This window comes from Columba livia, chromosome 6 (genome assembly GCF_036013475.1).
Source record: "Columba livia isolate bColLiv1 breed racing homer chromosome 6, bColLiv1.pat.W.v2, whole genome shotgun sequence".
In the NCBI taxonomy this organism is placed as follows: domain Eukaryota; kingdom Metazoa; phylum Chordata; class Aves; order Columbiformes; family Columbidae; genus Columba; species Columba livia.
The window spans coordinates 7,045,141-7,117,229 of NC_088607.1; the positions used below are offsets into that span (position 1 = coordinate 7,045,141).

General features: G+C 40.7%; 1 long non-coding RNA gene across 1 annotated transcript; it reads left to right on the forward strand.

Moving 5' to 3' along the window:
• The first annotated feature begins 16,085 nt into the window (after nt 1–16,085).
• Nucleotides 16,086–47,035, forward strand: LOC110363109 (uncharacterized). Its single transcript, XR_010473414.1, has 2 exons — nt 16,086–16,277; nt 44,133–47,035. It is a non-coding gene; the product is annotated as an uncharacterized LOC110363109 (long non-coding RNA).
• The last annotated feature ends 25,054 nt before the right edge of the window (nt 47,036–72,089 follow it).

The window sequence follows — 72,089 nt, forward strand, 5'->3', positions numbered from 1 at the left end:
TTTCATGTGAACGTGAATGATCAGAAAATGTTTTTGAGTGGGACTTCAGTCCTGGCTACTTTTGATGTTTGCAGAACACAAAGGGGAGCATCAAGTCCTTGGCTGGGCCTGCTGGCTCACAGTGCCCAGGCTGCCAAAGTTTGGGCTCTTGGAGCTCACGTTTAGCCAACCTGAAGTCTGTGCTGTGTGGCCAAAAGCTGTGGTGACATCCTTCTGGGACACGGGGCTGCAGCAAGCTGTGGGCACAGGCACTGCCTCATGATCTGGAGTGTGGGTGTGAACTCAGCTGTTCATTGCCCCATAACAGGGGAAAATTAATTCCACCGGAAACAACCCAGGCAGGTGGACCTCAAAGGCCAAAGCAAAAATCAACGTTTCAGGAAATTTTTCAATATTTCAGGAAATCAACATTTATTTGAATGGATCTATCCAGTTCTGTATAGTAGAGGATAACAACAACTCTGCACTGTGGATATCTGGTGAAGATGTGAATTCCTAACAGCTGTGGCAATAGCCATGCAATTCTGGGAGATTTGTGCCCTGCCAAACCTGTAGACAAGCGTGGACAAAGAGCTAAGAAAGGGCATTGAAAAATATTGTTGCTATCTGATAACTGCAACACTTTGTCAGGAAATAAAAACCCTTGAGCAACCAGAGATTTAGCAATTGAACTACAGTGGCTTCTGAAAGGGAACTTGTTTTTTCCAACTTCTGTTTTTTTGAGCAGCTTTTGCCCCTTTTCCACCATCTCCAGCTGCACTGAGCTTCTGCACAGGCAGTGAAATCTAGTAAAAGCCAACTTCTCCTTGTAGGTCTTCTCAGAAACATTATGTAGTTTTGGATATATTGAGCCAGAACTGATTGGCCCGTTTCCTGACTTTGTTTCTCTCCCGCAGTACAGAAGACTCAGTAGAAAGATCCATTTAAATACAGAGAGCATATAATTAGCCTCCCAAATGACTCCAGCTCCACTGCTGCATCACTTTGGCTGACTAAAGGTCTCTTTATGACACCAGGAGGTAACTGTTTTATGTGTTCGGGCTATTCCCAAGTGCTGCTGGTCATATCAGCTTCTCGGTCAGACCTTCTGGAAACACAATCTGTGAATTCCTTGTAAGAGCAGAACTATTTTTATTTAGCTATTTCAGGGCCCCATTGCCTGAAAAACAATCCAGTTGTTGAACTTTGAGGAAAAGAGCCCTAATCTCTCTTGCTTCTATCCCATGTCTTTTACATCCTGAGACTGGAAACAATCTATATCCTAAACACTCAGAGTTCCAGGAATGTTAAATCAGAAGGCTCTATCTGCAGTGGGCAAGAGGACATGAGTTAGTTAGTCAGGCAAATAAACAAACACAGTAAAACACACAAATAAAGCCACCACACCTGCAAGAATGTTAGATATGTTAAAAGGGGTTGCATCCCTAGGCGAGCTACACTGGTTCACTTTTCATCACCAACGACCATGTTACACATGCAGCTGGTGACATTACTTAGCCTCCAGCAAGGTCAGAGCACACCGTGGAGCGAACAGAGAAAGAACTGTTCCCCTGTTTGTAGCAAAAACGTGGTCAGAAGTGATTTGAACTCCAGCTGCAACTTGGCCTGCTTAATGATATCTAAGCAATACCGCTACTAAGGGCAGGCTTCCCTGTCTTGGGAAAGCATCTTGCTGCCACAAGACCACCTTTAAAACAAAGGTACCTTAAAAATAACTTTTTATCTCATGAAGCTTGTTTTTATAGGTCTCCCTGAAGTGAATTATAGGGAAATAATTATTCAGTGATGGGTTACAACTGAGGTTTTTGTTGCACTTCATAGGCATTCAAATAAAGTTATCTGGTCGTGGGGCAAACTGGATTTATAGGGACAGATTTTGAAGATGTTCAGCAGTGCTTGGTTCACTCAGGTGCTTACTGAGGCTCTCAGAAATACCCATATAGCTACATCCAGCTCATATGAAGGATGTAAGCCTGTTTATTAAGACATCTGAGCACTTTTAAAATCTGGACTAGAATGTTTAAGAATGCCATGATAATAATCAAAGCAATTCCCCAAGAATAGGAGAACTAAAAGAGAAATTAAAACATAGACTGATGTGTTCTGAACTATTTATGTGAAATGAAAAACACTGTACACAGCATATCTTGTGTGCATAATTTATTATTTATTTGATTTTCTTTAATGGGGATGCGTAGGAATGCTTCAGGAAGTTAGTTGTATTGCCTGGTTCATAGATTTAATCAAAGGCACTACCTGAAAAACATGGCTCATTCTGAAAAACTTCAAGTTTTGCCGATTGCTAAAGGGGTTAATAGAGGCTGTGCATAAGGAAGATAACCTAGGTTTAAAAAAACTATAGTCATCATTGTTCATTTATTCTCTTTATTGAGGTAATTTAATTATCATATAGACACAAACATTTGCTCCCATGCTGGGCTCTTCACATCTGTTAGTAGAGATTTGATTAGGTCTACACAAATGTGCTAGATTATACCATCTAGTTGGTGAAATTCAAGCCACCTGGATATTTTAGCAACATCAATAAGAATAATTCTCTTTTTCCAAATCAGTAAATCCAAGATATATTAAAAAGAATTAATTAATGAGTACCAGATAGGCAAAACAAACATTTGACAATGAATCATATTATCAAAGGTTTTGTGGGAGATCCCTCTCAGCTTATGTTTAGATGTCAAATTATATTACCAAAACTAAACAATCTGTTAAACCGATCTCTTAATGCAATAAGTCTCAGCACCATACTCTCTTTTTTTCCCAAAGTCCTTCATGAATGCAGTGCAGCATTTAAGGACAACAGCAGTTAAAGCACCAGCAATAATGTTACATTAACAAGTCATTAGTATGAAATAGCTGACTCCTAATATTTTTAGTGCCATTAAGCGTTCTTTTTTTAGTCACATAGGACCTGATGATGAAAACTGCTAATCACCCAAGGAGCGATTATGCATGTGAATCGAGCCAGGGTGGCTGAATCTGAGCATTAACGCCCTGAGTGTTCATTTCTGGGTTATGCTTTTAGAAAGTGAACAGGGAATTTGCAGTAAATACAGCTGTAAAGATTACATACAATGATTTTAAATATAAAAAGAGGGGAGAGAAAGCAGCTGTTGTCTGCTGGAGGGCTTCTCTCAAAGTTACTTCAGTAACTTACACATGTGCCTCTTTTTTCTCCAGGAGGAAGCTACAGAAATTAATTTAGGTAGAGGTCTGGTTGTGGGGATTTTATGGGGTTTGGTTGGGTTTGGTTGTTTGTTTGGTAGTGGGGTTTTTGTTTGTTGGTTGGTTGGTTGGTTTGTTTAGTTGCTTAGTTGAAGTCAGGAAGAAGAAGCCTTGAGTCTGGAAGTATTTATGAAAATACTTTATTTTAGTCACTTAAATATTTGTGCAGACATAGAACCGTTTGAATTAACTTTTAGCAAGTTCTTCATGCTGGAAGAGGAGAAACACAAAAAGGTAAAACCAACAAGAGAGAGCAGCTCCTGGAGCCCAGAAAATGTGATGTGTTGAGCCCCTGTGCAAGTTTCCCTTAAATATGCTCCTGGTGAGCCTGTTACAGGACATCTAAGATGAGGCAAATATTACTGATTTGCTTTGGTCTTTGCCTTGTGAAGCGAAGTTGAACAGAGCTCAGCTAGTTGGATGAAGAGCTTTCTCTCTTGGATGGAGGGCTCATGACCACGTCAAGCTGGGTGCCATATCCATCGTGCTTTCCGGAAGACTCTGCACCAAAGGAGTTGTTTGATCTTGTTCTTTCAGATGTAGGACTGGAATCAGTCTTTAGCCCAAGAGATGATGTTCTTGACACATCCATGCTCTCTGCTCCTGTGTCCCACCAGATCTTGTGACAGTTCAGGTGGTGTGGTGGCACCACAGGTACGGACCAAAATTGTGGTAACCAAAGAAAAGTGGTTTTCTAGGCACAATATTTTCAGAAGTGGTGTTAAGGATTATGTTATAACTTGTTACTGCACAAGCAAGTTGGAGTAAAAGCTTTCTAAATCCATGTAATTGTACTTAATTGTTTACACAGTTCAATTATTTTAAAAAGAGAACAATTGAATGATGATGATTCAGTCACAAGAATTTGATTCTAAATCTCAAATGTAGCCTCCTCTGGGAAGATCAATTATCAGAAGGATATGTCTTTATTCTAAGGTAGTTAAATGCCTATGAAATGTGCTCAGTACCTAAAGCAGAAAGTAACTGGGTGGCAAACTCATCCCATCTCAGCTTTGAGAATGCTGCAGAAAATGACCTGGCTTGCTTTGGCCTATTTATTCCAACTGAATATAAAAAAAATAGGAGCTATTGTTGTGAATTGACAGGTTATGTAAAGATTCTAGAGATGCCCACAGGACTGAGATTTAGGTTGAAGTTATATTTTTGTTATTGATGAGGTTGAACTCAGAAAAGGGGGTAGATTTACAGACCTTGATTTATGCTCTTGGTGTTCTGCTGAGAACAGGTTGGGACAGAGTTCAACCAGTTACATGCCTTCTGATTTTCTGTGAGCTTCTTAGAAAGTCAGTGCTTGTTTCTGGAAAAAAAAAAAAAGGCAGTTTAAAAAGTGTTTTCAGTAATGTAAAGGGATATCTATATTGGGTGCGTATTTCACATTTTATGTCAAGTCAGTAGTAAATTTTAATTATTTTAATGCCTGTGACTGTGTTCAATTCCTGTATCAAAACTGGCCTGAAGAGTTATCAGTTCAATTAATTCACTGTATTCTGAGTTGTGTTCCACAACATAACTAGACACAGGGCTTAAGGTCCACAAAACCACTGGAGCTTCATGGCACTGCTTCAGGTTCTTTTCCCATATTCATTACAGCCTGGATACAACTTGAAATCACATCTTATTAGCCTGAGCGAGAATTACATGAGAAACAGTGTTATAACAGGACTCAGCTATGAAAAGGCAGATTCTCCAGGGCACTTGTTTTTACTATACATGATAGCAAAGTCTTTTTGTGTTGGGAGCAGGTGGTTTTCCCATCTTGTTCAACAGAGCAGTCTGCAGGTGTTGTGTATGATCACATGTACTTCCTTCCTAAGGAGTGTCCAGAACTATAATTCCAATAATAATTATAATTATTATTATAATTATAATGGGAAGTCCATAGTTTAAGGCTTTTTTTTCAAGTAAGACTTTTAAAACGATTTCTGCAGGACCTTTTATCTGTAGGATTCTGCTCTGTATTCTGACAATAAACACATCCCTATTCTTTCTCTCCCCACCTGAGCACAAGGACAGGACAGTCAAGGTGCATCTTCCAAAGTGAAACACTGATACAGATGCAGCTGCTTTTGTGAAATTCTCTTTCTTCCTCATAGGGCAGGTTCCATTTGAATAACATATTAAAATATTTCATAGTGGCTGGAGATTGCATCATTTAATAAAGCAAAATAAGAATCAGTTGGAACTAGGATAATGAGAGTAAAAGACATGGAGAAGTTAGAATAGAATCATAGAATCATTTTGGTTGGAAAAGACCTTTAAGATCATGGAGTCCAACCATTAACCCAGCACTGCTAAGTTCCCCTCTAAACCATGTCCCTAAGCACCACATCCACATATCTTTTAAACCCCTCCAGGGATGGTGACTCCACAGCCTCCCTGGGCAGCCTGTTCCAACACCTGACAACCCTTTCTGTGATTATTTTTTTCCTAATATACAATCTAAACCTCCCCTGGTGCAACTTGAGGACATTTCATCTTGTCCTGTCACTTGTTACTTAGGAGAAGAGACCAACCCCCTCTATGCTACACTCTCCTTTCAGGTAGTTGTAGAGATTGATAACGTCTCCTCTAAGCCTCCTTTTCTCCAGCCTAAACAACTCCAGAAAGCTGATTAGGTGCAGTTTACAACAGGAAAAATATGAAATTAATGGATTTAGAAAGGTGCTGTTTTAAAGGATTGGACTGATTGCTAAAATTGTCCCCGAAGATATTATAAAAAGTGTTAATTGGAATTTCTCCAGTGCTTAAGTCCAGAAATGTATGGATGTGATCTGCAGATGAGTCAGATCCAGCAGGCAAAGACTAAACAGTGGACACGCAGAAGGTCAGGCACGCAGCAGCCAATTTGGTGCTTCTGGAGCTGGGCAGAGCTCCTGCCAGTGCTCAGGAGCAGCCCTAAGGCAGGAGGATCATCTTGGCACCTGGGATGGGGCCCAGCAGTGACAAGAGACAGTGGACACTCTTGCACAGGAAGGCTCAGCATCCCTGCTCTAGCGAAGTATTGCTAATCAGAGCAGCTGCAGGAATATTAAAATGCAAATGGCCCAATTAGAGTGCTTTCTTTCCTAGATCTGTCTCAGAGAAACACTGCTGTGAGTTTGTCTTGTATGCTCATAAAGCATCCTGTTAATAACAAGTTTGCTGATAGTCTAAAGCAATTAGGTGGTTCATGGGAGCAGCAGAAAGTCCAGAGTATCTTTAGATGGGCTACATATTGAATTCTATAAATGTTGGGCTCTCTGGTTACTGAGGATCAAAGGCAAACAGAACTGATTGATACTGAGCCCTTAAAAATCGATTCTTTAGGAAAATGCCTGACTTTAGTCTTTTGGAATAATAAATGATGAAGAGATTTCAGCTGCAAGAGACATATTGTGGGCAGCTGCTGGTCATGAGTTCAGGCTTGTGTTATTGATAAAAGGTAACAACAGCACACATCTTAATTGAGGAATAACTGGTCAGAAAAATAGAAGTTAAACATTTTTATGAGAAGCTGTAGTCAGGCGTATTCACCAAACAGGACACACCTGACCAGGATCTAGGATTCACTCTCTATTCCAAATAGCTTGGATGGTTCAGACAGCATATTTATCCACAGAAATGATTCATATTAAATATATTTTATTTTATTTTAAACTGCTTCTAAAAATAAGCATGAGAAGGGTTTAGCTAACTTGATAGTAATGCAGAAAGACAAAAAATAGGCCTTATTGCCAGTTTGTGGTTAATTATGGTAAACTGCTATCTGTAATTTACTCCTGCTCGTAATGGAAAAGAGAGTTTTCCTTGAATGTGCATTACATTACATGGGGTTACATCCCATGTGGTGACATGGCATTGTGTAACTTCATACAACCAGATAAAATGCGACATGTTTTTTCAATGTATCTGAACAGAACGCAAGAATATTTTCTGGTAGAAAAGACATTAACAGAGGACCCCATTCTATGAGCCTGGTTTATTCCAAATTGCAGTCTCTAATGGAAATGCTAATCACTGTGTTTTTCTGCAACTCTTTCAGAAGTAAATCCAGAGTATCTTTTAATTGAGAGCCTTTCTTTATGGTCTTCAGATGTTTATAAATATGCGCAACCTAATCTGATTAGGGCCAGACTCTACATGCTGCCTGCTCTGACAAAAGGGGAGAAAGTTCTTGCCTGCAGCCCCTGAATTCTGTTCCATTCTGCAACTCTTCTGGTATTACAGTATCCGAGCACTTTTAATAAAGTATCAAAGAACTTCCAGCTCTTTTTGCCTCCACGTTCTGTTGAAGAAAGGAGTGTGTGCACCAGTAAGTGGGTAAAGCTAATGGGAAAATCTTTGAGGGAGCAATTTTTTTGTTGCAAAATGCACTTTAGTTGAAATAAAAACATTTGATGCAATGGTATCAATCTTGAGGAGAGTATGGATCAGAAGGAAAAAGTAAGAATGGATTCTTACAAAGCTTGCAATGTGTAAGCTTTCATTTTTGAAGTGGAGATCTTCTAAATTTATGCTGCTTTCCGTTCTGCAATAACTAAACTAAAATTTTTCAATGTAGGTGAATATAATATTTCATTTGGTTAAAGGAAAGTCATGGGCAGCTTCTAATTTTTCTGTCTTTCATCCCACATCTGAATTTAATCATATTTTAAAGTAGCATATTCCTTCACGGAACAGAATGTCTATCCTTCACACAGGTTCCGCTTGGGGAATTTCACTTGCTGCTAAGCGGCTCTGGGCAATATTAAAATTGCCTAACTAACTTCCACATAGGTCTCAGATCCATTGCTTGGCTGTGTGCCTTGCACACTGGCCAGCCAGTAGGAAACAGTAGACTTTGAATACGAGTTTAAATTCAGGCTGTCTCAACACATCCTCCCATCCGCTTCATAAGATTCATTCTGTGACTCATTTTCATTGACAATTATTAAGCCATGTAACAGCTTCCAAATGAAATTTTGGCTCATCTGGTTTAATGGCATCTCATGAAACAAAAAAGGACAGATCTTTAGGTGTCTATATGTGGGTTGGGACCTCTTTCCACCTCCTCACTTTTCATCCCCAAGAGGTACATAATATGACCAATGGTTGGTGGTGAAATCATAAAAATTCATCACTTGTTCACAGCATGGAAGTCAAGAAAGAATGAATGGTCAGGAAGACAATTTTTTAGTGTAGGGTAATGTTGACCTTAGCAGGAATAATTTGTGCCCTTCAGCATCTGCAGCTGTGTAATAGTCACCAGGGAGTTGTCTGACTCTGAAAATATATATATATATGTTTAAAAAGTGTCAGCCAAGTCAGAACTCCGAATGTGAAATGTATTGCTCAGGAACACTGGGAGGATTTGTGTCTCTCTCTAAAGAACAGTGTTATACAGAGCAGCGGGAGATACAGATGCAATTGGAACAGTTTCATGTCCTAATGAGGACAGTCACTTTGCAATGCTACTCAAGGTAGGGAAGGGAAAATTGCTCCATTTCTCTCAGACCTGCATCTGCAATTTCTCAGGGAAGGTATCTCTAAAGAGAAATACACTGAGAAACATCTATAGGAAATATTTGAGTCTTCATCCAAGACAAGGGAGTTCTGCAGAAAATAAATTACGCTATTGTGTGGTATAAATGGATAATAGTCTTGTCTTTTAAACCTTTATTAGGCAGATAAAATGGCCTTTAAAGCATTATGAATAAACAGAAACACCTGTCTATAAAATACGGTTGTGTTTCTGCTGACTGAGGCATGTGCCAGTGATGATGTTTCACTGTCTGTGGCTTTCAGCGTCCTTACCTGTGACTTCCAATACTGAAGCCCAAACTGAGTTTTGACGTGGCTTCCATTGGTGACCATTGCTGAGTTTGGCACCTGGATGCAAAGGAACCACTGAAACTCCAGAACGTACTGTGATTAGTAGAAGGGACATACGATGGGATGCATGTCTTTTCAAACGGAGTTGTCTTCGCTCTTGAGACTCGCCTGTCTCCAGAAAGCTGGCAGAAGTCTACATGCGATTTAAATATCCATTAAGCCTTGTGATAGTACCAGTGAGACTTAAGCAGAGCATAAGGGTCATAGACTGGCTATGTGTACAAAGCCATCTCAGTCTCAAGAACTGCAGTCCAGTTTCAGAGAGAAAATGGGTAGAGAAGCACAGCAGAAGTGGTGGTGTGAAGCTGCAGCCCTTCTGCTCTACCCAGAAAAAATCCATGGACAATGAAGTGTCATTTCTTTCTCCTGTGTGTGATCCAGGTTTATCAGGCTTCCTGTTGACTCATCACTGCTGATCACTTCAAGGGATTTCAGTTTGTGGCTGTGATTTGCTGTGTGTGCAAACACCTGGTGTGTAATATTGCTCCTTTCTGAAATGCAGTGACTTTCTCATGGTCTGCCTTACTAATTACTCACACTTGTGATCCCTTTGCTAAATACTTTCAGCCTATCTAAAGAAAATAGTGGGTTATATTAGCGCAATCACGAGTATTTTAAAAGCTGCAATGTTTCCCATATGCAAATGCACATGTTGAAAAAATTAACAAGGCAGATAATTCTATACTTAAAAAGCCACCGCAATTATTCAAAATCATATTTCAGGTCCCCATCACAGCTCTTGTGTATCAACTATACATTTAGGGCAGATCTATAGCTGCTGTATGACTTCACTGCAATGAAGGAAGAACTATCTCCTTCTTTTTGTAGGCATAAAAATATCCATTTCCTCATGCAAACAAAAAAAGATCACTGCATTATGGGCAGAATACCTTCCCAAGAAACCCTGGCTCCTCGGTGCATGGGGGGGCTGTGCACCCATGTTAAGGACAGAATTTGGCCACTCTCTTTAAACACAATTCAATATATAATAAATACAAAAGCACTGCTTTCTCTTCCCTTGGCTGTTCTAGGGAGACAAAAATATCATCAGAAGGTGAATCACTCTTGCAGCTGATACTTGCCAGGACATGAAAAAATAGGGATGGCCTATGAAATAAGAAGCAATGGGAATAAGAGTGAAAACAAAGGAATTGTTCAAAAATGCTAGATGCTATTGCATGATAATGAAAAATAATTACCAAAACTTATAAATGTTGCATCTGGATTCTTGTCTGCCCCTGTGTGGAAATTCTTCTCTGTGTTTCAAGTGTCATGCTGGAAATTAATGAAGATAAAATTAAAACACTTGTAATGTAAAATATTACATGCCTTCTCATAGGACTGATACATACCACTCAAGAGGATTAGCTTATAAAAAGTCAGATAATCCTCACTTGTGGGATAAATATAACTTATAGAAATTCCTGAAGCATGCTCTGCTGAAACATTTCACTAAATTTAATTTAGCAATAAAATTAGAATTCCTTTAGAGGTATTTTTTGGAAGTTATTAAAGATCCATCCAAGTCATACAAAGCAATATTTTTTATGTACCTACATTTATTTTCTCCCTGAACAACATTAAGTACTTGCTTGCAATTCTGCTCATCCCAGTGATGAGAGGGCTGAATAAATAAGATTTTGTGCTAGAAATATTCTTGGGAACTGTTCCATGGGTAAAAGAGAGGTACTATACTTGTTTCTTGTTTGGTGTGGAGGAAAGAGAGTGCAGTATGTGCAAAACGGGGTTGGGCTGCAGTTTGCGTCTCTCTGGGATGTGTCAGTGGTGAATGGGACAGAGATTCTCAGCTGGAGAAAGAGTGAAGATTCCTGCCTAGAACTGACAGCTTCACACCTGTCATCCATTAATGCTAAGCGAGTAGGCAGGCTGATTAGTTTAAAATTGAAGGAGCCCAAAAAGCTGAATAATTAAACAGGAAAACACCTGGGGAAATTTATGAGGGAGAGAGGGAAATGCTCCTAATTTCCTTAAATGCAGTCCCAGGAAGAACCGATGACAATAGAGAGCAGTGAAGGTGAACCCTGAGAGTAGGGACTACAAAAGGTCTGAATACAAAAGCTGGGGGATATACTGGGGAAGGTAAGGCTTGGAAAAACGATTTCTGTGTGTCACTTGATGGAACTCGTCACAGAGCAGATCTCTGGAGCAGTGGGTGCAAGAAGCAGTGCTGGAGTTCAGGTGGGTATTTGAAGGCGCAGTGGGGAAAGGATAAAATGTTGCTGTGCAGCTTCAAATTTGCAGACTGCTATCAGAAGGTTGAAGGTGTATGGGAGGATGTAAGGCACAATTTAAGATTAAAGAAAAATTGGCTGCTTATTAAGGTATGTATTCAGAATCAGGGTTTCTTTGCTAAAAAGAGGAAAGATAAATAGGCAGGAACAAAAACTGGAGTAAAGTGTCACAGGACAGGAAAAAGAAAGAAAGGCAAGACCAAAGCCTAGAACTAGAGGAATGCTAAAATGAGATAAGGCAGCTATGAGAGATAATAGAAGGAAGGGTATATTCTTGAAAGAAGGGGGAAAAAAGATTGAAAGACTGAAGGGGTAAAAAAGGATGTATCAAAAACATGGTCAAGTTCAGTTGTTTGAATGAAGTCTTGGGTCATTTTATGTCTTTAGAGGGCACTTGCAGAAAGACGATCCAGCCTGAGTACCTGCCTTGGAGTACCGGTCTTCAAGACATAGCTGTAATGTTGGCTTACCAGTACCAGGAGCAAATGACATGAATCAACTTGAAGTTGTAGCAGTTTGTAGAATGAAATGTCTAAACAGAATCGGAACAAAGCAACAGGGTAGATGCGAGGCTGTGACTGCACTAAACCCAAGAGTTAAGGTTATGCGTTATTATTTTCTATGACACCAGCCTTTGCAGTATGTTTATCACTGACATTAATATTCATTTATTTCTATCCCGTGGCCCAGATTCGTCAGCTATCAATTTAATACAGGTATTCCAACAATGGCAAAATAAAATTATTTATAATGACTCCCAACAGTCCCATGCAATTATTTTATGATTTATCTGTTCACTTACATCATGACAACATTGCCTTTGTAGAGAGTCAATGTGTTGAAGGAAATCTGCCATGCAGTGTAGGATAATTTCATATAAGCAATGGATTCATATTTATTGCCCCTAGATGTAATGGTACTTTTCTAGGCCAGTAAAAAGCTCTCTAGGCCAGCTAAAAAGTCTCTTTTTAGGCAAACCACCTCCCTAAGCTGAGGAGTGAATCCCACAACTGAGTAAATATTTTATTTTCATATATCACCACTAGTACTGCAATACAAACTTTTCAAGGTAAATAGCTTCAGAAATTGCAATTGTGATACCCGAATGGCATGCCTGTCTTTTGAAGTCAGACTTTGCAGTGCAGAATCAAAAGTAAATAGTGAAACCTAAAGTGCTTTGGGTTTTTCTAGTTCCTGTAATTTTGGTTTGACAACCCTGGGTAAGCAGAAACCAGAGATGACATGAGGCACTTTCCATGGCACAGAGCTGATGTACTTCAGCCTTAACAGAGAATCCAGCCTCACAAGTGGTGGTTTTACCTATTTGCCTATGAATAGTCAGATTTTGTGAAGCATGTGTTTGTCTGGAGGAACAGGACACAGATTCACCCAGCAGCCAACTGAGCTGACAGACTTTCAGATTAAATTTAAGTCAGAACAAAAGGCAATCTTGTGTTTAGTTTAAAAGAAAAATAGTTTCTTCCTTTCTGAGGCTGAAGGAATAAAATCTTGGACATGGTGTTTAAGTGTTTAACTCATGCAGAGTATTGTGGTACTAGTCACAAATCCATTTTTGGCACTTGGATGAACGAGCTAATTTTCGGAGAGGTTGGAACACCTGATTTTGATAGCCCTTTTTTTCAATTTTTTTTTTCCTTTTTCACTCAAGCCCAGGTCACTGGGTAAAACACCAGTAGCTGGCTGAAGACCTGGTGGCCTTTGGAAGAGCCGTGCCAAGGCCGCCCCAGGTGGGGGACGGGGACACGGACACAGAGTGGTGGCAGCTGGGGACAGCAGAGCTCTGCTCTGTGCAATGCCAATGTGAGCTCTGGCTGGCACACGGCGATTCAGAAATGCCGATGCTTTTGCTCCTGGTGAAATGTGTTTTGAAGGAGGTGGGTTTTTAAAAGACAAGGCACAGAAGTGGTGCCTTGGTGGCTTACGGGAAGTTACGTGGGATTGCGACACTTCCAGAGCAGAACCAGCCTGATTCTCAGACTCACTGCAGTTAACGAATCAGAAAAACACCCCAGTATGCAATGACTAAACCTTTAATTACCTCTCTAAATGATGGAGAAAGGCTAAGATCTGATAAACATGTTTAATTGCTGGCAATTACAAAAAAAAATCTTTTTGAAACACACCAGGTATTTTGCAATATCATTTCGACACTGTAATGACAACTACGCTACTCTTAGGATGTGGGTGACAGGAAATTTCTTCCATTAGTTTTAATAGAGCAAGATTAGGCCCCATGTTGCAAGGAATGGACACCTTCAGCAAAAAAAAAAAATGGTGTGGGATTGGTGAGTCTCATGCTTGGAGGTGTTTATTTCATTCATCTCTTTGGGAAAGGAGATCCCTGTTCTTTGAAACAACTGAGATCTATGCCATAGGATCCTAGTTTGTATTTACAGATAAAAGCAGTCCCTTAACCTTCAGCAGGATTTCTTGGAGGTGAATAAATAGCCATGGCTGTCATATTGCTCCCAAAACTCTCCAGTTCTCTGTTTATCGCTACTTAATTTCTTACAAGAAAATGCCTGAAAGCCTGTTACAAAATTATCCTTATAAATTATTGGCAAAACTTGAAAGATAAGGTTTTCACTGATTTCTGTGTTCAGTGAGAGTAATAGTAATAAAAAGGTGGTGTTTTCTGTAAAATTGTTGAAAGCAGAAAAAAATAATCCCCCAGCTGATTTAATACGTGCTGCTCAGCCGTTGATTCAATGTCCCTAAAGTTTGACTGATAATGTAACATACCAAAATCTCAAAGTATGCCATCGAAAAGTGCATCTAATCTTACTGAAACCAGGTACAACGGATTTAGAACATGGCTGAAAATGTCAGTGATTACTCAGAAGGGGGAATGAAGCATCAGCTAGCGCTGTGACTCTGGGTTGCTTTTGAGAGGAGAGGTTTGTCAGGGACTCAAGTGGTTCCATGCCTAATTATGTGAAAAATAGATTTTGTAATAGGCACATTATCAATCTGTAGTAGGTGTTTTCCATATCCCCATGCTCAAGCATCACCTGAGAACCTCATTATCTTCTATATGTTTAGTATTTCAATGAAGTGGGAAAGCACTGTTATCTCCAGATGAGGTTGGAGGAAAAGGTTCTCAAATGACCATTTTACAGATGAGGAGGAAACACACAGAGGGACTAATACACTGACATCTGGGCAGAGGGAAGAAGTGAATCCAGGTGTTCCCACTCTCTCACCTATCATTCCCCTTGCAACTACCGTTCAGCTGGGAGGTGAAATCCACCCTGCTGCAGAGCCAGCACCATGTGCCTGCACTCTGTGAGCTCTTGGGGAACTCAGAGTCAGGTGGCTCTGGCACTGCTCCCTTCCCCTAGAGCAAACCCACCTTCATCAACAATGTGAGATGCAGCTATGGCAAGGGGAGACTCTTGCTTACCATGTCAGATGAAGGCTGGCATTTACAAAAGCATGAGACCCTGCTCTGGGATGCAGGTAGTTGAAGCATCCTAGAAGGAGGCTAGGTGGGTCGTTTGGTCTCTAAATCCTTTCACCCAGTTGTCAGGGCTTTAAAAATAGCAGGACACGAGTGTCTGGTACAGTTACAGGGAGAGCTCTATTAGAAGCTTGAGTAGGAGAGAATGCAGTTTGTCAGGTGTTACACTGGAGGGTCTGCAAAGTCATTGGCAAACAGAAAGGGGATGTGGTTGATGAGGTGAACTTGGTTTGTGTATTTTGCTCTAGGAAGAAATAAAGCTGGAAAACTGAAGAGAAAGGGGCTGAAACCCTGCAGTGAGAGCATGTTGCTGAGCATGTGCCTGGGCTGTCTGTGGGGCTGCACCTGCTGGAGGGAGCTCCTGGCGATCAGCGGGCGAGGGAAAGCAGGCTGGGGCTGTGGGAATCACCTGCCTGGGCTGCAGTGGGACGCGCAACATGAGGCTGTTACATCTTACTATGATCTCTAAGCCATTTAGCGTGTTATATGTAAGGATGTGATGCTGATAAATTGTTCATGTTTGGTTGTGCTTTTATAAGCAAGAAAAATACTTAGTTAAATTTAACACAGTGGACCATTGCTCCAAGCTCAGCATCTCTAACTTCTACCTATGGGATGGCAAACTGCATGTGCCACCTCGCTTTTAATTAATAAACTCACCCTGTAGGAAGCCGAAAGCTTGTCTATGAGTGGAGTCTAGCATGGTATCCCAAGCTCCATTTGCATCCGTTCCCTGGTGTGCCAGGTACAGAAGGCTTTTATGTGCTGTGAAGCACAAGTACTGTGTAAAACAGTGGAGTTAAGGTTTGCTGTGATAGCCTGGGCCTTGGCAAAGACAAAGTTGTTCCTCCATACCTTGAATCTATGCAAAGGGATGGTGAAAACTAAGTCTCACCTGAGGAGTCCGTCACAACCACCATGCTTGAAGTTAAAATTGCCTGAAGTTTTGAAACCTTGCTGCTTCATTTCTTAGACCGGGTGGCTACTGCAATAGTGTCTCTTATCTACAGGCAGTGAAGACAAGTTATTTTGTCCACTGCACATCTGAATTTGGCTCCTGATGTAGCAAGAAGAGCTGTGACTGTGGATCAGGGGACTTTTATCCCCAATGTTTCCATCTGGGAAGGTTGTGCACTGCACAAAGCAAACCTGTGCTCCTTCCTTCCAGCCATAAGAAACACAGAAACAAGCACTGAGACTCTCATTCCTCATTGTTTAAGAGGGTTCAGATCTATTTTTTTTTTTATTTCCAGATGTTGTGGTGTAGCTGAGTACCTGTGTCATTTTAAGGTCTCATTGGAAACATCAGCTCACAGTCAACCTGCTGCTGCCCTTCCTTTGACACAACACGGATGTTTCATTTATCCTGGAGCTACCCTTACTTGCCTGTTTAATTGATGGAGTGTTTGCTGTTGACTTTGATAAGAAAGGTACCACTATTTATTCTTTTCTACCACGTATGTACATGTGTAGCTATGTATTGTACAACTGTCTCGGTTACAAGCTCATAGGTGAGGAAAAGTAACTTCAAAATGAAGGATTATTTAAAAACCAAAACCACAAACAAAACCCTAACAAAACCAAACAAACTTAAGAAATAATATTTTATTTTGGTTTTATTTTCCACTAATTGCTACTTGTTACTTCTAGAGTCTTTCTTACTATGAACAACAATAAATATTTACCTGACACCACTATGCCACACGCTATACCATAACCTGTGCAATACAACTGTCTGGGATTTAACCACTGTAAACACTATATCCATGAGACATTTTTATTTCCATACGTGTTGTGGAAGGTCTTGTATTTCTTTTAGAACCTTAATGGAAAGAACAGATTTGCAGCTTTGGAATTCATTCTTTCTTGGTCTGAAACTGCCTGAATTTCATGACATTCAGACATGTAGAAAGTTCACCTTTTCTCCCCCAGGCATTTGCAAATGACGAATAACTATGGTGGTGGTGGGGAAATCACTTTTTACTATTATTATTATTACCTGTCTTACCAGTAATGGTTTATATTAAATTCTACTGCTTTTCTTAAGTTATTACTTGAGATTATGGCTGTGAGAGGAAAAAAAAAAGTCTGAAAATATGGTTTAGATAGAACCGAAAGCATTTAAATGAAAACCAAGTATTACCAATGCTGGTCAAAGAAAACATTTTCCTGAGCTAGTAACAAATTAGTTTCCTTCCATGATGGGCATGTGTAATGAAAGTAATGCAAGGCAAACAAAAGGACTATACTTAAGCACCTTTCCCAGAATGACGGGGTGATAATGTCTCCGTCCATTGAAACAGTACAGCTCACTAAGCACACATCCAGACACTGGTGATTTCAACCTGCGGGCTTGGGTCACAATGAAAATGAACTTACCTGGGTAGGAGGGTGGCTGGGAGTCTTCATGATCTTCTGTTCATGTTTCTTTTTTTCCCTTCAAAAATGGTTTGAATGGATGGTGACTCATTTTAGACTGATTGGTAGAGTGTTGCCTAGTAAATACACTATTTATAGGGAAAAAGTTAAGATTTTTTAGAGTGGTTCATTTTTAAATAGCAAGAGGACTGCATCCATGTGGTTAGATGTTGCCACTAGGTTTCATATAAAACAAATAAAAATGTGTGGCTGTCTTGAAGTTATCATTAATACTACTGTAATGGTTTGGAAGCTCCAGTTATAGACAGAAACACATTATACTCAGCACTGTGTAAATACAGATCAAAGACTCAATTCCTGCCCTTAGTCACTTCTAGTCCTAGACAAGAAATAGCAGCAGCAGATATAGTACCACAACAGTAGTAGTTGTACCAGACAGACAGAGAGACACAAGGAAATAATTAGGTAAGAGTAGCCAGAGTAAAAAGATGAAAAAAAAGGCATTATGTTTACTACCAAGTGTTTTCCTGTGGCGGTCCCAGGAGAAGAGATGTTTCTAGAGACATTTGAGAGAGAACGATGGGGTGGGTTTCCTGATATTTATGGGAGCTTCTTCCATGCATGAAGGCTGGCATGGGAAAAAGGGCAAAGGTGCTCATCGGTAAACATAACAAACGGGTGATGACGGCAGGTGACAGGAGGCATCGCTGGCTGATCAGCGAGGGAGTTGACATGTTGATAGCACAGAAAAATGATAGGTGGAGTGTGGATAGGTCATGAAGGGCCTTTAGGGTGAAGATGAATAGCATATGCTTGATGCAGTGCCAAGTTTACAGATGATTCACGGTTTTCTTTTTTGAAAGTCTAAATATCCACCTTATTTTTATTTGATTAATGCTATTAAGTGCTTTTGACTTATTTTCTCATAATAACAAACATGCCATTCATTTTACAAGGAATCCATTCAAAATAATTGATGGATTTCCTGAGCTCAATGACGCTGATGTCATGACATGCTGGTACTTTTCCATACTGTCAGTAACAATGGCTCAGTGCACAGAAAAGGTCATTTAAATTGCTTAATATAAATTGCTTGGTTGTTTCTACGTAAAGAGCATCAGTCAGGTTGTGGTAGGCTTGAGATGGTTATGTTAATTGCCTGGAGAAAGACTTTTAAAAACTATAGTTAAAGATTGAATGCTACCCAAAGGTAACATCTGGTAGTTGAATTTGTTCGGATGTGTCTAGTTTTTAACTTGTGATATTACATGAAGGTTTCTTTTTATGCCTTTCCAAGAATGGAAGTTCGGTGTGGAGAAACTGATCCCAAGTTGCATTTTTAGCAATTAATACACTGAAGAAAACGCTTGGTTTGCTTTTTCAGTCTCATGTTAGCTGTTCACCTCTGTTCTCTGAGGAGGCGTGGGCAGACATCCACACAGTAACTGAATGATCTTTATTTGTCCCATTTTCTACTAGTACCTGAGTGTTAAAAGCAGCTACTCATATTACGTATGCACAATTCCAAGAGAAAACTGCCTTTCCGCCCTTCTTTAGAAGCCAGAGTTGTCCATCGGTTATCTGTACATGCAGCACCTCGAGCTTTGGTAGCAGCATCACATTGGTAACTGAGAACAAAAAGTAAAGCACCCAGGAATCTCAGTTTGACCAAAGATGTGTCCACTTGTATGAGCAGCAGGCAATGTTCATAAGATCACTTCATTACAAATGGCTAACTTCCCTTAAAATAAAGTGGATATTTGGTTTCCTAAGGCAGTATTTTAACCATCTTACCAGTTGCTGATAAAGTTAAATAAAATGTTAGAAGTCTTCATCTGTGTTGATGGAGCCTGTAATCCTGACTGAAAACTCAGGCAAATCCTGGAGAGAATGTGCTGGCCAATGTTTCCATTGCACTTGCTTTGTTCAGAGCAGAGCAATCAGCTGGAATTTATCCATGATCCCTGTTCATTGGAAGAATGGGAAAAAGATGTCTATGTGGCATAGTTTGATAGTAGGCCACTGAAGTGCTCTATTCTTATGTGTATATTATAATACAAGAAAAATATTCATGCTGTTCGTTCTCGTCAAAACTGCCTGTAGAGCTTTTGCTGTCCTGATCATGGACAGCTAAATTCTGCTTCACATCACACAACACATCTTGTAGTGATGGAAATGATGGGCACTTTGTATTCTGAAAATCCATGAGAAATGACAAGATCATGACATCTGGAAACTGAGATGAAAAAGGGAAGAATCCTCTCTATTTCAGGAATATGTGTGAATGTGAAGAATCAAAGCAAGTATTCCCACAACATTCCTAAAATCAGGGCTTTTGTCTTCAGCTGCTGTAAATTGGCGGAATGACACTGATTTACATGGATCTAAGATATAGTCCTTTGAGAAGGTGAATTCAGGCCCTTTCCTTGAATGCTAAACATAGATTTGAGAACCAGAGTGAAGGAATCCAACTTTAGTGGTTTTGGCATGCACCTTCTTCACTCTGGACTTCCATACGATCCCAAAAGCAGAGAAGCTTCTTCAATAAATGTTTTTGAAATATTCCAAGACTAAGAATCTTTTCTTTTTTGCTATTTGCTTTTAGAGGGGCTTATATATAATCCCTTTTAAATTACTGTGCCTATGACAGTTTGCATGATAAGGCACCTTATAAATTAGACAGTATTATATTGTATTGGAAGTCGAAATACGAAGTTATATTGGCTAGATGATATCTTATAATTAGAGTTTGGTTTCACCATCTAAGTGGAAGTGTTGACTGCTCCTCAGCCTCAAAGTTCTGTGCTCAGCTTAACGTATAGCCCTGAGCAAATCCCTGTATCTTAAAACTCCACATATGTATAGGTAAAGTTTCTAGTATATAGTATTTGATTTTTTTTCTCTCTGTATTTTTAGGCAAATAAAGGGTGAACGTTAAATTAAACACCACATTTTAAGAAACAGGAGCATTAAGTTTGTTTTTCAAAAATATTTGTGTAGGGCCCTCTACAGAAGAGCTGGACATCATATGATGCCTTTACATACACCCAAGAGCTACTGACTGCTCAACACCGGGAACTACTCGACTTTGTCACCAAAATATACAGAAGGATGACAAACACTGGCAACCGAATGATTTATCTGCACTAAAGTGTTTGTGGCTCAGTTTCTGTCTACATGCAGGACATTTTGACACCTCTCTTTCAATAAGATTTCAGTGTAATTATATATTTTGCATACAAAGGGGCAAGACCGGTTTTAGTATCTGACCAGTCTCAGTTGAGTCTTTGTAAGACACAGCTAGAGATCAGCAGCGGTATGAAGGAAGGATGAATACTTCATAAAGAATGAAAAATAGTCGAGGATTTTGAAGGCCACAGATGTCCATTCTCATGCAAAGTGGAACTAGTTTTGAAATTGGGTTAACTTAATAGGCTGTGAATTATACAAGCTCTTTAAGTTAATCTGATTTCATAGCCACCTCAGCGTATCCACACTTAACTGTCTGAAGACCAGAGCGCAAGTCCTTTGAAGTGTCAGAGGAGGTGGATATTGCTGCAAATTTCCATGCCACAGGAGGATGTTGCTGGTGGGATCTGCTACTGAAAGGTATATTTGAACCTCAAACTATGACATGAATAGGTTGGTGCAGAAAACGTCATTGCCAGCACACGTTGGCTTGGAGTGATGACAAATGATTATGCAGTTTCTTTCCATTGTGTGTGCAGTTCTCTGATGTTATTCCATCCTCTTTGCTATATCAGAAAGATCATTCAGTTTCTGATTGAAGTCCCTGGCATCTTACTTCCAATGCCCTGCGGCATTAACACATTGCATGATTCTGTTTCGACATCCTCTGTTTCTTGGCAGAGATTTCCTTCTATATTCCAAGCCTAGACAGTGCATGAAAGGATTTCTGAGCTTTTATACAACAATCTTGGCTGCTTTTTTTTCCTTTTTTTTTTTGAGATAGTGACTAACTAGTCTATCTCCCCATTAGCTGTAATGAAGACATGAATTACATGGAGAGGTTACCTGAAGGTAAATGTCCCTGTAAGATTCAACACAAATGTTGCCAGAAATGAAGCTTTTTTGTAACAGATTTTTTTGATAAATGAAAAATGTAAAAGCTCAGATTTGTTTTATCCCAATTCAAGCGAAAAAAATACACGCGTGTGTGTGCATATATTTATGTATATATACAATCCCCCGTGCACTTCTGTGATTGAACTTTTCATCAAAGCCAAGATTACTTCTTAAAATAAATATTTTTTGTGAGATGGAATTTTCTTTGGGAAAACTGGTTCTTCGTATCTTGTCCTGTCTGTTCCAAGCAAGACAACGAAAGACTGATTCAATGCTTTAAGCTGCTCAGAAGGCATTTTACACCAGTCCATCCAGAAAAACTGTGTTATGAAGAAATAGTACGTCTGATTCTTCTGGCAGGAAAGACTAATAAATTTGCAAGTGCTCAAAAATCTCCCAAATAACCACTTCTGTCTTTCCCAGCCTAATGCGGCACACATTAGATAATGAAAGTAAACAGAAAATGCACACACCAATATTTCCTGTAGCATGTAGCTGCATCCTCACCTAAATGCTAATCACAAGCTGATACTTGCCTGCATAAATCTAATCAGTTTCTTTCAGAATTGCATGAGGAGTCATTCCTTTCATCCACATGGGAAAACATCCAAATCGAGCAGCACATTTGTGTCCTTTAACAGCACTGTTTTCTCTGAAATATGCAGTAACAGGCTCTCTACTTCTCACAAGTGTCCTGACAGCAATACGCTCGTGCTCATTTTAATTTCCTTGTCATCCAGCTCTGAAGGCAGAAGGGTTTTTAAGTGCCTAGGCATATATCCTGCCAGGTACTGAGCAATTCAGCTCAGATAAGGTGTTTTGTCACTATATATGGTTGGACGGTGTGTTGATATGAGGTGTGATGAGACACAGAAGCAGGACTCTTGGCTGATGTAAACTAGCGTAGCTCCTATCAGAAGGAATAATTCTGGTCTGCTGAATACAAACACGATAATAGAGTTGTGTTGATTGCTGGGGGGTTTAAGTTTGATCAGTTGTTTTGTTGAACGTTTTCCAGGTGAGGGTTCTGTCCTGTCCACCCCACAGCGGGGTGTCCTGCTCTCCCTCGACTCAGGCACAGCTCTACATGCTTCTCTGCAGTTTCAAATATTTATTTTCCACATTATTATATGTGGTAGAGGGTATGTAGAAATAGCTCTGTCCTGTTGCTCCCCTGCAGAAGCAGTCTTCAACCCGGCGAGTGCAAGCACTGGGTGTTAAAGGTGCAATCTGACAACCTATAGGTTGTATAACTGATGCAGGTCGTGGCATGAGCATGTACCCAGCTGTAGGCATGTGGGAATTTTGAGGCTGAAAAGGAAAATATTACAGATGTTAGGAAGAGCAACTCTAGTTTCTAAACTCTTTGAATTCAGTTTCAACAAACTGGACTGCAGAGCCTCTGCTCTGCCCCAGCCTGGCAGCCGTCAGTGTCCCTTTTCCAAATCTGGCTTCTAATCTCTGAGCATCCCTTCCCCAAAACGGGAGACGAGCATGGGCTCAGAGGGGGACATGCTGTGGAAAAATGCTGTTTTACTCAGATAACATGGCAATGGAAGCCAAAACAGGACTATAGAAAACAATGAAGGGTATTTTGTTGGTGGTTTGATTTTAAATTAAATGATTTTTAACATTATCTCATCTCCTGCAGGCGTGTAACAATAAAACTAGCATTTTTACGTTAAGCCCAGGATGAAAGTTAGTAGAGAATTAAACCTGAAGTAGAATAAAATGTGTTCTGTGCATCTTTTGTTTCACAGTTTGAAAAGTTTTGTGGATCGGCTGCTGCACGTTTTTTTCTTGTCAAACTCCCAAAAAAGCAATTATGTAAGTCCTCATTACAAATGAGTCACCAGCATTGTTTTGTTTTATAAAATGAAAATGCCTTAGCACTGAATCGCCTCTGAGAGTGCAAAAGAGTGTATATAAAACTCAGGCTGCTTCTGCTTTACCCCTTCACAACTCAAAAGGGCTTAAGTAAATTATAGCTACTAAACACTGGATTTTGTTATTGAGGAAAAGTAAGGTTAAGGCTTATTCAAGTGTTACTAAAGTAGTGTTGTTGAGCAATCTTTAATAACCACTGAAGGCAAGATAAAACTTAACAGAAAAACTGCTTTACTTAATATTTACCAGATAATGTTATTTCCAATATCTCTAAAGCTAAAGTGCCTTAAATCTAAACGCCAACTTTCTGCTCTAATGGAACTTGCAAGAGGTCATGTTTTGAGCATATGTGTAAAACAGCATTCCATAATTGATTTATTAACATATGAGATAATATTTATGATTTTCTTTTTGAAATATATGAAAGCAAGCTATAACAGTATAATCCTGTATGATCTATTCAACAAAAATCTGTTTCAAAAGTCCAAGGAAAGAGTGAAAGAGGTGGGTGGGAAAAAAAAGCAAGAAAGCCAGTAGTGTGTTTTGTAATGGTTAAAGTTTATTCTCCAAAGGACAAATTAATGTAATTTGTATTTGGTAAGGATCATATTGGATGTTTTATTTGCTTTCTTTCACATCCCAGCAGAGGTGTTGCTAAATAAGTCCAAATAGGATAAAACAAATGTTTTTTGCTTTAATACAAACACTGCAGTTTTCAGACTACAATGTCATAGCGTGGATGTGGCTCGGAAACACTACTTTAAGAAGAGCCTTGATGCCCAGGACTGTTGTATGCTGCTTTTTTTTTTCTTCATTTCTTTTTCATCTGCAAAGTCTTTTTCTGTATATAATTTCTGAAATGCGAAGCACATGCTTGGTTGTTCTGTAGCACCGGTCCCTCTTCGGCAGCCCCTACTCACTCTCTATCAAAGTCAAACCTCCCTTTGAAGTCCTCCTGCATTTTGCTGGAGCCCTGTGTGCTGCCGAGGCGATGCCCCTTCCGCCGCCTGTTCTCCAGGGCAGGGACCGCTGTGGTGTGTGTCTGCACGGGGCCCAGCCACGCTGGGCTGCTCTTGTCCTAAGAGTGTTTAATCACTGTTTAAATATACAATTGGATCCAACGGGTGGTCCTACTGACTCCTCCATCTGGCTAGAATTTAGGTGCCATTTCTGGGTTCAGGGCTGAGAAGCACACTTGTATCCTTCCAAGCTATGACCTCTAAGATCACCCAGACTCCCACCAGTTGTTTACATGTGTTTTCACAAGGCTGAGCATGATCTGGTCTTCTTCTTTATTCCAGGAAAACAAGGAATTTAGCATGTAATTTTTTTTAAACAGTGGGCTTTGCTCATGACTCTTAACTATGAGGTTCCTTGAAGTTGTTCAAGTATTAGAGATGGTATTGGCAGTATTAGAGGTCATCTCAATGTCTTGGTAGACACTGTCTCCTATTCTGAGCAGACCGTACCCTAATCTGAGTATCCAAATTTAGTGTGAGTACACCCCACTCACACTCTGGAAAGGGCAAAGGGTCCCTTGATCATAACTCATCCCATCTCCTTGTCACATACTCCAGTACCAACATCTAATCTTGTTCACCTGCTCAGCATTTTGGGTACCTTGTACTTGGGAACCATTTTCCTTCAGCATCGGCTCAGCAGTTCTGGGTGGCACAGGGTTACAGACCTGATGGTCTCCCAGGGGTAGTCCTCCAAGGGAGTGACAAGTGTCTCCCTTGGGCAGAGCGGCTGTCTGGAATGCTGTTTAATAGGCTTATCTTGGGCAAGCTGAGACATGAGTCAAACATATAATATGAACTGGAGTTCATAATTTCATACAAACAACCCTCTCTCAGTTATGATCTACTCTCAAAGGCTGCTGATGGATTGAGCTCGATAAAACAAAAGAGAGGGAAGGAGAATATTAAATGAAGGGTAAAAAACTGATTTTCTCCAAAAACGTTGCAAGAAAAAATTTGAAATGTGATTGAAGGTGTTCCATCAACTGTACAGTTGGTTAAGAATAAACTGTGAAAGCTTCACAGTATATTTTCAAAAATATATATTTTTAAACTGATTAACTGATTTCTTTACTAGCCAAAGGAAAGATTGTCCCTCAGATAATTCATTTCAAGTATGGAAATATTTCTGTGCGAGACCTTAATTTTTGAGAGCTTTGTTGATTGTGGAATCTTCCATTGTGGAAACAATTAATAAAAATTGTAATTGTACATCTCTATAGAGATATTCAATGGCTTAATTTCAAGACCTAGCTGTTTCCAAGAGACATACTTTATACTTCTTTGTTTTACCCTTTCTGGAAAACACTCTGTTTGCCTTCTAAATGCAGTTTGTGTGTTGTCTCCTATGGAGAATATTGTGATATTTGAGGATGTTTGTATGTGCTTTGGTTCGTACCTTCCTACCCATCTATGTACTTTTCTACCTTTTTCTATCTTCTGAGGTGCTGTGATTTACTGTCCAAATTAAACACACCTTTAGATAGAGGAAAGTAAATTGGGTTTGGGACAGGTGGTGGGTGCTGGGGTTCCAGGCGAGGACTGAGGTGGCTTCAAACCCCAGTGCTGTGGGCTCATGGCAAGTGACAAAGACAAATCTTATCCAGAGACTCTGCAGTTGTTTCTGAGATCATATGGTAATCGTGGATATCCCCTATGAAGAAAAAGTGCTATTTTTTTTAAAGCTCTTAGTTGGCCTGTGGCAAAAAAAAAAAAAAAGATTCACTATGGGAAAAAGATCCTGACAGACATGTGAAAAACATTTCAAGTTGTGTTATACTGTAATTATCCTCCTGGAGTTAGGCATTCATATAATTTTGGTATGACAGCATGCTAGAAATTTTTTCTTTCCCTGTGATTTTGGTAGGGTTCTTATTTAAAAAAGAGCTGAGATATATTTATCCCCTGTCCTCAGCCTGTTATTTTTAATCACTAATGGAATGAGTCATTGATGCATTAGAATGGAAATAAGTTTGGGGTCTTTTTTCGTGAGACCTTGTACTCTTGAGAATTCCTTAAATGCCTCGAAATGCTTATGGGAAGGAACAGTGTCACTATGTCTGTGTGTGTGCAACCTGGAATGCCCTTCAAACCCATGGTCTTTGCTGGTTGAAGGACTAACCCATCCCTTTGGCTGTTGTGGAAGTGGGTCAGGGGCTGGAAACCTCAGTCCTCAGTCATGGCAAGTTTTTGGTGTGACGCAGAAGGAGATGGTTTACTTTAGAGAGATAAGGCGTGAAAAGCAGGGGATCTAAAATCAGGACTTTAGTAAGGAAGGCAGATTCAGTCGTCCTCGTACCACCTTATATAATACTAAAAAAGTGTTCAATGATATTGAAAGGCAACAAATCCAGATGTTAATCAGATGAGGAAGAAATCAGGCTTAAGTTGTTCCGTAATCATTCAAAACTTATTAAAAAAATTGGTGGGCCGGGTAGGAGATAAAAGTAATTTTGTCACATCTGAAGTATTTTTGCAAACATTTTAGGGACGATTTTTCTGCTGAAGAAAGGAAGATACTGACTAATCTCCATTCACAATGGTGATTTGCCTAATTCATGCACACCAGGTAGCATCTCCCACCTAAGGTGCCTGTTTCACAAGGAAAATTTTGTCTCCTTTTGTTTTTTCTTGAAATTTTTCATAAGTTTTATTTTTGTTCTGCACTGGAATAAAAAAAAAAAAAAAATCTGTTTTTGAAAATTCAGATTCCTGGATGAAACAAAACTGCTGCTTTCTAGTCTTTCCTATTTATTATGCAAGTTTCTGCTCATATTCGTTTACAGTGTTTGTTACCAGGAACTGTTGAACAAAGTGCTGGAGAATAGGATTCCACATCCAATTGAGTGTGGCAGTTCCTGTATGTTTTATTCTGTTTAAGAAACTTGCAGCCAATTATCAAATACAAAATAGAGTACTTTTAATTTTTTTTCCTAGTCTAGTTGTATGAAAGATTATTTTAGTTGGGACTAAAATAATTGACAGTTTTCATATTCCATGTTTAATGTCAAGGGCAGACCATATGATTTTCTGTTTTGCAAGGCTATACCATGATAAACTGTTCAGAACAGTCCCAACATTATTGTATCTTCAGAAACAACGGTCATAGAAATCTACTGTAATGCAACCATAACACTGATAAAATAGCCATCATGGTTTCACAGAAATAGCGGGACGGTTACGGCTTTTGTGATGTGGGGTGTGAACATCCCAAACATGAAAAATATTTAATCTGTCTGTCTTTTGGGTGTGGTTTGCCAAAGGTTAGGATTTGGTTTACACAGTTTCTGTGATATGATCCAACCAATATATTGCTTTGTGGTACGTGGCCTGTTTCACCTCAGCAGTGCTGTGTGGTGTAAGGGGCTCAACCAGTCCTTGCCATTTGGAGAAAGATTTTCCCACTCACTGGCACTGGAGGTGATGTCAAACTGGAAAGAAGAATCTTGAATCCAGTGCTGTTCTCCTGGGCTGCCTGGAATTTCAGGCAATTTTCTGGAAATAGTTCAGATATTTGTTTGTTTGTGCATTCTCCTTATCTCCCGAAGTTACAGAATGCTAATGAGATGTCTTTCTATTTATAGAAAATAAAACATATGGGAAAAGGATTATGTCTGTCACACACTGCCAAGCTGATTTTGTAGAGTGACAGCTCTACAGGGAAAGTTTCACTTCCAGTACCCCCGGGAAGCCGAACCGAGACTGCGAGCCAGAAAGCCTGGGTTCCAGTCTCTCCATCTGCAAGGCACTTAACCCCCCATTCCTCCCCTTTGTCTGCGACTTAATTGGTTTAACAATACTTCCCCGTCTCACTCTGGGTGCTATGGGGTTAATTAATGTGCAGAAGGTCCTTAAGATTCTTGGATGTAAGTTTTGTTTCTGTGGTTTTCACAGTAACTTTAGAAGGGGACCTTCATACTAAAGGAAAGCCTTTGGGTTTTCTAAGTGGAAGGTCACCTCTGCTATAATGTCTTGCTGAGATGGGGCTGTGATGGGTAGCACTGGCCATTAGGAGGTTGATTTGGAGCAACCATTCAGTCCCTGCAGAGGTTCTACATGCTTTTTTTCAGTTGCATGTCATCCAGGCGTCCCTCAGTGACATCCCACCCTGGTACAAAGCTGGAGCTGGTGAAACGGGCTGGCAGGCACACAATGTGCACAGGCATGTAGAAACTGAGATGTCCCTCATGCATCTCATGGGGAAAAGGTGGGGTAGGAGTGGTGATAATGTCCTTGGTGTTCTGTTGTGCTTGATAAATCCCTCTGAAGCAGGCCTTCATGCAAGGTTTGAGGATCATGAACAGGAAACCTGAACTGAATGTCACTGTTAGCCCAAGCTAAGGGACAAATCCTCTGCACATGTGATGCAGAAGCTTGGTTTGCATGGCAAAGTACCAAACTGGAGCACCTTCTGAGCAGATAAGCTGAAGCTGAAGGTAGAGCAGCCCAGATCTAACTTGCACACAGTGCACTAATATGCCTGGTAACCAGCTTTGTTCCTTGGTTGGCTCAAGATGTCCAAAGGCAGTTCCTCAACAACAGTCTTGTCACTGGGATTTGTGTGACATTGTCCATGGAATCTCACTCCAGGTTTCTACAAGTGCTTAGAAAGATCCCAGCTGTGGATACTGGCTGTTGTCTTGGCTCTCCTCCTCCCATACCATTCCCAGTCACACCAATAAAACCCAGTTGTGCCCCACAGCACAGTCTTTGCCGTGGAAGCAGATCAGCTGAACTTCAGCCCAAGTGTGTATTTGCACCTCTATGCAGCACAGAGCCACCAAGTTGGGGCTTGAGCACAGACTCAGACTCAACGTACACAGGCAGAGTGGTGAGTCCTGATTGACACTTAGTGATATTAAAGTTCCCTTTACCTCACTGCTGAATCCATGCTAGCATGCATACCCTGTTTCCCCCAAAATAAGACCTACCCCACAAATAAGCCCTAGCATGATGTTTCATTATTTTTGAGGATGCTTGAAATATAAGCCTTACTCCAAAAATAAGTCCTAGTTACAGTTCATTAAAAAAAAATCAATTTAAATAGTGTCCAAGCAGCTATACATGTAAAAAAGTAAGCATCCTACGGAGCAAAAAATAATATAAGACCCTGTCTTGTTTTCGGGGAAAGAGGGTGGCTGAAATGCTAATCATCAGCTGCTGAACTGGGAATGATTTTACTGATGCCTGGAAGATATAGACTTAAGTTTTTCGATGTTTAGGTCTTTCTCCCACCCTTCTTCTCCTTCACGTCCCCTCTTCCTCTACCATCTCCTAGATTTCAATGAATTAGAAAAGAAGCTGCAGCTGAAGTTTTATGGATAAGCACTGTGGGCATGGCAAGTATGTGTGCGTGATCCTGTGAGATTCTTTTTGTGTCTCAGCCTTGAAATTTACAGTGCTAAAGCATTAGAGCTCAGTGTACAATGAAATAAGTAGCATTTTCAGAAATAAATTCACCCTGAGTCAGAGGAAAAGAAGAGCTTTCCTATCATACTTAACTGTTACTGCATTTGAACTTTCACTTTTGCCTGTGTCTTGCAGCCAATTCCTGGTCTCCTGAGCAAAACTCAAACACATTTTGCACAGGGGATCTCTGCAGGGACTGGATTTCCCTCTGCAGACTCCAGCACATCTCCAGATACAATTTAAAGGGAATAGCAATGACTGCTTCTCCTGTGCTCTCTGCAGAGAAAAGGTTTTGTCCAATGGATCTGCCATGCACCCACCTGCCTTTTCTCATGGCTTATTTATTTTCAAGGCAGGCAGTGGTGCCTGCACCGTGTGCTGAGTGCTCCTTCCCTCTGTCTGGAGAGATTTCCTTGCCATACAGACAGCCTGCTCTGGAGTCCCCCTCCCTCCTTTGCCCAATCATTAACATAAATCATAACCTAGCAGATGAAAAGAAATTTCCAGTCTTTGTGATCTCCTGCCAGAGTTCTCCCAGTTTTTCTCTCAGTTTGGGAAAACAAATGTGCATTGCAGCATGTCCCGAGGGTTGACAGGATAGGGCTGTTTCAGACCAATAAGGAAGATGAATTCTGAGCATGAGGTCCTGCTGTGGCCCTGAGGTGGAGCTGTGGGGCCTCCATGGAGAGCCATGGGGCAGGAGGAAGAAATTTTTCACAATGAGGATGATAAAATACTGGAACAGGTTGCCCAGGGAAGTGGTGGATGCCCCATCCCTGGAGACATCCCAGACCAGGCTGGATGGGGCTCTGAGCAACCTGAGCTGGTGAAGATGTCCCTGCTCATGGCAGGGGGGTTGGACGGGATGACCTTTGAAGGTCTCTTCCAACCCAAACTATTCTATGATTCCATAACACCCTCTCTGCCCACCCACCACACCGCTGGACAACAGAAACATAGGAGTGGGGGATGCAGTGGAGCCTTCTTCACCCATCTCCACGGTCCCCCAGAGGTCTCCACAACATCACAGCCCAGGCCTGGTGCCCACAGGGAGGGCAGAGCTTGTCCCCATCCGCTGGGACATCCTTGGGGACAGGGTGAGGAAACGTGGACCAACAGTGGGTCAGAGGCAGCTGTCCCTGTTGTCATCCTGCGGCAGAGCTACCCCATGGGAAGAGGCTCCTGCTCTGCCAGGTGAGACAGTCGCTCTACACAAGTTGAATGGGGCCTTTAGGCTCATTTTTTTTTCAAACAAAAGTTGTTTTCCAGATTGTTGGTAATCCTGACGCACGGTCCATAGGGATGTATGCTGGACTGTTGGTGTTTTTCAGTTGTGAGCTAAACAAGACGTGATTCCAAGTGTAGTAATTTCTTGGAGAGGAGGGTGGCTTTCTAAGAGCACTTCAAAGAACATATTTCCAATAATCCCCAGAGAAGTGAAATCACTTCTAAAATGCTGTCAGAAGTCAATAAAAAGTTCAGCTACGCTGATAAAAATGACCAGCTTAAACCAGACTTGCAATATGAACCAGTAAATCTTCACCCTTCCTCAGTGCAGCCTCTGCCTTGCTTGTGCTGGAGATTTCATGTCAGAATTTGCCACATTCTCTGCCATTGTGGGACTGTGCACCAACAGGGTTTGTGAGTTGATATCCTGGAGGAAACTGATATATGTTGGGATACTCAAAGATTACAACTTCACAGACGTGAAGAAGTGAGCCTGGAAAATTTGACTTTGGTGCAATCAAATGATCACATCTCAAGGTCACTAAAGGCAGATAATAGCTGAATAACTGGCCTCAGCCCTTCAGCACAGCATACTTTTAATAGGTTGATCCAGGCCCATATGGTCTTATTTTATTGTTCCTCGCTGCCTACTATATTGAATTTTGAGGTGGATTTTTGAAATGGATATGGCTTCCAAATTTATTCTCCTTAGGACTTTAGCTTTGCTGTTTGAAATTTTATCTTTATTTGAATTTTTTAATGAGGAAAATACGTGTCATGTGACGCAATTTTATTTGCTTTGCCAGGCAACCCCCTTCCAGGACAGGAGGTACAGTGAGGAGTGGCTTTGTGGGGTTCTGTGTTGCAGTTCCCCCCAGTTTATTAACTGAGTAGAGCCTGACTTTAACAAAATGATGCCAGGTCTTGTCCACCTAATGCAAGTCTTGATTTTTACAGGTTATATTAAATGCCTCATCTTTCCATTCCCTGTGGGGTTTTGTTGTTGTTGCTGTGGTTGGTTGGTTGGGGTTTTTGTGTGGTTGGTGGTTTTTTGTTCTTATTTTCTATTTCAAGGTGGCATTAACACATTGGCAGCAGAGTTTCTCATATCCACTGTCACTATGAATTCCTGAATATTTCAAATCAAGGGGATATTCACAGTAGACCTATTGAGACCATTCTGGCTGACATTATTTCATAGTTAAATTCATTATTTAAACTTTAAAAGCTAAATGAATATTAAAGTTCATATTGTTCTTTCACTTATAATTTTGTTGTCTTATGTCTCTCTCAACCCGGAAATTGGAGTGTTACAAAAACAGCTGATTTCTGCCTCCATGGGGAAGAGCCGTGCATGTAATTGAGAGTGTTATACACGGGATCAGGTTTCTGGTACAGTTATTGTAATTATAATTTGATCTGCCACGATAGGGCTCATAGCCTGATTGACATCTCTGAAGACTTCTGTAATAGGAATAACAATTATAAAAACTCAGACAATAGTATTCCAGCATGTTTGCTTAAAAAGTGTTCTTTCAGAGCCTATCAATGCATTTGCAGGAATCCCTTGGAAAAGTAAACACCAAAGGCATGTGAATATAGTATAAAAAAAAAAAAATCTTGTAAGGCTTCAGATGAATATACAGTTTTTTCAGCTTTACAAACAGGATTACATGAGTAATCTTCAAGTAATATAAGGATAAATCATTTTTGGAAAAAGCCCCCAATGGTTTAGGTATCAGCAGGCTTTCTCTTGCTAGCAGGCATGCATGTGTTCCTGGCCCACCTCTCTTGCAGTGCACAAAACACAAGGAAAATCCCACTGTTTCTTTAGGCCTAAATGTGCTGTAATCCTGATGAATATGCATTTTACATATAATTCCAGAATGCGCTCAGATGTGAGTTTAGATTCCTATATTTCTAAGTTGAAACATTGACATTAAATTGTCATCTCCTGTTTGTATGTATGTGATCTCCTCACTATTTGAACACCCCCTTTCCAAGACATCCCCAGGACTGAGCTGCTACTCAAATCTCAGCTCCTCAGTTTTGGCCGTGCAGTTGTGGACATCTGAGGGATGGATGTTGTAGCTGGTGAGTCCTACAGATTCCTGTGGAGTTTGGAGTTTTCAACATCTCTCACACAGAACCTGGTATGGTTCCTCCTGTGATTTGTCCCATGATTCCTGTTGAAGGCAGCAGGGCTAAAGCTCTTCCAAGTTATTTTGAGAATTTGGGGATACTTGGATAGAAATGGATGTGTCAAAACAGTCTAAATTTCTGTAAATTCTGATGAAGTTTGTAATTACTACAACTGCTACAGCTGCTTGCCTGTAATTCCTAACACTTCTTCTTTCCAATCACAACAGCTTTGTTTCTAAAGTGCCATTTTGACTACTGGGCTGTACAATTAATATATAAAGTAAAAACATAGCTCAGGTTCAGGTGGGCAACATTTCATAGAACTATCATAGTGAACAGAGAAATGATAATAAATTCATTCTGATCCCTTATTAGTTGCAAAGTTAATTTAGTGGACAACTGTAAAGACAAGGGGTCTTGAAACTGCAAAAAATCAAGGCTGTGTTAAGATGTAGCTAAATATATATATATGCATCTCAATCCTGAATATTACAAACGTAATTCGATCAATGATACAATTAAAAAAATTTTTTTGAATTGATTTCATAATCTCTTCTTTCAGAAGCTGCCAGATTAATTGAAAATAGGTTATTTGAAAATTAAGATGCGATGCTGAGTGCTCGATTTCTCTATGCGTACACCCAAGATTTTTGCTCAATAATAGTCAGTTTTTGAGGCGCTTACTCAGGTCTGTAAAATAGCATTAAAAACCAAAACAAAATGAGGTAAAAGTTAGTCCAGTTCTGGAATAGCTGTTAGCATATGCACCTGCTCTCTACACAAAAAACATCTAAATTTTAATTAGTGATTTGGCATGGTCTGCTCTTCTTAACTAGCAGTGTCTTTTATTTCTTCTTCTGACAGCCTCCTTGCCCCCAGGGTATGATGGAAAATGACTCATTTTCATATAAGGTAGAGGAGTTTAGTGAATATATGACCTACAGATTTTCCTAATTTTTTTATAATATAATGTACTTTGATGCATTTCAAAGATAATCTGTCTGATGCTTTGCATATTCCTACTTAATTACAGTATATCTCAAGATGATTTACTACAGTCAGATAATTCTGAAATAGTCTTGCTACGGAGGGCATGCATACCACAGGCAGCCGTACAATTAGCCATAGAGTTCATAGAGGAAATTATGTGTGTTGTGGAAGTGGGGAGGGTTGGCACAGGAAGACTTACAAATAACAAAGGAATATACGGCCTCATCCAGTGTTCACTGATGAGGTCTTTCTGACCGTGTCAGTGTGTTTTGGCTAAAACCCAAATATTGTTTAAGTACGGTCCTACTTCCAGCCTCTCAAAGTAGCAGGTGATGAGCAGAGGAACACTGAAATAATATTCTGAAGAAATTCCTGAGCTTACTTATTTCCTTTTCAGTTTTATATTATAATATTCTAGTAAAACTCAGATCTATTTTGGGGCCACGAAAGTCTGGAGTAGCATTTTGGCTCTTTATTTGACCATATGTGTTAATGTTCCAGTGACTCCCTCAGTGTAAGATTAGCGTGAAATGAGGTGATCAGTGCTTGAGGGCATTTCAAAGCCAGAGTAACAGATCCAGACTTTTAAGGCCAGATGAGAACTGTGGTATCATCCGGGCTGACCTCGTCCATAGCACAGGCTGTAGACAACTGGAAATAAACCTGCAGCTCTTCAGCCTTTCAAGAAATGCTGCACATTGGCCCAGAGCAGGTGGAGGGTTCCTGTGTGCATGATGGGCACCTCTGAGCCACCAAAGCCCAGGGCTGCTGTGCCAAGCCATGCAGGTGCTTCCATTCCCAAACATGTGAAGAAAACACCAAGATATTAAGTCATTTTGAGGGCAGAAAAGCTTTGCTGGAATTTAGGATTCCCTTGACTTAGACAATAGACTGTATTTACTCCTGATTTATTTTTATTTTAGCCAATGGAGCTGTGGAGACCGGATTATCATGACCTATTTATTGTTTTAATATTTTATTCTCTCTAGGAATTCACTTATTTCCACCTCTCCAATCAAGTGTTTGCCTGACAAAAGAGTTATCTGTAAAACTTGCTGCACATCTGCAAATATCGAATGTCCACGAACAGGCAAAAGACTCACTCTACTTAGTTTTTTTTGTCAGATGGTTTCATTTAGAACCCAAAGGGTCAGGAGTCACAGCATGACCTCATCAAATTAGACTCAACTGAGAGAGGTGTTTAGCACAACAAAAAGGAAGTAATCTGAAGGACATTAAATGCAAATGAGACTGCCATGTGCAAACTTCAAAAACACCTGATCCAAATGAACAGTGTTGACGGGGGTCGAAGGGGTGAGAAAGAAGGTTTCATATTTTGGTTGGTTTTTTTTTTTCGAGGACTATCAGCAATATTACATCCTGTAGAGCTGGCTGAAAATCTCATAGGTATATGAATATTTAAACTTAAAAATACACACTTTTATTTTTGCCAGGTAAGAATATGTCAGTATTTACTGGTGGGAGTTTGGTTGGCTTGTAGATCAAACCTGGTCACAACCATTTCTCTTTTAGTGGATTTGTTACTGAACAAGTATTTTTAGAGTGGGTTCATTATTGCTTGAGTCTCATTTTTTGGAGGAGGAATATAAATTAATTTGAATGCCTAACTGAAGAAATACAAGGAAGTTTATGTTGCTGCTGTTTCTTTCATAGGGAGAAGAAAAAGCTCGTTAGAAGGTTTGCACATTTTCCCTTCAGGACATTAATCCATGCCCCCATTGGCTGAGATGTCTTTCAGCCATGAAGGCAATGGGGCAGTGAAGGTCTTGTTATAATGGAACCAGGCTATTTCCAGATAATGTGAGTCAGATTGACTTCAGGGGTAGATCTGCTTTCCAGATGTTGGATATAGTCAAGTGGAGCAGGGAGACGGAGGTGGCAGCTAAGTAAAAGGAGAAGCTTGGAGTAAATAAGAAGTCAGAAGTGCCGTTTGCAGTGGGTACCGTTGACGTTTTCAGCCCTGCGTGTGTCACGGAGAAAGATGATATACAAATATTTGTTGCTGACAGACACAGGGATGTCTAAGTGTACTCAGAAATAGTCAAAACAAGATTGAAATAGGGTCAAAATAGGACTGAAATCAGTACTTTGTTAGAGCTCAGAATCTGAATATGTCCATAGAGTGCAAAAGACTGGAAAGTGGTCAAAATGGCCGGTGAACAGGAAAGGAAACCAACCGTACTTGCTCATAGAAATCTAGGGCAAATTAATACAATGAACACAAGAAGAGTGTGATTCAAATAACCTTAGGTATGATAAGAGCTGGTAGCAATCCTGAAGAATATAATATCTAATCCAAAGCCTGTAGAAGTCAGTGTAAACTGTCTTCCAGTGTCAAGTCTGGGGGACTGTTGTTTCTTTCTGTTTGATTCTATTCTTCTGGGTTTGTCTGTGTCCTGACAGCCATGAGATGAAAATTAGCTGCCTAACCAAGCAGCCAAGCTCTAGGCACATTGGTGCTGCATAAATCACGAGATACTAGGAGTTTGTATGGACAGGCTTTGAGATAGGGAAATATGGGATGATGGATGAGATTTTCACAACCTGTTGCCAGGCAGGCTGAGAGGTGATGGTCCATGTAGAATGACAAAATAAATTTATTCAGTGTTAAGCGGATGGACAGATTGCATTACACAGGTCCGTGCTTTCAGGAGTCTCTCCCCATCCTCAATGCTCCCCTTTGTCACTGGGGTGGTCACAAATACAGCCTTCTTCTCCTTTGAGGAACATGCAGTGCAAGCCCTGCCAGGAGGGGAGGAGAGAGGGACCTTGTGCATTCCTCCCATGGCCGGTGGAAGGTGCTGCTTTTACTTCCTTCAGCACGGAGTGCTTTTTCAAGACACAACTGAGCCTTTAGAGAGGGTGAAGCTCATGGGAACAAGACCAGCCCCATGATCAGGTGTCATTTTCTTAACCCGGCCAGGGGTTCTTATCTCAGGATCAGGCCAGCTGGCAGCAAGCTGAAGGCGATCGCTGGCGGTACGAGGAGTCAGGGGAGGTAGCAGGAGATCTGTACAGTTGAGCGTCTACACGCAGGGTGTGGGGGCTCACATCTGGCTGCAAGATGCTTTGAACAGTTTGTTGGACAAAGGCGCTTGGTCAAAAGAGGTCAGGGCAGGTTCAGTTGTACTGCCAAGGGTGAAAACTATAGTGAAAGTCAATAAAAGGCTCTCATGGCTCCTAGTTTACCCAAATAAGGAGAGAGAAGAATTGTTAACATAGGGTTTTCCCTTACCTTTTCAAGGTCATAGGAAGGTTAGCACAGCTTCAAATTGCTGCATAAGCTCGAAAGGAAGAATGACAAAACATGGATTAGGAAAATACATGGTCTTATTTTTAAAAGGTTGTTCCATTGAAATGGTGGGTGATGGTGGTCACTAGAAGGGCGAAGTGCAGGCAGGGTGGGAGCAATGCTTGAAATTTTGTAGCTTGAACATTTTTCTACGTGTTTTGAAAAAGGTTGTAATGACAAGAAAGATTTTACAGCTGGGTGAACTTCAGTTACAAGTGAAGTACATGTTTTAACACCACTTGTGGTTGTCCATGGGCAAAAACTTTCCGGAAAACTGGGTGCTCTTAGCCTGATTGTTTTCAGGAAGCCATGATTTAATTACAGAAGAAGTCATTGGTCATAATACATGGCAGGTGGCTAAAATCCTATCATTGAGTTATTTGAGATAGTCTGGTAGAGCTTCCTGACAGAGGAAGCTATTTTTAAGCTTCCCTTTATATATAAAGAAAAGCATCATAGGCAATCATCCGAGCTTTGCAAACTGTGCTAGCTCACTTTAGTCCTGCCCTTATTGACAGAGAACTGAGGCAGATAGTGAATGAATGATTTTCACTGCCAAATCAACTAATCTTCCTGTTTACAAGCAGTGTCTAAACTAACAACAACAACAAAGTAGGAATTCCAGCTTCTGTAACACCATTTTTCAGTACTTCCAAAGATACCTGAAGGGTTTGACACCCAATCCTATGATAAATTAATGGTAGCTGGATGTCCAAAACCAACAAATTTTCTTCAGGCAGTTCAGTCATCAAGAAGATAATGTCAATTTACATTAAAAAATATCTTCCTTCATACAGAAATAGAAATTGGTGTGTGTGTGGGTGGGGGGAGTCAGAAAAATATTGTACAGTCAGTTTATAAATCAAGGACTGTGAGTACCTCGAATGTTCTTCAAATATTACAGCACCGAAAGATATCAGGGGATCTCTGTCATTTTTCCTTCTTCCACCTCTGGTTACACCAGTTGTTGATACTCCATTCCCACTGTTCAAATCATCATTTAAAATAATAATACAAACAGAGAATTCAAAGAAACTCATGAACAAATACTTTATGGTATTTACAAGGTGCATTTTTTATGAGTTGATTTTTCTTCTCTTTAAGCAATGCTTCATCTGTGTCTAGTGAAGTCATAGACGAGAACCAGTTTACTAGATATAGGATATTAAATATAAATATTGGGTGGTCATAATAGAAAAGTCTGAAAATGGTTTTAAAAGAAACCAAGGAAGCTTTGATATAAACAGTTAGAATAAATGTATGAAAATTGGGATTCTCTCAATAAAATGTACTTCATATGAGTGTAGTTAAGAAAATGTCTATATTCGCATGCGTGAGAATATATATATTTGTTCAGCTATACAAGTATACACATATTTTATATATTTATAACATCTGTTTATTATACTGATATATGGTTTTCAACACTGTTGTGTTGTTTCAAACTGTTCAAAACCAAAACTGCTTAATGCAAAATTCTAATACTCCAGCTGGATGTTAATGTCACCCTTCTAAAATAATGAGCTGTAAATATAGCTTTTGTTTTTACTGTTTACTCCAGATAAATGATATTTTTAACTAGTGTGCTGTCCTGAGGACATGGAACCCTTCCATATATATATATACAAGATGTGACCATTATTTAGTGGAAATAATACCAAATTACCCCAGGATTTGAAAGACACTAAGCAGCCTGAAGCATGATATAATGGTTGAACTTGAAAGTTCATTTCATTTGCAGAGACGTTACTGATTCCAGCTGTGTCCTCTGCATAGGGGATAGGGAGAAAGTGTATGTCCAGCTGGAAATAGAATGTGCTACACTGGGCTCTATGTTCAGACCTTGAATACACACCAGAAACTAAACAAAGAAATGCCTAAGATATACAACATTGACTCAGAATAGAAGCAGTAATGTAGTTGAATCATGTCACAATAATCTGAGATACTTTGCCTCCTATATCCTTCCAGGGGACTTCTTCAGGTGACACCGTTTAATAATGCAAAATACTCCTATGTAGTAACCTTTAGAATCTCCCGTAAAGTCTTGAGTGATGTATTTTCATCACTGAAATTTATAGTAATATCAGCATCAGTAATTTATGTGTTTTAATTTAAAGCATCTGTTTTAAATTTATGTAGTTCAAGGTATTTTCAGCAGTTGCCCACGAGTAAGCATTTGATCTTAATACTATATTTTGAGTCTATATTTGATGACCATCTTTCCAATGTATGGGTTTTCATTAAAAGTTAAATCATTTTGTCTCAAACCAAAAATCAGCTTTTCATAAGTGAAGTGAAATTGTTTTTAAATAACTGAAAAAACTGTTTTGCATTTCAATCAGCTTGGACAAAGAATACAGTGCCGTATATTTCATGTTTGATTTTGGTCATTCTCACCTTTGTATTTTTTTTGTAGACTGATTCAGTGCTGCTGTGCTGGATGATACTGGGACATAAGAAAACATCACCGTAACAGAGAAGCTCTTCTCTTAATTTTCAAATAACAACCAGGCTCAGTGCTTCCAGTTAAAAAGCAATGCTCTTTCTTTGTTAGACACATGGCCTTGAGCAGCATTCTTAGCTCCCTTTGTGATTTTAGGATGACTCATGAATTTGGATGGTTTTCTTGAAGACCCAGTTGGTAAAGTCCTATAAATGCATTTGAATTTCATTTTATTTTAAAGTGAAGAGTTTTCTAGCTACTTGGCTGCAAAGAAGTGGTCAAGAATGCAAAGCTCAAAGGCTCATACCCACAAAGACATTAATTAAGGGACCCAACATTTCTTTGTCTGAAAACTCCGTAAATGAGGAGGAACTTTCTGAGTACGTGGGACTGGCAGTACTGCAAACCTCTTGCGAAAGAAGTCGCTCAGATCGTTCCCTAATAGCAATTCCTTGGTTTCAAACCAAAGTAGTTCATCTCAGATGACTCCTAGCTGCTGTCACCTGCTGTTGTTGTCCATGAGTTCTGTAGCAATGGGCTTTCCCACCACACACCAGTACCAATGGGCTTTCCCTTCGCATGGCTGGTGGCGGTGGTAACGAGAGATGGGTGGAAAGTCAGTTCAAACAGCGCGTTTTGTGCCTGGAGCCCCAATTGCTCCTTCTCTAGTGAAGACAAAGTGATATGGTGTGAAGTCTCCTGTCAACCCCAAGCTGGGGACGCCCCCTCTACATGTCCATGCCTTCTTCGTTGTGAACAGCTGGTTTTCTGTGATTATATGTGCACAGGCTACATAAACTAACAGGCTCTTGCTCCGGTTCTTAAATATAAGAAGTATATTCTCTGTCAGTAAAGAAGGAAGGACTGAAGACCAGAAGTATTAGAAAGGAGGTGACTAGATAGACTTATCATTTAAAATGCGTATTTTATTTTCTCTTTAATTAATTCATTAATTACAAATTAGCTTCCAGGGTTTCATAATAGGAAGCTTTATAATGATCTAATCTCAACTCCTGTGTAACGTACCAAAGAACTATGCCTTAATTCACTCTCCTTTCCGTGACTGATGGTGGATACAAAGAAGAGATTCACTCAGGAATCTCACTCTATGAGGGCTCGTTTCTCTGCAAATCATTATACTGTATAGTACATTTAACCAGGAATACAGCAGATTTCCAGAATTGGAAAAATTTAAAATCAAGACTGGTAGATCTCTTTCTAGCTGCTCTGCTTTCATTGGCATGAAGCACATTAGTCTAATCATGACCTTGGACTGAATTTCTGGTGACTAACCTTTTTGAAGTAAAGCTCTGTGATTTCTGGTTTGCTGAAGTCTTGGTTTCCTGCCCAGAAGCCGGCCATGCTGGGAGGGTTCACTGAAATCTCTTGTTTATTTAGCATATTTACCAGTACCTGAATGTAATAATACAGCATTTTTACCCTGTGAACACAACTCTTAAACTTCCGGAGCTCCAACGGGGAATGTCCTGCATTTCTGAAAGGACAAAATATGTCTCTTTAGAAAGGAATCCAAAATAATTTGCCTTTGGGTATAAGAGCTGTAGGATTGTTGGAAGGTCTCAGACGGTAGCCCTGCAGTAAGCCAGTTGAATCAGAGTCATGGTAGCAATTTTATTTGAAGAAATTTAAATTAATCTCTCTCTAAAAAGAAATAAAAATTAAAAAAAAATATAAAAGATTAACAAGTCCAAATCTTAATTAAATGCTATGTTTTAAATTCTGTGAATAATATTGTTTAAGAAACATTTAATCATTGTATTTTCTTGTTTAGGATTAGCTGTTTAAAGACAAAAGACTCTAGCCTCCAATTAACTGCTGCCAAAAATTAATTTAAGTAGCCTAATTGACAACTTGCTTTAAGCTACATAAAATCTTGGCATAAAATTTATTGTCAAGGGAAAAATATTCCTAATTTATTACTTTACTATAAATGAAACTATTGACCAAAGTGCACTTGCTCTACTGCAGCTGTTATGTAAAACAACAATATGTAGATGACGACGATAATGAGTCCTTGTCCTTATGTGTAAATACAAGTCGCTTTAAAATTGTACTGGTTGTTAATGACTGTTTGGTGCCACCAAGCTGGAGAATGGCTGTGGGAGAGGGAAAAATCTTGTTTTCGGGCAGCACAACTGGATCCCAGCCCTTTCCCTGTGATGCCTCCCCGTTTGTGCAATACTGGTGATGGTGAGACTGGGCTCCTGATGGGCTTCAAAGCCGGTGAGCCCGTTCTGCTCTCCATGAAAACCGAGCCCAGCCGCCTTCCACCTCAATGCAAAAGAGAAACATAAGCTGTTCCACATGTGGGAGCAGAGTGCGACCACTGTGGGGAGAAGGTAGCAAGGCTATTAAATGTAAAACCAGGGCTGAACAATCAAAATGCTTGTCCACAAGCGTGCGAGATATTTGGATATCTGTGAACAGGGAGAGAAAATTAAAAGCTGTAAGTACATACCGTAAAGCTCTTTAGTTTCTTGTTTATGGTCGCAATGGGCCAACTTTCAAAGCCACTTGTTGAAACGTTGCCCATGGTTTCCCACCTGCAACTAGTTAGACAGAGAAGTCCTGTATTTTCTGCACTGGCACAGCTAATTTGCATCCCCGAATAGCTGGCTGACTCACAGGGGTGTTAGTGCCGGCGTGGGTCAGTGTTCCCCAGCCAGACCCCCAATGTGTGCCGTGCTGGAGGATGCTGGAGGGGCAGCACCCCCTCTGCCCTGGAGGGCTGTACCTTCTGCCGCTCGGCTTTTCCACCTGCTGTTTCTTGCCATCCCTCTGTCTTGACTTGCTGCGTGTTGTTGTAGCGTGAGCCCATCAACTTCATGCAATGTTACCCGTTATATCGCGCAATTTTCCTCTTAGGACTGCAAAGCCTGATCGCATCAGGAAAGTAGCTTACTGTTGTGCGGCTTTTCCAAGGAGCCTCTTTGAAGGCTAAAAAGGTTGCTTGGAAAATATAGTATCTTGGCTCAATTTTCATTGTCTAGGAACATTTCATTTCAGAAAATCACAAGCTACCAACACAACCATGTCATTGTGATTTTTCAAGCATTTTCTTTTTGTGCATGTGTGTTTTATATCTCGGTGAAGTCACATCCCCCCCAGGCTATTGGAACAAAGCTCAGCTGAGAGCTGAACGTACCAAACGAGAGGAAATTACAAAGGAAAAGTTAACGTCTAAAACCATTAGTGTGTGCACTTCTCCCACAGCCTTCGTGAACCCTGGAGCGGTAACCTAAGTTCACTCTGAGAGGCACACTGGCTTGGAGAGATGTTCATAGTCCAGTCTGGCTGAGAATCTGCCAAAGCAAAACCCTCCCAACGAAGGGCACAGCATCCATAAAGCCAAGGAGATGCTTTAGCAACGCTCCTGGGGCGCTGTGACCCTTCACACCCCTCCTCCACTGAACAAACTGTGTAAAGACCAAGATGTGCCGCCGAGATAACGAGCACTAAAAAATTTACAGCAGGTGCTATTTGAAGAGACTTCGAACAATGCAGAATTACCTGTGCCCATTTAAGTCCATTAATCTTCTGTTGTAAAAATAGCAATAAACAGTGATTTAAAAGGAGGGAGGAGTGAAGCTGGAAGCCCTGAGGTTAATAGAGAGAAAGATCAGCACTTGTGGTTAATTTTCCTTCTGTCTGTGCAACAAGTGACTGAACTGCTGAAAAATGTAACTGCGGATACAGCTCAGAAAACACCAAATTATAACTGAACACCAAATTATAACTGTTGTGGCTGGTGTTATTTAGCAGATATATGACAGGGCTTCAACCAGGTTATACCAGGTGCTGTATAAATACACAAGTAATAGCATCCGATGCACAGAGAGAGTTTACAAACTGCAAAGACCCCCCCTAACAAATAGATGGGTTCGCACCGCATGCCCAGGAAAGGCACCGCAATAATAAAGAGGTGTGCTAAAATACAGCCTGAAATTGGAAGGTAAGCAAGAGCAGTTAATCACAATAATTACCACCTGCTTAGCTATTATCTCAGTTGTGGCTGATGATGTGTCCACAGCATGTACCCTCAGCCTTAGAACAAAGTCTTATTATGATGGATAGGCTCTGGTTTTTTAACTAAAGAAAAAAAAAAAACAAAAAAACCCACCAAAAAACAGACACCTGACCAGAGATCACTGGAGCCAAGGGGGATTCTTTTGCACTGGAACAAGCCCCATGGCATCAGAAGCCCATCAAAAAAAGGTGATTTACGTGGATACAGCCATAGAAGGTTTTCTTCCCGAATGAAAACAAATGAGCTGGCAAAGTATTAATTAAAAATACTTGACTTGTTAATGAGCGGTATACATTATAAAGGTTCCTTCTGTAAGGACTTCCTGCCTTTGCTTTGCAGGTGTTTGTGTGTCTGTCCCTGTCCGGTATGTGGGTCCTTCCGCCCGCGGCTGCTCCAGGATCGATGCACTCGCTGCCTTGGCTGGAATCTCTTCTGGAAGCAAAGATGGTTGTGACTCGAGCATGGCTGCTGAAATTTTAGTAGGTATTCATACTCTTCAGCAAGTTAATATTAATTAAAAATACCCTTGTTTTTCCTCTGCACTAAAAAAAAAAAATGTATTTCTGCAATACTTTTAGAAACTATTTTGGTCTTGTTCTTCGTATGAACAAGGGCTTTCTCAGTATCACTTTTTAGATTAAAACCATTGTTCATCACTCAGTTAAACACAAAAACAGTTGACCCTTTTAAACCTAGCAAGCTCAAAATTATTATGACAACACCTTTTCTTTCATTTTTAAAAAGCAATATATTTCTAGTTTTGATCATATTTATGTAGAAAATGGTAACCTTTTTTTTTAAATAAGGCAGTCATTTCAACAATAAATGATCAAAATACGTAAAAAGCTGAGGAAGGAAGGAACTAGCATTATTTAAAATATTTTATAAGATAATAAATGCAATTCCTAAAGTGAAGCAGCTGACTCAATACCAATTCAGTCAAGTTAAACATTAGCTGGTGGAAATATTTCCTTTACAAACTACACCCTTTTCTTCCTCTCGTTCCTCTCCCTACGAGCCGATTATCCTTTATTTCTGGACACCGGGCGACACAATGGAAAGAAAGCGAGCCCTGAGCATCCAGGCAGAAAACCCGTCCTTGTAGCAGAGCCAGGAGGCAGCCGGGATTCCCGCGCCGCACAATGCCGGGCGCCAGCGCCGCACTGCGCCGGGTAATGAACGCCAAGTGGCCGCCTTTCACGTCTCAAGAGCCCAAACCGGCTGGATGCTGAACACCGCTGCTCCCAGCTCCAGCCTCCCAGTGACTCTTTCACCCAACAATAACACTGAGAAAGGCACAAAAGCCGCTGCTTCTGCAGGCGCTTTGCGATGCAAACCGGCCAAATATGTTGGGGTCAGTAGGACCGCATTGCTCTTTGTTGGCAACTTCAGTAGAGTCAAGGGGTGGGCGCTGGCAAGGACAGTAAAATTTAACAAATCGCATTTTCAGAAAGTGCAGGGGAAGGTTATTTTTTATAAAAAATCATCCCGCAAATCTGCAATCTGGTTAAGGTTTGCAACAAAGCAAACAGTAATTCTGGAAACGTAGAGGCCTCTATCTGTACGGCACAGGTGATTTTGCAACTTTGCTTCTGACTTACCTGAAAAGAATTCCTCTCCCCCGGTTCCTGATAAGGAACTCACCCCTTCAAATTCCCCACGCAGCGCAGTGAGCCGGGGAGGACAATGTGGCGCTCCCACAGTTTCCTACACTTAAGCTTTCATCTGTGAAAAATCCTTTTTATTAAAGGCAAACTGCAGTATAATTGAGCTAAATCTCCAGCCTCTGTTGGAGGTAGCAATGCCACGCACAGTTCATTGCAATGCCTGCTGTCCAAGGGATTTTTTATGAGATCATATTTCACGAGGAAATAAATTTCCTCCTCCGGTCTGATGCAATCAGTTTACCAAGTGGTAAATAGCTATGGATATCTCCTGCGCTGCTTTGCAAAGTGTTTGCGGATATTCTAGGATGAAAGTTGCCAAAGATAAAAATCTTAATCACTGAAATCTGGAGAGCGATTGGGAAAATGACCCCACGAGGATGTCGGGGCAGGTTTCCTGGGGGAAGCCCAGGCATCTCCTGCAGACCTTCAGCACCACCATGACCCCCAGGAAACTATTTATCCAACAGCCCATTCCCAGCACAGCCCTGCTTCGATGGCAGCCCCCGAGTCTTCTCCTTGCAAGTCCCAAGACACTGACTTTAGTTTATTCATCCTAAATTGCAGCTATGGAACCTGGCATAAAAACTTTTGGTGTAAGTACATTCATTTCACTGCTCTTTCAAGAAGCAGAGGAAGAGAATATCTTCCCAAATAGATATTCTTCTCCCTTGACCTACATGAATTTTCATTGAAAACAATAGATGGGCACTGCCTTGTGCTGTAAAAATCAGTGAGCTGCATTTTCAGGGAGCTGTTTTTGGAAAGGCATTTGGGTAAAGTGCTCTAGGGATGGCCCAGCTGGTCCATGGGCACTCTCTGATCCATGGAAGGGGCATTACATGCCCTATAGAGACGTTACTGTTATTTCACCATAAAAATCATGCCCACAACTAGCAAGCAATGTAACAAGTGTAGTCTTTGTGCCACATTCAGTCCTGAAGCCAAACTAAACAAGTTCAAAGAAATGTGAAGTCATGCTGGTTCCCATCAAAGCTTTTTCCTAAGATCTACTAGTTTTCCCCAGACAAGAAGGCAGAGACAGCTGGATTGCCAGGAAGATCACTTGCTTCTGGCACCTTCGTCTTGAATAAATCCTGTGGATCTCCACTCTGGGAGAAGCAGGAAACTCAAAACTTCAAGCTAAAACTGGAAACTTGTTATTTTGGGGGTTGGATTTGGGTACATCACTCCCAAAATAAGACAGGAGGCCTGGAAATTCTAAAATGTGGACCAGCAACTGAGGAAATTCTGCCAAAACTTTGGCCATCAGCTCCTGCCCTATGGCCCATGGACAACCCTCCTTCCACCCACACACCAGAGAGCAGCTCTCAGCACCACCTGAACTTCTTTTGAGAGTGGGCAATTGCTACACACTTGGATTTTGAAAAGACATTTCACTGCCAGCTCCTGGAAGCAATACAGGAGGTGTCAAACTTGTAACCTTCATCACTATACCACATCTAGGTTCATCACAAAGGCCAATATTTTGCCTTTCTTTTCCCCCTTTCTTTTTGATAATCACTCTTTCCTCACATCTCAATGTTTTTGCAGTAAAAAAAATGTGTAAAAATCACATCCAAGGGTTTTATGCTTCTCATTTTCAATAGGTGCTCACTATTTAGTGCTTCCTTAATGTGAGATTGTGAGTGATCTAAATCAAGGCCTGATCTGGCAGGATAACATGAATGGCTATTGAGATCAGTGGTGATTGTGTGTTAACACACGCATTGCAAACCAAGAACGCGTGGACCAGAAAGCAATTCAGGATGGGATTCAAAAGGTGATAGAATGGAAAGCTATCTCAAGTGTTTTAATATGACATCCAAATGATTTACCCAGATCAGAACAACCTGATTAATTCACTTGAAAGGGAATCTCCTTGGAAGCTTTCCTTCATCATAGGGAAAGCAGGAGGGATCAGAAAAGGAGTTAAGCACAGGTAGTATGATACTCAGCTCAAGCAATGTTTTAATGGTACAGGAGAGAAAAAAGAGGTTGATGGACTAAGGGTTAGGAAATAATATCCCCTGTGCATCCACCATGTATCCACACACACAAACATTCTCATATAAATTCGCCCACAATGCAATTTGAAAAAGAGGGTTTTTTTAGAACAGTGCACAGGACACAAACTCCTGAAAATTGTATTTTCTTTAAAAGAATTGAGATGATTTTTAAAAATAAATATGTATTCGCAAGATGATGCAGGTTCATCCTCCAATACACACATTTTTGTGGTTTTATTTTGACTTTTTTTAGTATTAGGTGGTTTTCAAATCTTCCTAGGACCTAAAATACATATTAATGAAAAAAATCTACATTTAAAATCACTTGGGAAATGAATGAAGGTCAAGGAATTTTTAGTCATTCTCAGGGTATATATCTGAATTTACATTAAAATGTCGCTTTTCCAAGGTGCCTAGGCTGCAAGAGTGATCTAATGCTTCCTTCAGACATTCCTCCCATGTAGATTTGATACATGATTTGCATGGCGTTTGGGAGCTATTATCATCTCAATTGAAATGCTGTATTTTCTGTTATCACCCCCATTACTCATTCTGCAGAGGATGTCTTTGTAATATTTTTAGGTGAGAGAAACCTTGGTTTGGCCTGGGGTTTTGGGTTTGTTTGTTTTTCTTTAACTTCTTCTGATTTACCTTCACAACAACACCCAACAATATGCTAATACCCAATGCAACGCTAGCATAGCTCTACATCAGTTTTTTTAAAACCATGAGAAAGTGGGCACAATGCCTTACTCTGCGGTGTAAGGAATGAGGTGGTACTCGACACGGTCGCAGACCCTGCTGCACCTTTCCACCTTGGAGCTTCAGACCATGGCTCTTCTTTGGCCAGCACTCAGCTCACTTTCTGGTTTAGACTGGGAAAAACCCCAGTATGACTCACTGACCAGGCACGGACTACTCTTGTGTCTTCTCCAGGCTCAGAAACCCACTGTCTTTGCCTGCAGGAGTCTGACATACCGTATACCAAGCAGCCAACATAAAGCCAATGAGGTTTTTCCTTCAGCGGATGGACTCAGCACTTAGAGAAAAATGATTGTAAAGCAACGCTCTCTGTGTATGTTGACTCCACTGAAAATCATTCTCTGTTAATCTCAATAGCCCTAATTTCTTCAGACATTCCAGAAGGATTTTGCATCTCAGTCTAGACACACTTCACCCCTCTGTTTTGAGAGAGAAAGCCTTTTGAAACTGCCACAGCTCCTTTGTTTTCCTGCTCTGAAGGGCTTTGGTGCTTGCGAACAAAATAGGATAGGCTAGGATGAAGGTGAAGTCTTCAAAGCTCTCTGTTTCCCTCTATGTTTTTCAAGGTAGAGGAGGTAAATATGGAGTTCCTAGTCTCTTTCTGCTTCTTGTTTCTTTAAGTTCCTTATTAAAGTCAATAAAAGCCTGCAATCCAGAGTTCTAGTTCTACCTCAGCTGCTCTGACATACGGAGAACACCCCCTCATATTTCAGTTTCCTACAAATATTCTTTTTATTGTGCAAATTATTCATGTAATGTCTATACAGTGCATTAAGCATTATCCAGAGTCAAGACTAAAAAGGCATAATCACATCCGTTTCCGTTTCCCTGTATGAACTCCTCTATTCAAGAATCAATCTTGTAGGGTATAAGTACGTTCTGCTGGGATTTCTGAGTATTTCTGATGTCAAACAGAATGAGAACTGATTATAATTGTTTTCTTTTGGTCACACAAGTGCTCACATATGGAAGACAAACAGTACTTTGAAAAGACAGAGCCTTTACGGAGTTAAGGAAGATACTGCCTGGTCTCAGTGGGCTGGTCCCATCATTGTGCTGTGGGTCATTTTGCAATAAGTCAGCAGCATCTTAGATGCAACAGCACTGCAATGCACTTTATTATTTTCTTACCTTTCCGTACAGTCCTCCTGAAAAATGTCACAAAGTGTGACTCATCACATCTGCATGAAGTTATGAAAAAAGTAAGCCTTGTTAACCTGCTGTTTGGAAACCAGAACACTTTTATCAGTTCATATAATTGCTAACCCCTTATTCACTGTTCAACACTGAAGGGTTCTTTGCCTCCTAAGATCCCACTAATTGCTGACAGATTTGATTTCTCTGTGACAGCAGGAGTCCTGTTTCTGGCCTTTACATCAAGTAATTGCTTTATTTTTCTCCCTCTGCTCTGAAAAACGGAATTCCCTTCTCCCCTGCTTGAACCTCTGTAATGACTTCTTTCTATGTTATTAAATCCTTGCCATTTAAATCACATTTAGAGATGTTTTGAATAACTGATTCCAATTATTAAGGCTCTTACTAAGGAGCAGCTGAAAACGCAAGTCATTACTTGCCCATAGACAAGCAGCTACACCTTGCAGCAAAGTCTCTGGTGGACTGTATTTTATTTCTACGCAGTAAGGTGCAATTTATACTCACAGGAGGCGGGTGTTCAACAAATATACAGCTGCTGGAGTTCTCATGACTTGTCGCTTGTGCAAAATAGAGATCCGATTTTATATTTATTTTATAAAGAGCGCTATTCCTTAAAGAAATCATCCGGTCCTTCCTGTAGTGGCTCAGGAAGCTTGCTTGGAACAACAGTAGAGATGAGCAGTTGACCGATAAATGACCCGTGTAAGGTTACTATCAAGAGATCTAATAAAAAAGCATGGCAGGGTAAAAGGAAACATGACTACAGGTCGTACATTCCTTCCATGAAGTATGACCAACTTCTGTTGTTCTTAACATTGTTTTTTACACAGGTCACGATTCCTTGAATGTACTAAGAACTTCCCAGCAATAACAGTTTAGTTCAGTTATTAATCATACGTGTAATCATTAGCGCCTTTGTAGAAAAAAAACTATGTGCCAAGAGATGATTATTTGACAAATTACTGCAGGGGCTCAGCATAATAGCTTTGCTGATACAATCAACGTTGAGCCATTACAAAAAAAAAAGCAACTTCCAAACTGTTTATGAAAAACACTACCCTGTCAACGAAAGGAACGTGCAGTTGTCTTCACAAATGCAGACTCAGTTCCTTCGCATATACAGTTACTACCATGACACGTGTAAGCAGCTAATAAATTAAGATAATGCATAATAACAAAGGAATTTGCAGTTGTCTGTAATTCATGGGTTTATTAGGAGTGTGAATGCTGCAAAGTGAACTCTGGCTGAATTTGTACTGGAAGCCACTGCCTGACGTACTGGGAGTCTGTGTGCAGCTCCCATCTTCTGCTGGTACAGGCTGAACTGGCGCCTTGGAATCTGTACAAGAAATACATAATCCCTTCTGTATTTGGATATTAACTTTCTGGTACTTCCTTCAGTCTAGCCCTGATAATTAGCCCTGCTAATATACACAAAGGCCGTAGTTTACTTTTGACCAACAGGGTAAAGCTACCACCAAGTGGAATAAAAGGTATGCTGATAAAAGCACAGCCTGACCACTAAACTTGCATCAGTGGTCAGGCCTTCTGCCAGCACCGCTGAGCTGTAACAAGAGTCTCTCCTTCTTCCAGCCTCGACAACACAGAAACCAGCACAAGTCCTTAGTTTTCAGACCCTAAGGCTGCATATGGTCTGTGCAACAAAATTTACCTCTCAACGTGCAATGATTGTTTTAATGCAACACTATTTTGCTCAATAAGTAGATACATTCATGCCTTAATATTTTTATCATATTTGTTCTGGAAAGTTATTTGGTGTAGTGTAAGCTGTTCCTATGTTTTGGTTGGAAGTATACTGTGCTGCTTCAGATTGCCTGGAAGTGTGAGCAGACCTCTATCTGTACATCTCCTTATAGGAGTTGCTCTATTTTCACGTACAGATACATAACTATTCACTAAGGTCCAACTTTACTGAAATAGATGAGCATTTCCCCATTGTTTTCCTTAGGAAAAGATATGGATCCAGAACCTGACTGCCAGTACTAATATTGCCTCAAAAATACTACTTCATGCATATAAAATTATAGTTAATGGGCAAACTAAAGTAGGTGGGTTCATTTGGTATTCAGAGATAAGTTTCTTAAATGTGTAAATTAAAATAAAAGTAAATTTTTTATGAGTGTAAGGCAGCTGTATTCTCTTCTTTTGTGCTGATAGTATTCACAACTTATCCTTCCTACGCATAGAAATAAAAGATTGAAAATACCTGCCATTGTTTTAAAGAAACAGCCCAATATCAAGAAAAGTAATAGCTGTGATGCTAATTTTGTTCCTATGAGCACAGAGCAATTCGCCTTGAGAAGTGTATGTGGTGCATTGTCTGGAAGGTCTCAGCCACCAGCTAATGAGGGACTCACCTGCACATACCAAGCACAGCCTGAGATAGCTCAATGCTGAACGTCCTGCTTTCATGTGTTTTAATTAACCCCATTACTGGTTTTAATTAGAGATGCTTAAGAGAATCATGTCTGAGTTTTGATCTGCTCTTTCTAACCCAGCATCCAAAGGGGTCTTACTTTTTTCTCCCCCGTAGAAATCACAAGTCAGCATTTCCAGAGGGTTGTTCATGCAATTTCTGTGTACGTGGGAAACAGCAGAAGGGTAAAATTTTCCCGCCTGCCCTGTGCAATGCCCGGGAAGGCAGCAGCCTGGAAGCCAGTGCCAGAGCTTGGCAGCAGCATCGTCATGCCCAGGCTCCCCAGTACACCAGCGTGGAGCGCTGCCAGCTCGGCACTGGAACCAGTTATGTAGCTGTACCTTGGGATACCTGAAATCAGCCCCATAAGGGCATTCCAAAATATTTTAGAAAAGAGCAGCAACGTTATCAAAAGAGGCAGGATGTCAAAACTTCACTTTTGAAAATCTCCCCAGGAATCCCATCTATCTGCCTTTTTAGTCACTTTGAAGGTTGGTGATTAAATCCATACTTACAGTGTGATTCTCCCACACATGGGGAGCAATGGGAGCTTTGTCATCACCACTAATGGGGACAGGATTGCGAGGAATGAAATATGCAAGGAGTATGCGAGGGGGGGTGGAAATAGGCTTGAAAATCATGAAATGAAAAGAGCCAGCGGAGTTTTTAATTTTTGTTCATGCTTTAATTACTGAAAACGATAGAAGCCCTTTGCCATTTTTAAAACGGTTAAGTTTAAAAACGTCTGGGGTTGTTTGTTTGTTTCTTTTGGGAACGACTTACAATAACCAAGAGATATAAATCAACCCCATGGTTTTGCTTTTCTTTTCTTCTGCAGCCACAGCTTAAACAACCAAACAGCAGGGCAGCATCTCAGCAGCCCGAATCCACGCCGAGAGCTCTGGGAAGGCTGGTGCCGGGCAACGTGTGCCAGCGCTGTCAGGAGGGACCCAGAGATTTGCTGTGGTGGAGCTGCCTCACAACACACCCTCCAGGTTAGGGGGCCCACAGGGCCTCCCCAGGAGGCAAATTCCCTGTTACTATTTTCTTGGGACCTTTCATTCCTTGGTTTAAAAAGGAGCAGTGCTAAATGTTGAAGTTAGCCCAGATTTTGTGGTTATTTTGACTGAAACTCTTACTCCAGCTTAGCAGCTCCATAGGGCTTGGTTGAGAAATGTATTATGCGGTGCACTCAAATCTTCTGGAGAAGAGAAGGCTCTGGGGAGACCTTATTGTGGCCTTTCCATACTTAAACCAGACCTATAAGAAAGATGAGGACAGACTTTTTAGAAGGGCCTGTTGCAATAGGACAAGGTGTGATGGCTTTGAACTAAAAGAGGGGAAATTCAGAGTAGATATAAGGAAGAAATTTTTTGCAATGCGGGTGGCAAAATACTGGCTCATGTTGCCCAGAGAGGTGGTGGATGAACCATCCCTGGAGACATCCCAGGCCAGGCTGGACGGGGCTCTGAGCAACCTGAGCTGATGAAGATGTCCCTGCTCATGGCAGGGGTGGCACTGGGGGAGCTCTGAAAGTCCCTTCCATCCCAAACTATCCTATGATTCTATTATATTCCTCCATCTCCGGATCTCTCTTGCACCTTCCTCTCTCCCGTATCAACATCGGCCTTTACCCTGCTCCTGTCTCTCATGGGATGAGAGCCCACAGTGCCCCCAGTCCCCACAGATCTATCCCAAACCTGATCAAAGCATGCGCCTTGGGTACCGAAGGTAGAGCAGCTGTGCTGGGTGGGAGGCTGGTGTGGGCCAGCTGCTGCATGGACACTTACCCAGTGTGGTGGACAATATCCTTCAGGATGTCATGGTTGTCTTGTCTCTACTGGCCGCAGGGTCTGTCACAGACTGTGGTTTTCTCCAGGATCCTCAAGAATGGTTTCACTTCAACCATCAGGCACAGAGCATTGATGAGCTGTCAGGTGGTGAAAATCCACATCATTCTCTAAAGACAATTGAAGAAGTCCCAAAGCCATGGGACCTGTCATTGGACTCTTCATCCATCCCTTTGTTTTTAAAACGTTTGCTCCATCCACAAAAACATGCCAGGTTGGCAAAGAAGCCCACTGGCACTGTTGGTGTGTGATACGTGAAACCACATCTCACAGAGGCTTGTGCTTTACGCCGTGGTGCTGGCACAAGCTGCAGGAGGAGGCCAAGGCAGGACCAGGTCGCAGCTCCCTGGGCAGCTGGGCTTGTGGAGAAGATTTCTGCTGTTGTGTCTGCAGGAGATCGGCCTGCCTGCTTTCTCCCTTGGTGTTTCAGTTTTCTGTTTGTAAAATGCAAATAGTAGCTCTTCTGTGTCTCACAGGCATACTGTGAGGATAAATGTATTAAAGATGTGCGGTAGTCAAGAGTCCACATCAGGGTAAAAAAAGGGAAGATAAATACGCCTGTAGACACCAAGTAGTCTCTTTCTTTGATGCTTTAATGCTTTTATGGTCAAAAAAGAAAGCTTGAGCTTTACAAAGGCTGTCTAGCAGTTCTAATATTAGCATCCTCACACCAGCTACTTCTCATTGGCAATGTCTGTTTACATCTCTGCGTGGTGCTGATGTTGTTGATAACATCTTCACATATGATAACCCAAACTACAAACCTGGTTTGTGCCTGACAGTGAAATGGTTTGAAAAAATGAAACAAAACACAGTTCAGTCATCTGAGAACGTGAGGAGAGGAAGATGACACCAGCATTTCTATGTTAAATGAAGAGACGTGGAAATCTTTTCTTCATAGGAAGTGATTGAGGGAAGAACACTGTAACTTGATAGAGAAGTAAATATTTAGTAGAAATGTCAGTGGATATTTTTTTTTCCCTTGGCATTGGTTCAGCCAAGCTAAGAGCATCTTGTGATAAATTTAGCGAAAGCCATTGCTGGATGAGCCCCAGCTCTGGGAGTTGCTCCCTCCCTGCTGCCCATGGGACTGGGACGCAGCCTGGCTGTGCAAGGTTTTATTAATACATACCTTTAATGTGGCCATATTCATCTGTACTGCAGTGTGAGTGATTGGGCAATCAATCACTCACACCAGGGACAAAGTTAAGCTGCATGTACAACTTTACTGTTCTTTCTTGCTTCTGGACTCTTACCCACACAATCACAGCTGCCTCAAAGGAGGGTTAGTGTGTTGGTTTGGGTTTTTTTTTCTACCCTGGAACATTTGACTAAATCACATTTGCAGATATTTCAAATTTTTCATTCACGTGACACCTGAGCTTTATTTACTTTTGAAATAAGTCATCTCATTAACAGAATTCATTATCCATTATTACTGTCATGTCATTCTCCTAATAAAAGGAATGACTGTAGAAGCATTCAGTGGCTTAGCTGGTAGCATAGTGAGCTATTATGCTGCAAACCTGCATTCACGCTGTACATTGGTATGCCAAGGCTGGCAGAGACTAGGAGCATCAATGAGGTAATAGTCTTAATCTCCAAGGGGAGGATTATGTTGTGCTGCACTGCAAATACCTCCTACTGTTAGCAGGATAATACTTCAGATGAAGCTAGAAATTGTTCAACAAATAAGGACAGGTGCTGGGAAGAGGGTGTAGAAAAGCCCAGCAATGTTCCACCATTATCTTCAGATAAGAGGAGAAAAAACTGTTGCTCTCACCACTAAAATATTATCGCACTTTCTCTATTTAATTTGCCAGCATGGCATGGCCAGCCACTTAAAAATGAAGTGCATCTATAGCAGTTGGGTCTCTTCTTCACAGGAATGCTATTTGCCTTTGTTGACTAAACAAATGCTGGTTGTAGATATGTGTGGCATGAAGTGATCATGGACAGGGAGCCCCAGCTACACTGTCCTACCTCCCCGCATGACCCTTCTACTCCACAGAGAGCTATGACACATCCAACCCTGCCTAGACTATGCTTTTTCACCCTTTTCCTGCTCAGAAGAGCAGTTAGCGTTCATTACTGAATGTGGCATGAAGAAGTTTGTAACGGCTCCTTTTCATGTTTTATAGGCCTGATACTCTAGGTTCACCTTCACTGGCGTGGGAAGTCACAGGCCATCAGTTGAAGGAGATGTATGTGTCTCCTTTTGGTAGTTTGCTTCCTATCCTGCATCAGGTTCTGGCGTGAGAAGGAAAAAACAGATGAGAAATCTCATTTACTAGGAAAAAGAAAAAAAAAGGAGCACTTTCCCCAACATCTTTTGCCTTAGGATGTCAATAAACATCACAAAGGTGGGCAACTGGCATTAGTCCCATTTTACAGAGGATTGATAGGAGATAAACATTAAAAGGTATTTAAGCAGTGCTTGTGCTGGGATAAACTTTGTGCAGTGGCCACTGGAAGATGTTGCTTTATCACAAGGAAGCAGAGGAGAGGGCATTTAATGGCAGCGTAAGGACAACCAGTTCAGGGTAAAACGTAATCAGAGGTTTGCTCCTGATCACACACTGAGTTTTGCAGGCAGCGGTGATTTACCATGGCCACAGAACTCATCCCTACCATTATCTTGCCATTCTTCCCACTACTGCAATTTGGGCTTGGTCCAAAGCTGCATCCAGACACACGACAAACCAGTGGTGATTTTGAGTGGGAAGCAGCACTTTCAGCCCCCATATGCCCACCTGTAGTTAAGGGGCCTGTTCTTTGCCCAGACTACATCTCCTATGATGCACTGAAGACCTCCTTTCTCTCCATGTGAAAAACTTATTGAAATGTCCAAAGAAACGTTTCCAAATCCCTGGATCAACAATATTTAACATGTTTTGACTGTGGAAAATGTCAGCATTTGCAAACATTGTCCTGTTTCAGGATTACAGCAAATGCCGAAATATTTATCTTGCCCACCAGATTGAAATACCTTTTAAAATTTTATCTAAGCTCAAACTTGTTTAGCCCTGAGAAATGGGAAGAGAGACCTCTTTTAGGCAAACTCTTAGCAACATGTGATTAAAAAAAAATGTTCAGATTGTGGGTCTTACTCTACTCCCAGTCACGCTGATGGAGGCATTAAGTAATTCCCTCCATAGGAATGGTCTTTCCTATGTGTAGAACCATGATAGCCCAGAAGAGGATTGAGCGCACAAAGCAGTTAAAGATATAACTAGACAGATTTGTCTGTCACAAGCAATGGAACAGATGGAAATCTTGAGGCATTGGTTTAGTGTTGTTCCTTCCTCTTCAGAAGGTGTGGGCAGCAAGTAGCTATCACTTCTCCTTGCAGAAGGGTTGGCCTGCTACTCACTGCAAACTGATTTCATCATTTCCATGTCTGCATCTTCCTTTCCACAAATTAATAACTTTTTTGTTGTCATTTTTCCCCCCTCCACACAGGTTTTTTTGTTAGAAAATTAAATGGTTCTCATAGTAATTGCAAAGTCTAGGGAAAAAAAAAAAAAGTCTACCCCTTCTTAAGCCCTTTGCTTTGCAGATTTAATACTCCTCACCCAGCCATAGCAGCTTGTCGCTATATTACTCAAACCCATTTGTTTTCTTCCAGAGTTTCAGGTTGAAATTGTGCAACTTTGTGCCTGAGCACGTCCACTCCAGCACGTGAGCTCTGACTCGGCAGCTCAGACTGGAACTGGGGTTTATTTTGAAGAAAGGGCAACTTTCCCAAGTCAGGACTACACTGGATTTGCATTTACACGAGGTGTAAAGGGTCTTTATGGTGACTGTAAATTTAAAGCCACCTTAGCAGAAGCAAGAGTGGGTTTTGTAAGTCTCTAAGCAGAGCAGCTTGTCTCTGGTTACCCTGTGGCCAGGTGAGAGAAGCTCAGAGAAAAGCAAGAGCCAGTTAAAGATGCACTAGGATCTTAAAACCAATAGCAAACCCCAAACAAACACTGCTTTACCAATATTGCATCAAACTACCCAGTGCATTTCTGTCCTTCGGTTGGTTTTCTGCAGTCTATGGAAAACTTCAGAAATCTTTGCCATTCTGATTTAAGATATAGTGTTACTTAAAACCCCCTAACAGTCAACTAAATGTCAAAAGATGAAAAAAAGAAATCCATCAGCCTCTGTTTTTTATAAAAATATATCAATTTAATAACTTGGTTTAAAGAAAACCAGAATGATCATGTTAAAATACTGCCAAATTTATAAACTTTGACAGTCCCACATACTGAGATGAACAGGCAAATTTATTTAATAAGAAATAAAATACATTTTCTCCCTGCATTCATTGAAATAAAAAGACAGACACATCTGTCCCAAATTTCTTTTAAGGAACAGAATGGCTGCTAGTAACTGGAAAATAGTGCCTTTCTTTTGGCTTACCTCAAGATAAATTTACAGCTTCACTGTAACAGTATCAGAATTCAAAATGTAATCAGTTCAAGTAGAATGAGATCAAACACTTCTGTCCACATTAACTCTTTGATGTCACGATTGAGCATCTCACAATGCAAGATGTGTATGTGAAATGCAAGAAAGTTTATGCGAATTCTTGCTGTTCTCAAAGTTGAAAAGTCTGCGGGGTCTGTTACATGAGGTTTGTACGTTCCCATAGAAATGTGTGGTGAGTATTGTAGAAGCCTTCCCCAGCACAGGAGTTACACATTTACATAATTTTTGAGAGATGCAGTTCTTACCCTTAGCAAGATCTCACAACTTCATAGTCCAGTAGCTGCTTGGAGACTTAAACCAACATTCTCAGAGAGAAAAAAGTCCCAGGCGTACTTCAGTGCAAGGTATTTGTGCACTTAGAATACTAACCCGTATTTGCAGCTACACAAAAGATAGAGAACACAGTAGTCCTTCTTGAGCACAACAGGTAGAGCTATTACACAAAGTCTCCCTACACCTCCAGAGCAAAGGATTTAAGCAATGTTCCATGTGAAATGGAAACTCTTCTTTCTGACATTTTGCTCTCCTCCTAGACCAGACATTTCTTTTGATCTAAAGCCTTTGGTCCTCTCTGTTTCCTTTGCTTCTCAGGTGGTACCAAGGGGATACCAAGAAAAACCGGCAGGGAATTGCAGTCAGCAATAGGACAAGGGGCCATGGGCTTCAACTCTGCCAGGGGAAATTCAGGCTGGATATTAGAAAGCAATTCTTCACAGAGAGAGTGGTCAGGCATTGGAATGGCTGCCCAGGGAGGTGCTGGACTCACCGTCCCTGAAGGTTTTTAAACTGAGATTGGACATGGCACTTAGTGCCATGATCTAGTCAATGGACTGGAGTTGGACCAAGAGTTGGACTTGATGATCTCTGAGGTTTTTTCCAACCCGGTCGATTCTGTGATTCTCTGTGATTCTGTGATTCTCTGTGATTCTGTGATTCCTTATTTATGCAGTTAGAATCAGATCATGCAAGCCAAACAGACAGAGAAACAATTATTTAGTTTTATGCAACATTCCCTCTATAAGGAGAGACCATATACTAGCCCCATATTTTGAGGACCTGGGCACTAAGAACCTGAACTTTAAGAAAAGTTTTAAAAACTGAAGGCAGGAAAGGTGTGATAATACCTAGCTACGATGGTGAACATTCCTAATGAGGACCAAGAAGGGGTTTACTAGGGGTAAATAAGGGTCATGTAAAGGGGCTATAGCTCCTCATTAGCACTGCCTGACCAAGTCCTTGTTTGTGGGTTGATGTGATACAGCTGCAGCTGCCCAGCGGGGCTGGGCTGCCTGTGCCCTGGCACACACTCAGCTTCTGCAGGCCAAAGAGCACTTTTCTGGTCTAGCCTAAAACAGTTCTGCAAACACGGCAAGCTGTATGAGCAGAAATCATTCGATGCCAGTATAAGCTGTGTTTCCCTGAAAGCTTTTGCCAGTGTGAAGTGTTCTTAAAAACTGTAAAAATAAAAAACCAAAAAAATGTCACACCCTTAGCTGGCATCGGCATGCGTGCAGATGTTTTAAAGATATATTTGGCCCAGGTTTGCTTTTGCTGGATAAGACTGTACCAATGTAATTGAAGAATGTTATGCTAATAATAAATGTCATGTTTATTAACATATTTAATAACATTAATAAACGGGAAGCTGTCAAACTGGTGTTACCCTGAGCAAAGACCATAATAACACTAAGTGGTAACTCCAGGGGACCACGTGAAAACAAGAACCTTTCTTCTGATGGAGGTACAAAGTACTGTAGCTGAAAAACAAAGCAAATCTCTCCTACCTTTGTGAAGAGGAACTTTGAAATAGGGAACGTTACTTAGGTGGGGTCTAGAACGTACAACGAAAGCAGGGAAGGAAAAAGAAATGAGCATGTACTATAACAGGTCAAGGTCTTTGGGTTCCCAAAGGCTGTTTATTTGCTAAAAAAAGTGCTTTGCTGTCTATGAAACAGTGATATTGTATGTACTTGTTTATTGAGAAGCACCTAAAGTGATTTAACGTGCCACGGTGAAATGAAGACTTCCCAGAAGTAAAATTAGTGGCCCTGAATATACCTGGCTGGGACAAAGCACATGTACTCCAGGGAATATAGACAGGCCAGACTCTGCATCTGCCCAAGAAGTCTGAATACAAATCCTTGAAAACCAAAATTAAAAAGTAATTAGCTGAATAGGGGTCAGAGAATCCATTTTTTTGAAGACAGAGCTTATTAGAACAAGAGAATATCAGGCAGAGATGACAAGTGTGACCTGCCATAATTCAACTAAACCACAGCTGCATATAAAAAGTACTGTTTTCTTCTTCAGAGCTGCCTGATTTCCAGAGCATCGTTAGCACGGGAGTACAGCTTTGCTCTGTGGCAAACAAATGATCGCCTACCTTCTTCAGAACTGGCATATAATGAGGGCTATAAACCGGGGAGACTAAACAGCTGTGATTCAGAATAGACCATTTGTCTCACTGCATTTGCCAGTTGAGGTTTGGAGAGGGGAGGGTTTACATATATTTTAGCACCATAATTTTTCCTATTCAGACAGCACTGTTGTGTTTTTTTTTTTCCATAATTGCTTGCAGGTTAGAAGGACATTTGGACCCTGACCAGACAAAGCTCATGAGTATTTCCAAGTCAAGGGCTTGGAAGTCAATAGGATTACTCACCTATTTGAGAGCTCAAATGAGCAAGGGAGGCAAGGTTTGTAGGGAAAGGTAATGTGATTTATGAGGAAAACTGATATCACTGGAAAAAAATGGACAAGCTCTCATGGACAGAAGTTCTAAGTGCGAGCCCTGTAAAAAGTGTTTGTTTCTGGTGCGGATCAATTACTTGGTTCACACCTTCTGTTGGTTTGAAACACCTCAGGGCCAGTTTCCTCCCATTTTGAGGCACTTGGCTGCGATGCCTTTTCCCACAGCCTCCTCAATGAGATCTGATCTGATCTGATCTGCTCTCTAGACCTACCTATCTGTTTTTTTCCAGGACACCTGAGGCACCTCCTGAATTATGTGCCTATAATTCAGGGGGATTTAGGATACCTGACATGTCATGTAATGTTACACAATTACATCCCAGATCCTGGCTTTCAACATCTAAAATCCAGCAAACCTAGACGAGGTGATTTCAGGCTGAGTTTCTTTGTGGTTCCATTATGGGGGTTTGGACAATGATTAGCTGTAACACAAAGCAAGTCTAAAAAATCTGGCTCTGAATTCTCTATATACTCAATCCTCTAATCCACCCCCACATAATCTGTTCTATCACACAGCCCTTGGTGTAGGTGTGTAGTTCAGATCTGATGACTGAACGCTATTATGTGAACACCCACACGGTGCTTGCAGACAGAACGGTGCTGCACAGCAGCCAAGCTCCAGCATCCTTACTCCCCACACCCCTTCCCCCCCATCTTTTGTACACCCCAATGCCAGGGAATCGCTTTCCACAGACCAGACTGGTGTCTGGTCTCCACTCCCTGATCTGAATTTGCTTTAGCAAGTGGAAGAAGGTTCTTGGGTTTGACATTGGCAGAGCAGCAGGCTCCCAGCTCCACAGGTGAGAGGGGAAAATATGATGTACTGTGCTTCGTATTGTGCAAACCCGTGGGTCTTTGTGAAAATGAGCAAGAAAATAAGAGGACGGGAGATACGGATTTCAATTCATTGCACGTTCCCCAGATATTCCACTGCATTTGACATACGAGGTCTTCATTTACTCCAGATCCTGTTGGGTAGATTTAAACCCTACTAGAAGTTATGTTGGCAAGATAGCTGCTCTTAAATGTACACACACAAGCATATTCTCATTTCTTGTTTATGAGGGAAAAATCGCATCTTTTACTTGCATATAGTGCACATGCTTAGTTCCTTCCTCCCTCCATATAATTTATTTATGCTAGAACTACAACTTTCAAGCTAAATGTCTTCTTATGCCCATTTATAATTTCCAGCCTTCAAATTATGTGCTAAATGCAGAGCTCCTGAAAGACAAAGGACTGGTGAACAAGTGTTACTGCCTGCCGGTAAAATAAGTTGTGCTGCAGAAACTTAGTGGGAAGCTTGTTGAGTACTTAAAAGAAAATACCAACAACCTCCACCCACCCAAATATTAATTGAACAACTTGGCCAAAAGCCTCATATTCTTACATAAATCTACTTTATTATTAAGAAAAGGTGTACTACGGAAGATTCAGTCTCTAGAATGCAGCTTACGAAGTCAGGAAATAGAAAAAGGGAGATTAGCAAAAGCAATGTCAGCGAGACATAGGACAATACAGCCCATAGATGTTATTTATCTAAAGGAAAACCTTCTAGTTTGAAATCTAATTAAAATTGTTACCAAATATCACATCATCTGATTCCAAAATCTGATTCATCAGCTCAGAACTTTTTCGTATCACTGGGACTGCACAGGTGCATACAAAGGTATAATTTGAATTTGTTTCTTATGAAACAGCTCATAAGTAAAAAATACCCTGTTTTAGTTATTATCATACATATTTTTCTAGGTGCCCGTAACAGCAAAACGAGCTTAAGCCATTCACATCGTTAAAGCTTTGGGAGCTGACCAGGTTTGATACACAGGCTCTATGAGACTATAAAGAAAATGTCTGCGAGCAAATTCCTATCAAGAATGAATCAAAACTCTGTGTGAAAGGTAATTTCAGCATCTCTGGCCTAGTGCAGTAATGCCAATTTAAGTATATAAGATAGGTCTCTTTCCAGTCTTGGCCTAGTTGAGTCAGTGTGACTTCTGAGGCAAAACAGAGGGCTCAGAGCAGGAGTCTGTGTGCACTAAGGAAAGAACAAATCACCGTCTGTCATAAATCAGCTTTATTCTTACAGCAGCCAACCTCAAAGGTTCCTTTCTTGAGCTCTTGGGGTAAAACCAAAGCCATCAAGCTCTTGTTTAGGCAGTTCTGAATCAGACTGGCATATTTTGTCCAACCGCACACCACTGACCCAGAATCCCAGACAAATGACCAAAGTCTTTCTATTCAGATAACATTTCCAACATATTGTGTTGTAGAAAACCTAGGTGGGTATTAGTCCTTTTTTTAAATTATTTTTCCTAAGTAGCAACACATCCTCATTCTAAAAGTCATGATTGCATCATTGAAGAGCCAGAGCTTGTGCCAGCTCTCCGGATTAGCAAATCAAAATAACAAAATTGTGAAATATCTTCCCACCACCAAGAAAATAAATTAAAAAAATGGGGGGGGCTTTCCCAAGTATTTGCAGTAATGAGCTTGCTAATCAACTCTGGTTGTCTAGTAAGCAAAAAAGAACTAATTATGTGACTTCTTTTTTCTTTCTTTTTTTATTAAATTTCAGAACAAGCAACATATGATAATTGTTGGTCCTGGAACCTTAAAATACAGAATATGCTATAATCCAGAGTTCATTATGACTTCGGGCACTGGTAATAATAATAATAAAGTATTACGCAGTCTTAATGAGCTTCACATCTAGAAGGTAAATACTTAAAAGCCATGGTACATCAGCAAATCCAGAGGCAGGAACAGAGATTATTATGGTTTTTGGTGGAGGAACATTATGAATCTTGTTTCTAAATCGGCTCTAAATCTGATTGCAGAAGAGCTTGATTTCAAAAGAGAGATTTGGTTTTCAACATGGGAAGGACCTGCATTTCGGATACTTTCTACCACTTCTCTATTGGTATTCCACAGTAAAAAGAGAGCTTGAAAAGCATGAAGAATCAAACAAACTGAAGTTAAAAGCTTTGATCATGTAGTGGAAATAGGAAGCAGACAAGTGTGTTGTGTTTGCCTTTATCGTTTTTGCCTCAGACCAGGAAGGCTGAAATTCAAAGTCATTGTTTGGTGATTTTTTTTGTTTACACTTTCTACATAAAATGCTTTGACCATCTTGGTTCACTTCTTCATACAGAAGGACCCTCACTGCAAAAAGCAACCAGAAAACTGCTGTTGGGTGGTTAATATTATTAAATTACCTCCTTGCCCTTAAAGCCATGAATAGGATCTGAGACATTACTTAACATCAGTAATAACATATAATCTATAACTCTAGTTATGGAGTCTAACTACATTTACTCTATAACTCCAGTAAATTTATTATTGGTAACCAGTTAAGGATTGCAATGGGATATTGTGTCTCCTGAAGGTCCAGGCTGCCTTTGGTCACCTACCCTGTGCTTTGCTTTGACCTGGAGCAGTGCAAACCTTGTGGAGGAAAAGGTGAGAGATCACCTTCAGGGCACCCTGGATTTACTTCTTGGAAGTGTCAGTGGTTTAACAGTCCTGCTGCAAATGAGATTTCAGTCTACCCACGTTCCAGCCATTGGACTGCAGAAGAGAGGGACTAGGGGAAGACTCGCTCTTTGAAACACAGATTTGGGTTAGAAATTCATCATGTGGAACTGACTTTCCTACCAGTTGTGTTTCTGAATGTTTGTTTTAGCTGTTTTGGCTGCTGTGAATCCTCTTGTCAAGATGCTGCCTCTCCACAAACCCCAGGAGCAGCATAGGGCACCGAGCCCATTAGTCAGCACCAATATTCTCCTTCTATAATGCTTGACTTCAGCTGTACGTTGCTTTCTGGGTTTAGCACTGACAAGAGACAAAGAGTGACCTGTCATCTTATAGAAATGAGCCTGCTCCTGCAGCAAAGGACTCTGGGGCAAATGTTCCATAAAACTAAGGGTGGAAAAGACAAGAAGAGGAGAGGAGAAAAGCATCCCAAAGAAGCCCCTAAATTGAGGGAAAGGTAACAGCTGGATTAATGTTCAAGTGCTTCATTTTGGGGTTTGCCATGAATAATTAAGTGCAATTAATAAATAGTGCCCTGAAGATAGGATCAAACTGACTTTGGGTGTGGTGTTTAATCCTTCCTGAGATGGAGAGTAAGGCCAGCAGCCTATAATGGATTTAACTAATTCTCTTAATTGCAGCTTCATTTGCCTGATCTTTCTAAATGGTATTAATCTAGTGATTTGCAGAATAAGCACTTGGAAAAGACTTACCAAAATCACATTAGGATCTCAAAGATATATTTCTCTTCTAAGAATTTTTTTTAGTGGCAGAAGAGATTTCATTGACAATGCAAATTCTATTAATTTGGCTAAGCATTCGCAGTCTTTGTTGGTATAAAATAAGAATTTAAAATGTCATTAACAAATTCAACCTTTAGAATCAACGCTGGTATTGACAAATTCTGCAAGGTTCCTAATTAGTTATTTATAGATTAAATATTTTGCAAAGGACAAAACTGCAGCATTTCGCTCTCATTTCCATGCTGGGTATTGAAGTGTTGCACAGATTTCTGCATCTCACAGAAGCATTCACAAGGAAAAACTCCCATGTTCTGGCAACCACGCTGGAAGACGACGAGATAATCACATTTCTTTATCCCAGTGTGCCTGGACAAAAACAAATCTGCACAAGAAGCCTTTAAGTTTAAGGAAATTGTAGGTAATAGAAGTTCTAGGTCACATCCTCAGGTTTTCCATATCAGATCTTCCCTTTGCTCCCACCACAAACCACCACTCAGGTGTTCAGTTCTCTTCTCTGAAGAGCTCCCGAAGTGGAACCTGGCATGGCTAAAACCATTAATGAAATATTGAGATGCAGACGATCACCAACAATTTCCTTCCTTGGGCACAAAATTATTCTCTGACAGTGGTTTGTTGAAGAAAAAACTAATGAAGTGCAGCTCATGTAAGAAGAAGTGAAACTTGATTAATGCTGTTGAGTTGCCAGTTTTGACTCTTGAGCTATTTTGAGTTTGATCTCGTTCAGAAGTACTGCAGAGACAACATCGTTAGTGCTTTCACACATGCAAATAAGTGACGAAGTTCCCCCAGGCTCAGCAGTGCAGCATTGACCAGCTAAGTCCAGCTTTGCTGGGCCTTTAGCTGATGGGAAAGAGCTTTCTATCTTTTATTTACAAGCTATGAATAAGATATATAAAAACAATTTAATCAAACAGGAAGGCCAATGGCATCCTGGGGTGTATTACAAGGGGGTGGTTAGTAGATCGAGAGAGGTCCTCCTTCCCCTCTACTCTACCCTGGTGAGACCACACCTGGAATATTGTGCCAGTTCTGGGCCTCTCAGTTCCAGAAGGACAGGGAACTGCTGGAGAGGGTCCAGCGTAGGGCAACGAAGATGATTAAGGGAGTGGAGCATCTCCCTTATGAAGAAAGGCTGAGGGAGCTGGCGCTCTTTAGTTTGGAGAAGAGGAGACTAAGGGGGGACCTTATTAATGTTTATAAATATATAAAGGGTGAGTGCCACGAGGATGGAGCCAGGCTCTTCTCGGTGGCAAACAATGATAGGACAAGGGGTAATGGGATCAAGGCCGAACACAAGAGGTTCCACTTAAATTTGAGAAAACACTTCTTCTCAGTAAGGGTGACAGACACTGGAACAGGCTGCCCAGGGGGGTTGTGGAGTCTCCTTCCCTGGAGACATTCAAAACTCTCCTGGACATGTTCCTGTGCGACCTCACCTGGGCGTTCCTGCTCCAGCAGGGGGATTGGACTAGATGATCTTTTGAGGTCCCTTCCAATCCCAAACATACTGTGATACTGTGATACTGTGAAACACAAGTAACATGGGTTGTCCAACCATGCACACAGCTGTGCTGGCTTAATGTACATTCTCACTGCTTGTCCTTTTCCTTCCTATGGTTTGCTGCCTGCATTGCTGTCTTTTGCCTTCAGTTAGACTGTAAGTTATTAGGAAAAGCTTTTTTTTTTCCCTCTGTGTTTGTACAGCACCAAGCACAGTGAGACTTCAAGGGCCCCTCACCATACTGTACTATTAATAATTAAGAAGAGTCATTATTTTATTCTCATTATCAAATCAAAGAAATAACGCTGCTTCGAAGCTACACATGCTGCTGCAAGTAGCAAAGTGCTTGTGATAGCCACGGCCCTTTTGCTGTTCTTAGCTAGCCACTAACTCACTTAATTTTGTGTAGTTTAGCACATTACAAGATTGTTCAAGAGTGCCATAAATGATGTCAGGCACCATCAGAAACCACTTCAGAAAATCATTGCCTGTAGCCAGATCAAAAGGTGAACACCTGGAAACTTGCAGTTCTGGGAAAGCAGAATAAATCTTTCTTCCCCCCCCCCCTTTCTCTTCCTCTTGGAGATTTGTTTCTTTTTGCCTTAAAGAATTTGAAAGGTTTATTTACAGCTTTTCAAATGACCCCTAATCTATTTAGAAAAACATAGCATGGCAAATTCATCTCGGGTGTAACTCCATTTGTTGACTTAAGCAGCCTGTGCCAGAAGGGAGCCTGGCCCAGGAGTTCCTCTGCAGAGAAAAACAAAACATTTGAATACAACACTTAATTGCCTTGTTGAGTCCCATCACAGACTGTCCTGGAATATATTTATTAAAGGTAATTCTTTTATTTTGGTAAGATTGTATCAGTATCTGAAACTCATGGTATTAGCTTTAAACCTTGTCTCATTCCCCAGGCTATGCTGCTTGAGGCTGATAATTTTCACGGCACCTGACAACATTTAAAGAGACATTGTATTATGTAGTTTAGTGAAATCTAAGACCATAAATAACTGGGAAAGTTGCTTTATTCTGTCACATATCAGCAATATAATTAATTAAACAATTCATCAGGGTCAAATTTTGGGAAGCATTATAAAAAATTATTTATTGTAGCACTGCACACTTTATAGATCTGCAGGGAGCCTGTTGCAAAGACACACAGACTCAATAAGTAATATTAAAATGATGTCTGGTACAGATAGTTTAATCAAAAGATAATTGGCTTTTTAAAGCTTACAAATTTCTGGCATTCTTCTCCTGGTCAGGTATATGTTGATTCACTGAGTCCCTGTTGTGATTTAACCCCAGATGGCAACTGAGCCCCACGCAGCCGCTCGCTCAGCCCCCTCTCAGCGAGATGGGGGGAGAGAATTGGAAGGGTAAAAGTGAGGAAACTTGTAGGTTGAGATAAACACAGTTTAATAGGTAGAAACTATGCACACAAGGAAAGCAAAACAAGGGATTCATTCACTAATTCCCATTGTCAGGCGGGTGTTCAGCCGTCTCCAGGAAAGCCGGGCTCCACCATGCGTAACGGTTACTTAGGAGGACAAATGCCGTCACTCCGAAAATCCAAAACACAGCACTATACCAGCTACAAGGAAGACCATTAACTGTGTACCAGATGAAACCAGGACAGTCCCAAACCATGAATACTCTTATGAACACAGAAAGCCCAGAAAAAGAGCCTGGGGCACAAAAAGTCACATCAAAATTGGTTGCTGCCGTTTTCCATGTGATACTTCCATAAATATCCAGCACAAATGTGGCTTTCAGAGCTCTCTCTGTATGTTGTATATGGAGCAGGGGCACGGGGAGAGTGGAAGCACAATGGGGGAAAGGGTTGGCAAAAAGGATAAGAGACAAAGCAGAAAGCAAGGAGAAAATTAAGAAGGGGGAAAGATTTAGATGTTTTGAAAAGCAGAAATCAGCAAGTGAGATTAGGAGGTAGAGACAGGGCCAAAGAATCAGTGGACAACAACCCTCTTCCCTGCATGACTGTTGAGTGGATATGCCAGTTTATTGTATGGATCCTCGCTCGTCTGTCCCAAGAACCTATGATGAAATCAATAGAAAACTGGCGAATAACTTGTGTATGTTTAGGAAGAATCAGTTGCTTTGTTTTCATTTGGATGTTAATAATGTTGTGATGGAGTCGAGGTAAGCTGGGTTTTGGTTTTCTCAACTACACAAAGTTCTGGACAGTCATAATTATTTTACTGTGAAAGGAAAGCAATAAGCTCACGTTAAAATGTAGCATTTTTTGTAGATTTGTAGATTTCCATCCTTTTTTCTGACTTTAATATGTGAGTTGTGCATACTGTATTATTCTGGCCTTTCACCATGGCTTTAGTCATATAGATTAACAATTTATAAGAAAATCCTGAGGCCACAGAGCATATGCAAGCACATATCAAGCTGAACTAGAGACAGCCCCAAGAAGCAAATTTGTTTCAAAAATGAAAATTACCTTCCATGTGCAAACAAACTGATTTGCAGAAAAAGAACTGATAAAACAGGATTTTTAAGTGAGCCATCCAAACCTTTTATTTCTTTAAAAGAAAAAAAGCCAACTTCTTGCTAAAGAAGCTGGTTGGGCATATGCACATGCATCACTGCTCAAAAAAAATTGGTTTACTACATATGCTAATAATATATTTATATTATTAGCTACTACATATGCTAATAATTTCAGTCAGGACAAAAATATTAAAGGGGGAAAACAGTATTCTGTAGAAGGCTGGTTTGATATATCCAAGAAACGTTTGAATTTATACACTGAGACAAAGAACACTTTTTCTCATATGAAACAACAGCAAGTAATTTAAAAGCAACGAATATAAACACTACCAACCCCAAACAACTCTTTTGAGATAAAGTAAATGAAACGCCCACATTGTTTCTGTAAATGTTTCTGATCCAGTGTCACCAGGATTTTAAAACGGATTACATGAGAGCGAGATCAGGCTCTGTAGCAACTATGGTGCTACAAACTATGTTTTGATCTAGACATTAAAAGTCTGAAAACCTTTGTTTTCACTCTGGTGAGCTCTCCAGTGCAAAGCAAACGTACAAACCTTTCAATAACTCCAGGTTACAAACAATAAACCTAACCCGAAAAGAAACATTTATATCTTTCATGTTAACTGTAATAGCAGCTTTATTCAGTTAGACTTCTTAAAGCTTTTAATTAAGCGGATACTTGACACATAGTTTTTATTTTGTTTTTATAATAGATGTACCTTCCAAAAGTTTGAAGTGCTAAGTCATCTGAATATAGAGTAATATTTCTCAGTATTTGCCATATAGTTTGTACAAATTAGTATTGCATAATAAATAGATGTTTTAAATATTTGTTCGCAGAGGTCTTTCCTTGAACTTAAGCATAAGTTATCTAAACAGTTGAAAAAAGATTTATAGTTATGAAGAGGCCTATATGTCAGGCAAAGTTTTATGATATGTTCCATAATAAATTAGCAATAAATGGATACAGGTGACTGTGGAATTTATGGCCTTTAATGTTTTAATGCTTCGGTAAAGAAAAACCTATTATTAGGGTCCTAAAGGGTAATACAGGAATACCATCTACAAATTGTCAAATTAAATAGTTGTTGCCAGGTATTTGAACAGTGGAACATTTTGGCTTAACCAGCAGCAGGGGTAGACAGCAAAAATGTAACAGAAAACTGGATCATTTCAGAAGTACAGATGCAAATTTTATGCTGCAAACCTTAATCAGTGTGTCACCTCTGCTCCAGTTGGACTGAAAACGACAGGTCTGCTCCTTATCTGTAATTATCCAGGTAATCTAAGCCTACTCGTAGGGCTCTGAATTACCCAAACAGGTGAAGGCTGCAGGATTCATCCCAATTTAACTGATGGCTAAAGATGGTGCATGAAGCACACGGTGGCTGAGACCTTTTCAAATGTTTCTATCCATGTTTGCTTGACTGCAGGAAATAACACACTGTGGGAAAGAAGTGGATTTCACTGTCCTAACACCATAACCTCGGGTGACGCTGGAAATTGCCCTAAAACGTTTTGGACAAACGCTGAAATGAGACAATGTACCTACCACAGACGCCTGCAAACCCTTTTGCAAACATTCTTGTGTGGTTAAATCCCATCAAAACACAAAAATATGGATAAAGCTGATGAGAATTTGACCAGAAGAGAAACCAAACCTTTGGGTCAAAACAGGGATGGTATTTGGTGGGGTAAAACAAGAGAGATTTGTCTTTGAATGCAAATCAGACCTGGCAGTAAGGAGTTAAGATCCCAAATCCACTTGGCACCACCTGCCCACTCATGGGAAGCAGCCTCCTATGGATGTAACACAGACTCCAGAAAATGGCCAAAATTACTTTTTAAGATGAGGCGTATCCAGGCCATTAGCACGATGTCTGCACATTAACACATCAGCACAAAGATAGGGCAAGTGGGAGGGGGAAAGAGTTACACCAAAGTGCTCCGCGACTGCCGTCGGGGCAGTTCATCTCTAAAAGAAAACACATGTTATCCAGCCCTGCTCTTAATGGGGTTGGACAGTAATTAAAAAATATCTTTTATTTGGAGAGCTGGGTCTTGAAACTACCAACTCGCACCATTAATCTTCTTGATCTACTGCAAAGATTTGCAGCAAGGGTCAGCGAGCAGGATCTCTGCCATTTGTAGAGGGACGAGCACGCTGATGGGACGGTGAATTGCAAAACAGATATAGTCGTTACACACAGTTATCAATTAATAGTGGTTGGGAAAGGGATTGTACGGTAACAATTACCTGAACACATCACCATCTGTTCTCGCATCATTGAGCTGCCACTGGTAAATCACCTCAAAAACTACCAGCATCTCCTCAGAAATAAAATTTAGGTGAGGCAATTGCATGGGGCAACTTGTTGGACTGAACAGGGAGCTGGAAGAAGGCACAGGGAAACACATCATTGCCCTCAGGCTGCCTAATTCGGAGATGGCAGGGAAAACCTACTGCTAGGCTGGAAAACTGGAGATATGCTCAAGACATTTACAGGCCTACATATGGATGGGTAAAATGGGTCATCTAAACCGCAAGCTCGACCATGTCAACTGTGCCATAACAGCTAAAGCAGCAAAGCCGACTCGTCTGTCTCATGCATTCATGCAGGTCTGCTCCAGCAAATCATTATGTCCATTTGATTTGCCCCAGCTGGGGAAACCTTCTGGTCTGAAGCACCTTGACATCCTCTACCAGTAAAACTAAATCTGCAGAGGGGCTGCTACTGGTATAACCAGGCTGAGTTTGTGGTCAGGAGAAAATCTATCGGTAACCAGAACAGTCACACAACAGGGTCTCAGCAGAGGCTGGAGGGCAGTGTTTTTGGCAGCCTCCAACGCTGTCTCCGAAGATG